Raw genomic sequence first — 60,948 nt, forward strand, 5'->3', positions numbered from 1 at the left:
GGAGACTGATTCTAATGTCCCGTCGGTAAACGCGTTCATTTGCCGTTGTAAGCGCACCTGGAGGAGAGTTAGGTCTGCGCACTGCCGTACCAAGACCCGTACTCGAAGGTATGCCAACAGACGTCATGTTAAGAGCCCCAAGTATCTTAGTGGTCAGAGAGTGTGGCTTTCCACCCGCTCTCTCGTTGATGATTTCCTCCGCACTCGCCAGGTTTCCCCCTTGGGAGCGCCAATCGGCGCTCCTTGAGGTGGGGGCACTGTCATGGTTTTGGGCTCTTCCTGTCCCTTTTCCTCCCCCTACTGGTCTTTAGTTACTCATACATTATTTCCACAACTCATCAGCTGAATCCCATTATCTCCCCCCCTTTCACACTAATAGTTGCACACCTGTTTTCTATGTTGTTAATTATTTCTGCTATTTCAAGTCCCCCTTTTCCTCTGTTCTGTCAGATTATTTCGCTACCCAAGCAGGAGGCACACTCACCTTCTGCGTCTCTTATGCTCAGTCGTGTCCTGTTGCGTCTTGTTTTTTACCTTCCAGACTCAGCGTCCGGCCCCGCCGAGTTGGAGGAGCCCCCGCTGAACAGCCGCCACCCCGGCCAGCCGACTTTGTCGGGAATGACGGACAGTGAACGCCTCTTCCCAGCCACCGACCTCTAGTGCCTCGTTTAACCCGAGAGACTTTCTGTGTATTTCTTGAGAAGACTTTCAGTGGTCGTTTTTGTGCCTGCCTTTGCGGCTACCCCTCAGTTACCACCTTCTGATTAAAGATCATTATTTTTTCTGCATCCCGCTTTTGGGTCCTCTCTCTCCACATCACAATCAACATGCGGTAAAATGGGCAGACGATGGGTCCTTTAATGAGTATTACATTTCTTGGTTTGGTTGTGCATTTCCTGTTTTGAGTTAGACACTTTTATTCTGTAGGCGGGGGTCGGGTTAAAAACAGAAGTCAAATGGTAGATTACGAGGTTTAGTAGACAAAAGGCTCTTGATGCTGAATAATCAGAATTGTGGCCAAACAGGTTTCCTGCAGTTTAGACATCAGACATAAGACATGAGTTGAATGGGGAATTATTATTTTTGATAATAACTTTAGTATGTCTAATATTCTTTTTATGTTTAGAAACTACAATGCAATTATATAATCATTCGAGTGAAACTTTTAAACAACATTATGTTGCTGTTACTGTTGAGTTGAGTTGCTTGCATTCTTGCAGCTAACGTTGCATTCGGAGGAAAAGAGTGGACGATAGAGATGAGCCATCTTTAGCCGTCTTCGGCATATTTATTTTACGAGCTGCTGCTGACACGTCAGTCTCACGGTCAGACAGCCTTCATTGCCTTCTTATAGAAGAAACGGCAAAACATTTGGGACAAACAAAACAGTAGCGCAGACGCGCCCACTTTAGCCTGCACCTCAGTGCCCCCTTGTGGCTCACGCCCAATAGAGAACGGTACTGCATTACATTATTACAACTGAGGACATAATGTACGCATTCCAACAGTTACTGATTATATATATGTTTACCCTTTAAGGAAAAAAAATAGTTTCAGTCTGCTTTAAAACGGAACTAATGTCACATCAGTAGTGTAATGGCAAATAGTTATGTAACTCTTCTAAATGCTTCATTGTTAAACCAGTTTATTAATTGCAAGTGCTGGGATGGCGAGGCCATTGGAAAAGAGCTGAAGTGTTTCACACAGATAAGATATCCCCAGTATCCTGGCTGTAGAGACTCAACAAGTTGGTTCACATGTGTTGAATGTAAGCAAGATGCCACCTGTAACTGAACAGAAGTATAAGAATGGCCTGGCCCTGATGTGAAGGGGGAAGGTTGTTGGCAATCTACTGAGCACGTAGCTGCTGTGATCTTTCTTCCCTTGCAAGGAAATAAACGGACAAAGACATATTTGACTCAGAGCCTTTATTCTTATTTAACGATGCAAAAACTTCCCCCACAGTAATTATCAGAAGCAAATATAAAGATGCTACTTTCATGTTCATAGCTACCATCTGGACTTACTAAGGGAAAGGTCAGTGTGGACCTGCACAAACTATTCTCCTCCATAGCTTATAAGCAAAGTACACTCATTGTAATTCAAAGTGGAAACCGACTTAATTCAGTGAGAGGTGTTATTCCCTTTAGTTTCTGATTAAAGGTTTTATATGCACAGACCCGCGTTCACAACAAGCCTAGGTAACTGCCATTTATTGAGTGACTGCCTTAAACAACACTGGTCTCTAAAGTATCAACACAGAAACATGTTTTAATTAAGCTAACGTTAGGTCCATTAGCTGTAAAGATCTAACGTTTACTTCATCGCTTTCTTTAAGGCTCTTGAGCTCTTGAATGAATATCTGAGTCAGGTATAAAATAGAGCTGTCTAAACCAGCGCGTTCTAAAGTTCGCTTCTGGAAGTGATTATACATATAAAGTTATTTTCTCGCAACGATTGTGGTCGTTGGCATGGTAAATCGTTGTATCATGGCTCCATCCATGCTGCCTTCAGTGCACACACTCAACCCTAAAACATCTGTTCTGAAACCCACAACTCAGAGTTTTTAGTGTTTGACTCAGTTTGTTGAACCTCCTACCTGAAAACTGACCCCAGGTCATCAATGATGTAACTCCCATCGGTTGAGGAAGATAACACAACGGGCGTGTGGCTCTGGCTCCAAGATGGAGACGCCCAGCGCTCACCTTCCTATGGTTTCCATTATAAACTGGTGCACCACGAGTTTCCCCATTGACACCAAATTTGAACAGTAGCTCTATACAAACGGGACAACACACACATCCATATTGGCCTTCTTCATGGCGCTATATTGCAATGTGTGCATATGATTTATCATAAAAATGTCAACATGAGCTGAACGTGATGATTTAAATTAGTTGTCAGGTTTCTGAATCAGGGAACATATCCATGGTGCTGTGACAAGAGGTCAGCTATTTAGCTTATTTACTTCTAGGATTACAGATTTTGTTAACATGCCTTAAATGTCAATCATGTTGATTGAACTTTCTGCCAAAATTTGCAAAGGCACAAAGAATCCAGGAGAATATACTTACAAATGCTTTTAACACATTTTATCTCCAAAGTAACTCACATATTTCAGTGGTTATATTTTTATTTGTGGATTGTTTACAAATCCACTAAAAGCAAAATAGTTCACCCTCTTTTCAATCAAGTGTCAAACAAAGGGAGTTAGTGTAGATTTTCTGGGTTCAAACATTTAATACACAGGAGATGGACACATCCTCCTATAACCTCTGGTAAAATACAACATAATGCACTGCAGTAGCCATGCAGCAATTAACACCTGGTCAGAAAGGTGTTTATCTAAATCTGGTCATTTTGAGGACAGTTTTTGCCCTCTGAATAGAATGAAAAGTTTGAGAAATGCAGTGGCACTGCATAGGTGTTAATGTAGCTGTATGCATACTCTATTTACCAGAAGTTTGCCTCATCATATTCAAACAAGAATATATATATATACCCCAGAGCAATATTGATTCAACGAGTAGAGCATCAAATAGTGTGATGCATTAGAAAAAGAGCTGGGAAATGAAAGTTTAGACATCACACTCGTAATCAGTCTCAGTGCCATGCGGCTACCTCTTTCCACCCAGTGTCCAATTCTTACAGCAGAACTGCGAAAATAAAACATTCGGGAATGTGGTTGCCGTCAACAGTCTGGACTTGGTTGTAGGCTTTATCAGGCCAGATTAAAGCCTTGATTGTGATCTATGGCCTGTAGAAGCTTCTCACTGAGGGTTTCCAGACTCTTGTACTTGGGTAGATCCAGCAGGTTAAAACAGGTGTGGGCCACAGGTAAGTAATGCTCCCCACCACTGGTGGGTTGGATCACCAGCTTCAGGCTTTTCATGCCCAAAATGGGTATGCGGTCACTTCCTGTGAGAAACACTTGAGGCAAGAGACAAGAGACATTTTGCATTTAACGTTTTGCATTGTATTTCAAAGCATAAGACGACTGTAATGTAAATTCACAAAATAATTAGATTGATTAGTTGAAAAAAGCAGAAGCTTCTTTATACATGGGTTGCAGTACTTACAGAGAAACTGCTTCTTCTTCTCTAAAGGAAGACCGTGGAACACCTCCCAGAAGAGCCTGATGGTGGGATGGTCCGTCCAGTACTCCCCTTTGTATTCAGTACTCTGAAGGAAGAGAGAAGGTATTTCAGCTTTTTGAAAAGAGTTCAAGGAGCTGTGCTCAACAACAATGACAAGTTTGTATAATAACCAATATCTATTTCTAACTTTAGAGTTATAAAATATTTGAAAAGACCACTTTCCACATGCAGGAGAGAACCCATTTGATCTAGTTCTAAACATTCTTCCGTAAAGCTTGTTTTTTATAAATCCATAAAACTATCCACTTCCACAAGATTCCTTCTCAAGTGCCCCAAACAAGTTGTAACTGGAAACGAGACCTTTTCGAGCTCCGTCCAGTCATAGTTGGTGTTGCCAATGACCATGGCTTGCAGTTCATTTGGCTGGAACAGCTCAAGAACTTTTCCTCCGCACACCTTGTGGAAGCCTGCGTAGAAGCACTCAAAGAGCGAGGCCACTGATGTGTTGAAAACATAGTCTACGTATGCAGAGACAAAATCCTGCCTACAGGAGGAGAAGAGTAAACCGATTTAGAACATGTGGGATGACAACAATATGACCAGATTTCTGTAAGCGAATATTTTATGTTTCAACAGCTCGATCTTACAATGGATTAATGGAACAATAGAATGTTTTAACTGGTGAGCGTTGTAGGAGAATAAGGATGGACAGAACCACGCTATCCATTTCCCCCATTACCGGTCTTTATTCTACAAAAAGCTATGTGGCTGCTGGCTACAGCCGAAAAGTTAGAATTCAGATGAGACAATGGCACGAACATTCTCACCCAACAGGTCATCAGGACAATTCTACCTGTTTGATTTATTAACAGAGATGTCTTCGCCATTCGGCACTAGTTCCAGGACCTCAGTGGCGCCATAGTTCTCCTCTGTGATCTGAGAAGTAAGGCAGTATTTGGAAATGAAAACTTCTTATTTCACCCGTGCGCCACAGAGACAGCTGCCTGTCAATTATCTTACTGTGAAGTTCAAGCAGAAGGTCTCCTCCAGGTCATCTCCTGTGTAGTCCAGTAACTGCTGCAGACTCCTAGTTTATGAGGCAGACATTTGGTGATCATTCAATCAACAGTCTGGGCCAATATTATTGCAACATTTGATGCAGTTAATAGAGTGCCATGGAAAACTGCCATGCATAAATATGTTAAATGGGAGACTGTTTCATGATCTGACCTTCCCACATCTGGCATTAGCTCTTTCACGTCATCTAGTGTCGGCTTCCTCTTCAGGAGCTTCTTGTAAAGGGCCACCGGGAAGTTGAGTTCCACTATTGTGAGATTGTAGATGGCCAGGCCACAGATGACCCCGATGAGGTTGAACAAGTCAATGTCCTCAAAGGTCTGCAAAGGACCATCACACCTTTGGTCAGAGGACATACTCGTGTGTTTCACGTATTCATTTACAAACGAGTCAAATAATGTATGCCTACACATTGTAAGGTTAGACAACACAGGAAGCACCTTATTTGAAAACCAGATGAGCCTGGACTCCTCGTAGTAACGGAACATCCCATATTTGGGATCCAGCAGCTCTTTCATGATCAGGAGGAAGAATTCTTTTCTCACGCCTCCTGCATCAACTGCCTCTTCTCCCACAAAGATCACCTGTCAGGAATTTTCCAAAGTTAGAGCTACAGCAGCCCTTTTTATGATTGGAGGGGAAACACAGCTTCGTAAATATTATTTTATTTTAGTAGCGGGATCATGCTAATTTACAATATCATAATGACATGATATTTGATCACAGATCCTTGCTTAATTGATGAGATAATTGCTTTAAACGAGACAAGAGGTTTATAATCATTAAAAACCTGATGCATAGCATCACAATAATTACTCCTTATCGTGGTTTTGGTCTCCCCAACTTGAGGTCAAATGTCACTGTGAGGAACCTCGTTCCCATACATTTGAGGAATTTGATTTGCTCCATTGTTACTGGGAAATAGTGATTATTGTAGCTTTTTACCTTGAGTGGCTTCTTGTAGTCGACATTCTTTGACTTCCTGAGGACTTCCATGGTGTCTCCAACGATATTCTCTCTCCGAACGATGAGTATGAGGCACGGGTTGACAGATTCAACCGCTGGCAGGAACATGGAACTAAAGTTCTGCATCTGTGCCTGGTCCACTGCCATCTATCGATAGAAATGTTGTTCGGTCATGCGGCCGCTTCCTGGTTCTACGTTTTAAAGGTACGCCAGTGATGACCTGTTCCTTCTACTTATTGTATAGAGGGCCATTACGGGGCTCTGTTACTCACCCATTAAATAGTCCAAATCAAGAGTCTGGGCTAATCCCATTGATTCATTTTCACATTAAACAAAACCTAAATCTAACGTGAGATCAAAGACTGTGCAGATGTCCTGCTCTACATAAAGACTTTGTCCCGCCCCCTTTCCCTTATCACAGATGTTCAAGTCAAATTACTTGTCAAACAACGGAATTGTTCAAAATCAAACATTTTACACCAATTAAGATCACACAAATATCAGCAATTTTAAAGAGTATAATTTGTGTGCATTCAGCACATGTCTAATTGTTAAAACATTCGATTCAGCTCCTTATTACCTGCATCTGTATGACGGCATCAGTCTGAAGCAGTGTTGTTTTTGCTTGGGCATCGAACACAAAGGGATACCTGCACAGAGTCACCACACCATCATGACCCTGAGGATACAGAGGCAAGAACAGATGGTTCATACAAATGCCCAAACATAGACAAGTGGGATGGAGACATCAGCTGGAGACTTACCAATGGGTACATCTGCCTCTGAATCCATGTGACGTAGTCATTCCTGATGTCGATCAGGTCATCCAACTCGTGGATGTAGAATTTATCGTACTGAATGATGTGTCCTCCTCTCTCACTCACCTGGAGCCACAAAAACATGTTAGTAATCAACAGTTGGTTCACAACAGGTTTAGTAGGAAGTGAATGGGGGTTTTTAGGGGTTTTTATGTCATTTCTCACTGTTTGCAGGATCTCCAGGAGTCGGAGTGACGTGTCCAGGAAGCATGTGAAAATCCTCTGTTCAACCGAAGGAATGCCCATCTTGTGCATCTGAAGCAGATACACCACCACCTCCTTGTACAGCTCGACCAGACGCTGGAAGGTTGGGGGCTCAAATGTAGACCACCAGTTCCCTGGTGCCAATACAAGAGCAAACACATTGTGGGGAGAAGATTCCAGCAGAAATGGTTGGATCATGTGCAGCATTAATAAAAAAAGAAAAAGGTCATTCTTTCATCTTACCGAGCACCTTCAATGGAGCCTCCTTCAGACTGAGGAGGGACTTTGCAAACGGGATAGCGATGGTCACGTAATTATTCCGGTCCCTGAAGAGAGGGCATTCTGGTAGAGTGAGGTAGAGTCGCAGGGCTTCGATGTCGGGAGGAGAGTTGCTTAGTTTGGGAATAAGGTTCTTTTCCAAACTGGCAGCAATCTGAGGAACACAGATCAAAGTATGATGTCCGGTTATGATTAAATCTTGCAGGTCATTAGCCAAGAAAGAAATGACGTTCACACCCCGACTATTTCACAAGCACCTGCCTTATTGGGATATACAACATTGAGTGATTTGACTTCATTCTGAAAATAAGATCATACGTTTTAGATCATAACAAGCTTTTCTAAGTGTGGCAGCCAGAGTAATATAGCTTTTCCCCTTTAACGCATACCAAGGACATAATAAAGTCAATGTCCAATGATGTAACTTGTCATGGTGAAAGCATTACATAGTAAAACAATGTTCAAAAAGGAGGGCTATAAATATACTGAAATGTTCATTTGTGCAGACAGTGAAGAGTGTGTCATAAACCATAATGACCACTACGGATGTCCAGATGTGTTTGCAAAGATGTGACATCAAGGTATTAAAAGGGGATAGATGCTACAATGTTTCACTTTGGAAGTCGTCCTGGATGATAGCTCTTTTTTAATTAGATGTATAAACTCATTCACAGTACATCTGACTCTGCAGTTGTCAATATTTCTTGGTATTCCCACTTACAAATAATGAATCAATAATAATGACAAAGGGGGTCTTCATAGGCACAGGGACCAAATATCAAAGCCATGCCATTGAGAACAATCCAATACATCAGTTTCTAATCACCAAAAGAAAATAACATAAGCAATGACAAGCCCATGCAAGCCGTTAATTCGAGTGAGGAATTCTAATTTTCCATTTGTGCTGTGTACATTTACAGTGCAATGAGAGTACGCGTATGTTAGAAACAAGTAGAAAAGCAGCATCATGACTTCATCCCCCACAAGAGGCCACTGACCTGCTGAGTGATCTCGTGGTGGTCCTGTCCGATCACTTTATGCAACAGGAGGCGAGCCGTGTTCACATCCACGCCTGAACACTTACTGCTGGTACTGTAGTGATCCGGGTGACTGCAGGAGAATAGAAAGAGCGCCACTTACTTACAAGAGGGAGACCGAATCTAAGACACATCATATTATCACACAGGACAACCAACCATGAAGTTGAATCAACAATATAAATTTAGAATATAGATATAAAATAAAGAATAGATGCAAGATGTCATTTATTATTTTTCTATGAAATGGTGTGATGAAATAATTTGGCAAGATGCATTGACTTTATATTTTTGTCATCTAAATTAATAATGAAAAGGGGATATCATTTTAAAACACCTACCAGCCAATAAGATTATCAAACAGTTTGTATCGGGATATTTTTTTTACTCTCATGTTCACTCGAGACTTGTGTTTATTTGGCGCTACCGTTGTCTATAAGATAAGAAAATACTTATAGATATTGAATTATCCAAAATAATGCCTATATATAAATATATTTACTGAGAAAAATGGTGACGTGTTCAATGCTTATTTCACCCGCTGTATATATAATATAAACTGGTAGAAAAAACATATCTTAAAGAGGGTAAAGAATAAATGAAACATGAAGTCTGTGAAAAGGGTTTTTCTAAATTAATATATATATATATCCGTAGTATTTAGTATCTGAAAAAAACAGATCAAAGTCAAGAAAAGGAAGCGCACTGAGTCTGAAGGCAGGATTACCTCGTAGACAGGAAAGATCCATTGAGACAGCTCGCCGAGGAGAACACTAGGTCAATCTCACTAAAGGGATCATTAGAGGCAAGTAGTTAATATAAAACTCCATTGAAAATAAAAACATGTAGAATTATATATCCACAAACCAACTAAATGTAACAATAACACCAACAAGATGTGGCCAGATGGGGGTTGCTGTGACTAGGGTTGGGTGCCAAAAATCGGTGCCATATAGCTATACGACCGGTACCTACTGGGCCAAACGCAACGCCGATTGGACTACTTTTTTTTTTTACACTACTGTGATGACTGTAGCTAGCTAGCCAGTGTTCCCCTTACCATTCTATTGGGTGTTTTGTATTCATTTAAATGTATAGTATAATTTAAACAGTTAATATATTGTTAATGTATCATTTTTTCAATTTGAAAAGTAGCGTTTAACCACCGTTATCGGAAGAAAATAAACGATACCCATCCCTATTTGTAGAGGACGTTACTTTGAGATTTCTATTGGGAGTCTCCCTGGTGAGTAGTTACACCACTTGTGTATGAGCTCCTCATTCAAAGTGCAAATCTTTCTGTGGGGATCCTGTATGACCGCATCATCCATGTTCTGCCGTTTCTACGAGAAAAAAGAAAAAGTATTTACTTAAATACTTGAGTTTTTATGTGGTATTCATCTCCATGATTAGACACCAAATAGAGAAAGCTATTTTATCCACACTAAATAACAAATTAAGAGAGAAGGTTTGATGCAAAATTCCACCACATCATTTAAAAAAAGACCACTGTTTCTACATTAACATTTCTTTTTATGGTTGTATATAGAAAAATAAAAAGAAGGTATATATCACATTTTAAGCCACACCATTTATCTAATAAGATTGGTTTGCATGTCAACTTACATTGTTTGTGCAGTAATGAGCAAAGCTCTGGTCTCCTCCAGCATAAATCCTCTTGACGTAACAGCACGGCTCGGAGTCTGCAATGTTACGCAATGGCATCAAGAGATGAATGTATAGATAAAGTACCTACGTCATCCCAACCTATAATATATATATGTGTGTGTGTGTGTGTGTATATGAAAAATATATATATTTGAGCCAGAGTGTAAGTACAACATCTCGTATTAAGGATCCCGATTTCAAAAGTGTTGCAACAGCTACTCATTCCAGTGAGTCTCGAACTCTTTGCAGCTTTGGGATCATTGTTTCGGTTGTCCAGTCTACATGACAAGGTGCGTCTGTCCCACCAGCCCCAGTACAGGGACTGACAGGGGCTCATAATACACAATCTACCTAAACGGAGCGTTTAAGAAGAAGTGACTGACAAAGAAAGTCCCTTAGTGAAGCCAACCAGGAACGGAATAGCCTTTCTGTCATAGGAGCGATAAATGCTTGTTAATATATATATAGTTTCATTACTGAGATGTCATTGTTTTCATATCCATTGGATTAAAGCTGAAGGTCTACATTTTGTTTCAAATTCCTTGGAGACTTGTGAAGAGGCAAACATTTTAAAATTGTGTCAGTCTGAATACAATTCAGTGGGGATTTGAGTTTTGCTGTCTGGTTCTGCCCTTCACTCAAGGAACAAGCAAATGCGGCTATAAGGTCTCACCTGCATCCTTGGAAGCTATCCAGGGACCTTTGACAAGGGCTGGACTCTTTCTGTTGCAAGTGGAGCGAGTGCCAAGCTGCCCGTTACCGGCTAGCCCAAACGAGTCCATCTTTGCACCGGAGGGTGTGAAAGCCAGCGTGTGCTGCCTTTTACGGGCACAAGGATTTGGATACATCTTTAGATCATTTAGAGCATTTCAATGAAATAAATGTAGCCTTAAGCCTAACTACTCAATATTAAAGTATGGATGTCAATGTAGATAAAACACAAATGCAAATTCCTCGTTTAAAATACATAAAATATGTAAAAAAGGTATACAACACAAGTTTTACCTTCCACACGCAATCTGCGTGACCACATTTCCCATGAGCTCAAACACTTTCCTCGGGTTGATTTCATGGTTTGCGGAGTTGTGTCCGAGTTGTCCGTATCCTCCAGCTCCGAATGTGAACACACCTCCTTCCTGTAAAAATCAACACACAAGTCGTTTCTGTTCTTCTCAACAACAACAGTACACCAAGGCACAACACATGTCATTGAATAACCAACAATGTCATAACTTAACTTGGTAAGTGCTGCTGTGTGATCTTCTCCACAGGAGATGTAAATCACTCTCTGGGATCTAAGGGACTTCAGCAGGGATGGAAAAAAACGATCTGGGAAAGATCTTCTGACAGTTAGTCTGACGTGAGGGCCCGAATGCTCTGAAGCAGTAATCGTAGTAGTAGAACTTGTTTAGGGTTTTGACCACCCACCATTGCAGTCATTGAGACCCAGCTGACCAAACTTGTTGCGCCCCCAGCCGAACACCGCCCCCGAGAGAGTGAGAGCAAAGCTGTGGGCGCCACCTGCGGATATCTGCGCAAAGGGAATGCCGTGCAGAGACTGAATAATTTGGGGGGTGGAAATGCTCTGTCCATTCATTCCTAGCCCAAGTTGGCCATATCGGTTGTGGCCCCAGGAGAAGACGTGGCCCCCTAGGACAATGAATAAAACACAAAATACATCTATTTATGCGGAAAATAAGATGTACTATAAGCATTGTGTGGGTGCAACCCATACTCACCTTTTGAAAGTGCATGGGAGTGATAATAGCCACAGGCCACCTGAACAATTTGTACGTCTGACAAACTCTTGATATTCCTGGAAAAGGAAGGGAAATTGTATTAGTGTTTTTATTTTTTAAATGCATGCATGTTTGAATAATTCACATTGTGTGCACCAGAATGCAATATTAATATAGATAGATGAGGAGTTTACCTTGGCACACGCACACATTCTTCAAAGTTCTGTAGTCCCAACTGGCCATCTGAGCCCAGGCCCCACGAGAACACCTGCCCTTTATCATTCAGTGCCAGTGTATGGGACTCTCCACATGACACTGCCACAATGATCTGTGCATCCAGAGCCACGACCTGCTCTGGTGGGAGCCGAACAGAACCGTGGTTAAGAACATCCCGATGTGTCTACGGAGTGTACGAACACACAGCACCAACCTGGTTTCTTGCGGGACTTCTCGTGTCCCAGCTGTCCTAGGTCGTTGCATCCACAGGTGTACACTGTCCCGTCCTCCAGCAGGTAGGCTGTGTGTCTGTGGCCGCACCCCATATCGCACACTTGCTTCCCGTGGAAGAATTCGCATTTTCGCGGCTCAACAACTATCTCTTCGTCGATTCCCCCCAAGCCCAACTGTCCGTAGGAGGCATTCCCCCAGCACAGCATGGCGCCTCTCTCCTTAGTCTCTGCGGGGACGAGAAAGACACCTCGGCTCATACGCCCGGACGGAGCACGTTTAGATCCCCATGGTTGGAGCTGCGGTGCACACACATGAGCTGGTAGCAGCTAGCACGCTAACGTTAGCCGAGTAGCGTCATGGCTCACTAACTTGACTAACGTGCGTGTGGGGTCTTAGCGATAGCGGTCTCTAGGAGGTAAAGATGCAACACTCTGTGTCAAGACGATAACATGTAAACAGATCAGCCAAGTAAGCTACGGTGAATGTATTGGATACGTTAAGTTAGCTCAATTATTAAATGACAACTTCCTTTTTTGACGTATGAAATGTCAAACTAAAAGTGCACGTCTAAACTTGTTTAGAAAAGCGACCACTTATATATGTAAAGATAAGAAAATGCGACACACAACTCAAAGTGAGAAGTACGCAATTTGTTCTGACACCTAGCGACGAATGCAAGTAACGTTATTTGTCATTGACATAACGGAAGTAAGGTTTTTATCCTTGTTGTGAACATACCGTTGGTTCAGAGGAGCAGCTAGCACTCCTCCTGACGGTCCATGAAACAGACCACTGATCCCTCGTGTACCGGGCGGATTTAGTGTAATTTAGTGTTACGTTTGCTTTTCTCCAACGGTGCTGTAATAATGTCTTGGCTGTAACGTTGATGGTAGCAAGTTAAAGTAAGTTTCAACATGATGTCCGTTTGCTGAATTGATTTAGTAAGACGAAATGGTTCTTTAGTAGAGAAGCTCAAAGCTATATGAATCCCTTACGTATTGTGAACAAGTGAACAAGTTACCACCGGGTCTAACGTTACGATGTCTACAACGAAGGAGCCAAACACCACATCTTACCACGCCGGCCCGATCACACAGTGTTATTGTTGTCCAGGGTTTTGCGAGCTATGTGCTGGTCCTGTTGTTAGAAAGCGCAGACAAGCACACGTCCGACATGAAATATTAAAGGCCAACGCCAGCTAGTTGTGGAAATTCCGACCCAATTCGTCTCCTCCAGTGACTGTCAACAGCTGCTGCACGGCGGCCACCGACGCGCAGGAAGTTAGCCGCACTCTGGACGTCCGTGTCTTCTTTCGGAAGTAAAACTCTTTTTCAAGTTACATTTCAGTACGCCGCAAAAGACCGTGTTACTGCAACTTCAAGTTTCAGTAGACGCCAAATGATTGTCCGGAATATCCGACGACCTTCCTTTAACACGTGTGGGTAGATTAAGTGGCACTGTGTAGGCTTTTAGTCTGAAGGCAACCTAATTTAACCGGAAGTTTAGACTTTACTTTATGGAGGAGAATCGTCGCGATTCATCCACAATGTTCTAGATGGGGCCCACACGCGCATGCGTGTCAGTGCCTCTTGTGTGCGTACGTGAATGAAAGTGTAGCCTTAAATAGCTTACATGTCATGTGTACGGTTGTGAGCTGGTAGTGAGCAACTAAAAGTACCATCAACTACCTCTGAAATGCATTATAATTGAATGCTCATCCACAAAAACTAAATAAAATGGAAAACAATTCAACAGGGAACATCTGAATATATTCCAAGAAGAACCAAAGACAAGTTAAAATGTAAAACTAAAGCAATTGAATTCTAATCTATAGATTTAGATTATCTTCTTACAAGAATAAATGTCATGTAAATGATTTCCCACTCGGTGTAAAGTATAATTTTTTAAACATAGAAATATAACAAATCCTTATTTTATAAATATTTTCATTATCTTTGCCCTATTCAAATTTTGCTCACCTCTTGCACTATTGATTCCATTGGTAGGATTTGGAACTTCTCTGCTTGACCTCATTTGTCTCCCTCTGTTGGACTTTTTACACATGTGCAGTTGATTCTGTGATTTAGCTTATATACTAGATTCTGTGATTTATCTTATATACTAGATTCTGTGATTTATCTTATATACTAGATTCTGTGATTTACCTTATATACTAGATTCTGTGATTTAGCTTATATACTAGATTCTGTGATTTAGCTTATATACTAGATTCTGTGATTTAGCTTATATACTAGATTCTGTGATTTATCTTATATACTAGATTCTGTGATTTAGCTTATATACTAGATTCTGTGATTTAGCTTATATACTAGATTCTGTGATTTAGCTTATATACTAGATTCTGTGATTTAGCTTGTATACTAGATTCTGTGATTTAGCTTATATACTAGATTCTGTGATTTAGCTTATATACTAGATTCTGTGATTTAGCTTATATACTAGATTCTGTGATTTAGCTTATATACTAGATTCTGTGATTTAGCTTATATACTAGATTCTGTGATTTAGCTTGTATACTAGATTCTGTGATTTAGCTTATATACTAGATTCTGTGATTTAGCTTATATACTAGATTCTGTGATTTAGCTTATATACTAGATTCTGTGATTTAGCTTGTATACTAGATTCTGTGATTTAGCTTATATACTAGATTCTGTGATTTAGCTTATATACTAGATTCTGTGATTTAGCTTATATACTAGATTCTGTGATTTAGCTTATATACTAGATTCTGTGATTTAGCTTATATACTAGATTCTGTGATTTAGCTTGTATACTAGATTCTGTGATTTAGCTTATATACTAGATTCTGTGATTTAGCTTATATACTAGATTCTGTGATTTAGCTTATATACTAGATTCTGTGATTTAGCTTGTATACTAGATTCTGTGATTTAGCTTATATACTAGATTCTGTGATTTAGCTTATATACTAGATTCTGTGATTTAGCTTATATACTAGATTCTGTGATTTAGCTTATATACTAGATTCTGTGATTTAGCTTATATACTAGCTTCGCGAGGAAAGAATATCGAGAATAGCTTCTCTGAACAACACAATAAAACCAAACCAAACTAATAGTGTAGCAATACTACCACAAAAATGAAGTCAACGTCAAAGTAAATGTACAGAAGTATCACCAAATTTCTACTTGATGTATCAAAATAAATGAGAATGTAAGAGTATCATTAGATACTTTTGGATTATTTACACTGATGTATTCACATACACTTTAATATTTTCTATTCTGTTAGGTGGTTCAAATGTGTTTTATTCAATAGTCTACTTTACAAACCTATATTTTGTAGAGAAAACGCAGTCCATCAAAGAAGTAGACATTTTCCTAATAAATTAAGTACAAGTACTTCACAAATAGCACATATATTTGTTCATGTATGTTCTTCATAGCATGTCCCACAAACATCTTTGTTTTACAGCCGGGCTGCTTTGGGGTTATTTGACAGCAGTATAATGAATAAAATGATCCACTCATTTTTTATTCCATCACCACCAAGTAATAGAAAAAAAAAATCAAATTGAAAAAGATTATTGCTTTCCAATACACTTCCAAGTGCATGAGGTGATTTATTTTATCTTCCCCAAGTTTCTCCCGATGCTCCATTTGATTGAAGTTCATACAGCATGTACGAGTTGTCGCTCTTTTATTTCTTAACGTATGTGACGCATGCATTGTAAACATCCCACTGCGTTAACACTGAAAGACAACAATAGCCCTCTTTGCTCAACAGTAACCCATTTACGCACACACCTGCGTAGCAGCACAGGTGTCTTGTGATTAACATATTTCAATTGTAAAAACAGTTGGTGGTTTAAATCCAGTTTCTCCTGTATTGCAGGTTCTTCATGGGTTTTCCCTTTGTAACTTACGCACTATGGTGTGATGTTACAGAGGAGCAGGAACTTGTTTCACTCAGTCAGCGCACAAACAGCACAGAACCAAGAGAAGTAGACATGTTGGACTTGCTGGGCGTAAGTAAAAACCTTGTAATATGACTTATTCTCAACTAATCAACGTCTTTATTGTATGAGGGCTGTTTTTTATGTTAGGTTGACCGGTGTTTGTCTTTTTAATATTCCCAGGTCGTTGCTGGCCTCCTCTTCATCATAATGTGTTTTTCAAAAGGACTCACGAAGGTGAGTTTCAGATTTTGAGTTTAAAAAAACATCCCTGTAGCTGCTAAAGGAAGTAACCATTACCAGGAACTAGGAAAGAACGTGTGATTCTTTTCTTTTATAGGGAGTTAAACCTCAGAAACTACAAATACTTCAAACATCTGCCTACAACAAGAAAGTGAGTAATCATCAGAAGTTAAATGCTGGAATCATTTGTGATACTTTAGATGGTGTATTTTATATTATCAACTTTTTTTTTTCTTTCATTATTATTTCTTAACAGAAGGATTTGACCAAAGAAGATGTGTATTTATTGGCCAAGATCCTTTCAGCTGGATTGGTGGATGCAGACCCAAACTATCTCCAGCATCTCAAAGCTTACAGAGACTTGCATGGTGTCTGATTCAACATACGAAATGAGGACATTTTCAGAAATGGAAGCACAGCATACATCTGGATTGAGGATGCCATAGCATTGTGTTTTGGATTACCAAAAATCATGTCATTCCTTCAGCCAGCAGATGAATCCATCGCTAATGAGGGCAATGCACTTTATTTCGGTCAAACATGACGTGGGTAATGAGTTGCAGAAAAGCTCGTCTTTGTGAAGAGAGGGACGTAACAGGGCTGATTGTCGACTAGAGGTTGATGATTCTGACTGCTTCCTGTATTGCTGACTGGGTCATTTGTGGGAAGAAGCCTTCACTAATTTTAATCTGCCTGTTCTTAAACCAGGAACTGCTTAAAATGAGTGCAATTATAATAATATAGAACAGGAGGATTACTTGTGCGGTTGCTTTCAGTGGTACTTGCTGGGCTTGCTTTAAGTGTTTGTCCATGTTATTAGTTCTTGAGTTGTAATATTCACATTGAAGTATAAGTGTTATCTGTTTGCTGCATTTTCAAGACAGATTAAGCCCTTCACAACATTTTAAATGACAATAATGCATACAAGTTTAAAACTTAGCAAACTACTAAACTATTAATCATTCCAGACTAACAAAGTTTGTGGCATCAACACCCTCCGGTGTATTTATTTGAGCAATGTCGCTATTTATTTCTTATGATTCTAACTTTTCATTTGAAGGAGGAAAATTGTTTCTACTTTTTGATTTTTTAAGTTGCTTAGTGTTAGATCTACTATGCCTGCATATTTATTTGCAGAGAGGCTGGGGCTTTGTTTTTGTTGTCATTCGGTCCATGTCCTTCCCTAAAGTAAAGGAGACAAAAGAGAGAGAATGAAACGAGACCAGAATGAACATGTGATGCTATGCGTGTCCCCGGTGATAAAGTCAATGCCCCTTACTCCAAACATGGCTGTTGAGTTGGTCTCCTAGCACGTAGAGCAATACCACCACCGACATGTTAAAAAGGAAGAAGCCCACCAGACCAGCTGTGCTGAAGTAGGCGAGGAGCGGGTACACCCAGATCCCAACGGACAAGTACACCCATACGATCCTGCAGAACGTGTTTAGAGGGAAACAAATAAACCGTCTCACTGCATCTGTCATCTTGTACTGTCTTGTCTCAAAGATCTATTTACTGGCACATCATTTCTACCTGTCGACGGCGAGGGCACAGATTGTGAGATGGGTTGCGTAAGAGACTGATTTGAACTATTTGTTAAATTGTGTATTCTCGGTTTTATTCTGTTCAATCATCCTCTCGTACTCCGTGTTTGTGTTTCTTAATTCCCTTCCCCCGTTTGGGCTGTACAATCTGTTTTACAATACTGGCTTAGTTTTGAAACATTTCTGTCTTCATCCAGACTTCAAGTGACATCCTATTTGTGTTTTCTCATGTCAAACTTTTGCTAACTCTTTTTGACCAATCCTGATGCATAGTGTTTTGTTTTATTTCAGTGCAGTACTGCGGATTACTATTTATACATCTCTCCCATTTAAACAATATCGTTTTGATCGCAGAAAAAGACATATTAAGGTTCAATCCATTTCAAATGATCAATATTAAATTAAGAAGGATTTCATTGTTTTTAAATGCTGTGATATTTGCATGTCGATTATATACATTTCAACGTTTTGTCATGATACTGCTGCATACCGACCCTTACCATAATAAGTATACCGAGCCCACACCTCCCAACGCTGCCAGGGCGTATTTAGTCTGCGGGTAGATGTGAGGCTGCACCAGCACTTCTCCAAGTAAGACAGGAAGGACAAATGTGTGCTGAGAAAAACAGGATGACAATATATGAGTGATGGTCTATGACAGGATAATTAGGATTACGTCATTTGTGGTAATGTTATGCATATTTACGGACCATAGCATGGTTTATCCAGGGAGGAAAGAAGGTGTCAATAGTAGCTGGGTAGACTAATTCTCTGTCATAGGCACAGATCGTCCAGAAAAGTAGAACAACAAACTAAGCAAAACACATATGGAGTTAACGTCAAGTTATTTTTCAACAATTTAAGAAATGTAGGATTTTAAAACACCTTATTCTCACCATTCCTACAGGGAAGGCAAAGACAGAGAAGAGGAGGTCTTTGCATCTTTTCACAAAACTGACTGATTTTTCGACAGCTTGTAGATCATTCAGGGCTGCCAGTCCAAAGAAAGACATTTGTAGTAACTGAAATATTACACATAACAACATTTTTTTCCATTATACATTTTCAAGCTTGCAATACACATTGTACATAATTATTACTATTATTACTGGGTAATATGGGAATTGTACGCACCAAATTCAAAAAAGTAAGGTACTTCCAAGGTCCTCCATAAAGAAAGATGCCTGGTGGCAGTTCTTCTCCTTCCTTTGCTTTGAGACACTGGACAACAAATGCGTACCAGCTGAATGCTGCTACGTGGTACACTCTCCTCAGGGTGGAAGTCATTCTTGTGTCCAACAAAACTCCCACAAAAATGAAATCAACACAGCCAAACACTACTCTTCTTGAGTTTTCCCTTCAAATTGAGGGACTTGGAGCAGTGAAAGCTGTTTAAAGATTAGTGTAATTCAGCACAAGCTTATCAAGGCGTTTTCAAGCAGCCGAGACAAGAGGCCCACTGTTTCTAATGAAGGGTGGAAGTCCCTGTTTCATAACCAACGCCATGCAGCATGTGATTGAAGCCAGTTTAATTCACCGGGACAGCTTCAAAGGTGGCATGGTGCCATGTTAAGTAACCTAATCAATTTGATTAAAGTAAGAAAACCAATTTACGTCATGTAACTAAATCAGTTATGTTGGCATTATTATTATTAGCATTTGACAAATACACTAGAATATATCTTTACACACTAGATTAGTTTAGAAGGTGGGATGCTTGTAAGGGTTTTGGTAACATTTACTTGTAGTAGTCTTAAGTGTCCCTAAATCCCAATGGGCCGTTTCATAACATATTAATCCTACACCAGCAAGCATGAATGTTTAGAACATGACTTTGACCTCTGGCCTCCTTGAGGAGCGACAGATTTATATTTTTTACTTCATACTGGGGAGCTGAAAAAAAAACTGACATGTGTTAGTTTCATCAAATAGAGGAAAAATTGTTCAATTTGTTTTTTGAAATTGTGCGTATTTACGTTTTCAGGGATTGGCTTGATGGTCAAGACCGGTACTCTTGGTTTGTGTGTGGTTGGCTCTGAGGACTAATGGACAAATCCCGGCCTGCAGAGGGAGCTCCTGCTGAATCCTGCTCAGCAACAATCAGCTGTGCACCAGGTAACACAGACATTTCAGCTGTTTAAAGGAACAGCATTAAGCAAATACCTGTAAACAACCTTTTCCATTTAGCGTAAGACCTTGAGCATTAGGATCCTTTGAGTTGTGTATTGTTCTTCACAGCGAGAAACCAGTATGATTAGCATGTAACGTGGTGATTCTCTATGTTGATGTTTATGAATGCAGTAAGTTAGAAGAGTGTATTACAGTAAGATGAATAGAACCTAAGTTGTAGAAATGTATGTCAGGTTTAATAAAGGAATATTGGGTTCTTTTCGCAAGCCCCAAGTCCAATTATTAAATGCTATATATCCTTTACAATGACTGGGCTGTTAAGGCAAAGCCAGAGTTCCACAGCAACTTCAACTATATGAACCCCAACACTCAACAGTGGTGCACCAGAAAAGGTCATTGGGGTTAGACAAAAATTAAGCCATGCCATTTGTCAGTTTGGGAATTGATGGTAAATCTGTCATGTTTTGATTTAACAGAAAATAAACACAGGCTCAATAATCCAAATCGGAGAGCTGATTTTTAATCACTACACAAATCCCCTGAACATGTTAAAAATGACATTCCTGTCTTATTTTGGCAAAAAAATGATGTTCCCGCGATGTGATTTCTTTTACAGAACATGAAATAGATGCCATTTTAGGGACGGCTTATACCACAGAAGACATTTGGACATGTCTCGACAGGACAAGCAGAGGTGTAAGTAATAAAACAAATGATCCTTCTTCAGGGTCCCGGGTTTGTTCATGCTGCCTCACGCTCACAGCGTCATGGCCTACTGGCATACTGGAACACCTCCACTTTTCATATTGTGACAAGTCAAAACGTCTTTGCTTTGAAAAATGCCTGTATGGACAGAACACTTTTTTCAGAGTCAGGCACAGAAGACAGAAAAACACATTCCTTTTACATATGGCAAGGGTATAATCTTTGCAGTTTGGGAACGACTTGTTTCAGTGTACAGGGATGTACAGTTTTTATTAAAAAAGCAAATAACTATATAGACACTTAACCCTTTGGCATCTAGCCAATCTGAGAGCTTCGGCTTCAAACACAAAAGAAATAGCTTCCTTACGTTTGTTTTTTATGCACAACCTAGTTTTTCAGTTCCATGTCCATTGTATATATATCTATATATATCTATATATAGATATATATACTTACAAGCTTCACAAACATGTGATTACCACGGTTGTGGAATTGTACAATATAAACAGTATATAACAGTGAGTACTTCGTGTGATCTATTTATTTATCCTTTTATATAAACACCTTATGTCATAAAAAGAGTTCCAACTAATGTAATGGCTGTCGTGGCTGTAATAAGGTCAGACCTCATCAGAGACCCAACCCGTTGCAAACATTGCACTTGACCCATCCAGTCAGTGATACCGTATTTGATCCCTCTCACACCTTGTTGGCCATGACACAAGTGATGATGTATTACTGGTAGTTTTACTCTTCAGAGTTCTGTGCCGCTGATACAGGTCCTCTGCTTCTTCATAACAAAATGTCAACAAGCAGAGAAATCCCATTTCTATTAAATAGCGGTTATCTTTTCTGCATCGAATTGACTTTCTTTCTCTCTGCAAACGCTGTGCTGACACTGATTCCATTTAAGGTGCCATCTGTGAAAATGATAGAGACAGAGAGAGTCACAACAAGCCAAACACGTTTCCCTTAAATTGGTAATAGTAACAATGGTTTAAATAAGGTCATACCTCAAATCGGCTGTAAACTTTCCTCTCCTTCCTCATGGTCTGAATTTTCTCCAGCGCCTTTTCCCGCTGCTCACTCGTCTTGGGCTGCCCTCTGCTGAGTGACCTCATCCCTCTTTCTTTCTCTCTTTTGGCATTTTTGTCAGCTTCGTCTTCTTTCTCGTCATCAGTGACAGGACACTCTTTAGCAGCTTCTATCCTGCTCTGGCTATTAGCAGAGATTTGCTCCAAAAGCAGCTTTGTGTCATCTCGGAGGTTGCTGCTGGAGAGCAGGTTGGCTGTGGATGATTGGTAGCGGGAATGACTTGATTTGGGCATCTTGGACTGTGGGGATGCAGGAACAACTTCGTCTGATGGGACCTCCGCCGGTTCAGAGCAGTTATTTTGTCCAACTAGTTGATTTGTTTTCTCACTGCATTCTGACACCTCTATAGTAGATTTATTTACCGTAATGGTGGCCTCTGTATCATCAGTTTTTATCTCATAAGGGTCAGGCGGGTCGACGTGACTACACTCAGCAGATACAGGTGATTCCAGAGGGTGGGCTTCAAGAGCCACAGATTCAGGTGTTTTGCTTGGCTGAGTGGGCTCTGTTGAGAAAGAGGTTTCTGTTGATGGAAGCATTGGCGTTTCAGTCGAGTCTGTTGCAATCTGCTCAGAAAAGCCTCCACTATCTGAGTGGCTGTGCAATGTAGTCAATGTTTTTTCAGCCTCAGGGGAAGAAACGGATCCAACAAACTCTGTTAGAGGAGAAGAACATGATTCTGGGTCAATTGGAGGGGGAGAGACCGATGTTGTCAGGTTAAGGAATGAGGGAGGTGTCGCTTGTCTTTCTGACTGAGCAGCATTAGGTGGAGAGTCTGGAGGGACAGGAGAGCTGCTTTTTGCTGCACTGTGCTCAGGTGGAGGCTCACCTGGGGAGAGGGTCGAAGTAATAGTGTCATTTTGAGCATCTATTGATTTACTTTCCAACTCCGATAAATTAGGTAAACACAATTCAGCAGAGGAAGGGCTAAGGTTAGGAGACGGGCTTGCAGATGTTACATTCTTTGATGATCCAATATCCAGAGATTCCTCTCCATCACCCTTTGAAGAGCTGTTTGTAGAGCTGTTTTGTGATTCAGGAACAGGTTTTGCAGGTGTAGGACCACACGATTGTTCAGTGTCTATCTTTTCACTAGACTGGGATGTGGATGTGATTAGATCTGAACCACCAGCACATTCATCAGGAGAAACTTCATCTCCCACATATGCTGACTCAGCTGCTGAAAGGGTCTCAGATGATGTCACCTGGGAGGCTTCTGGAGGTGAGAGGCAGACAGATGCCTCTGCATTCAAGGACAACGTACTGGAAGTTAGTGTTGAGCTCAAATCTTCTAGGGATTTAGTCTCTGCTGAGAAGGAAAGCGATGCACAGCTAGAGGAGGACGGACTTGGATTTATCTGTGAACCAGAATCTTGCACAGTGTTACCAGCAAAAGGGCTTTGGCCCGATGGGTCAGAAGTGCTGAGTTCTGTGTCTTCTTCGGGTGGCAGAGGAGCAGCAAATGCAGCAATTTTGGAGGATGGCGATTCCTCAACTAAACCGGGGGAGAGTGAACCGGACTTCTTTGGGGTGGGGTCAAAGCCTTTCCTTTCACTTTCATCATTAACTTGTGCAAGAGAAGAACCACTAGCAGGAGTAGCGTTTGGTGGTGAGTTGTGCATGGGTGGTGGTGTAGGAGGGGGAATGGGGCTACTCTGTTTGACAGCAGCATTGGACAGATGGAGCTCCTGGGGTGGTTTGCTCGGAGTTTCCTCTGTTTGTGCAGAAACAGGCATGGTCGCTGCTAATTGGCTGTTCTTCAGCTCTCTCGTCTCTGAAGGAGGTGAAACTCTGGTTTGTTCTTGTTGACAGCTGTGGGAGATATTTGGGTCAGCCGTGACCAGATGGTTCTGCTTGTTAGCCCCATCAGTATCTAAAGATGGACTGAGTGACTTGTGTGCCTCTGTGGAGGCTGTTGTCCCTGAATCCTCTGCAGTATCATTTCCATCAAGTATACCCTCAGCCATCTTTTCAGTGGTGTCTTTTGGTACAGGCTCTTCCTTTTTAAGTGCAGCGTTATTTTTGAATTCAGTTGGTGGTTTCATTGGAGCTTTCTCTTTGCTTTTTTCAGTTTCTGCAGCCTTAGCGGCTCTGCGTTTTGCTGCCAACTCCTTGAAAAACCGGAGCCTGTCATCAGGATCACTCATATCAACACAAGGTGGAGTTGGGAACAACGGTTTGAGTTGCTTTTCTGGCTGAACTTGCTCTCCGGCCGGTGGTTTTAGTGATTCTTGTACCTCTGACTTTTTATCCTTTGATGAATCTTTATCATCATCTTTGCTGTTTTCATTCTCTGGTTTGGATAGGTCTGAGGCAGAGTTATGGAAAGTAGCTGACTTCATGTCACGGCTCCACTGAAAAGGGTCTCTTGCCTTAGACTTCCTTTGTCCGAAAACTTGAGAAACACAAGTTAATTTGGTCTGGTCTGCCTCATTTTTGTCACTTTCCTCATCCTGTTGGTCCAGTGCAGTTTTGGTATCTTGAGAAGTATTGTGCTGCTCCATTGAGCTGAATATCAGAGAAGATCTTAACCTTGAGCCCCTCGGTAGAGCAGCATTGTATTTCCTACGGAACGACTCCCCCCTTCGAACAACAGCAGTTTGGGGTTCTTTTGGCTCTGCCTCCTCTATCTTTTCTGATGTGGACGATGACTCTGAAGGTGTCGGCGTTGTTTTGGTTTCTGTTGCTACTGCAGTGGGTTCATCTGGCAATTTCTGTTCTCGCACATTGATTTTGGCATAACTTGGCATTTGACTTGCCCGGGGCATTGCAGGAACCTTAAACTCTCTTTTAGGGACTGATACATGTACTTGCTGTACGGGTTTAGAGGGCTCTTCAAAAGCATCTGATGCATCAGGTGATGTCAACGGAAGACCTTCATCTTGATTTTCACATCCACTCAGGTATGAGCTAATCCTCCAGTTTCTTAGCCCCCGTTTCACCGTAGGATCCTTGCAGTCAGCATTAGACTCCTGTAAAAACTGCTTCTGATCAGTCAGACTTGAGGAGGTGTGAGATGTTTGACAAGCATGCGGCTGACCTACATTTGATCTCCTAGGGTGAGGTGACCCAAAAGGTAAGTTTGCTTCAGGCGGTAATTCCTCTGAGCCCTGGTCATAGTCTGCATTTCTGGTAGATAATAAATAGCTATGCACAAGGTTAAAGTTGTCATGTGGTTCCACTTCTTGAGATAAACCAGGTTGAACGTACTGATCTGCTGTATAAAAGTTTTGGTTCCAAAACTTGTCATAGCTACTGTAATCGCCTTCTTTTCCTGGACCTGGTCCAGGCTGCTGCCCCCGCTGGGACTGACGTTCCTTGTTCTCAGGCTCTAGCATTCTCTGCTGCAAAAATGGATGAGAGAATCGACCATGAGCGTCTTCAGTAAAACTGTGACGTTTGGCGGCAAGGTTTTCTATCATGGGCATCTTGGTCGGGCCATGGTCAAAAGGCGGATCCATGCGAGATTTCTCGAGTCTACTGTACACATCTGCAGGGCCGTGCAGGGGCTCCTGCTTTCTAAGGGGCATCATTCTCCAATCTACATCCATGCGTTCATCATAGCGATGTCTCTCCTCCGGATGAGCGGTGTCCAGCATCTGAAAGCCCTTTGGCTCTCTATGCAGTATTCTATCACTTGGATATTGCCTGGTTTTTGAAAGGCCGAACTCTTCCATTGGGGTGAAGTTGTCGATCAGAAGCGGCTGGGACTGAGCAAACAGAATCCGAAACTCTTCATCAAAGGTAGATACAAGCTGTCCAAGGAAAAGGTGTGCCATGCAACGGTGGAGCTTCTCAAAAGACCACGTGAAGCTGGACAAGAATGAAGGGCATAATTATGTCAGTTTTTTATGCAAATACAGACTGAATATTTCAAAATTCACAAAGTGTGGAGGTAGTTTTAAATGTGTTCACCTGTAGTTCCCACTCAACACAGCCCTGCAGTCTGTCAACAGGAAGCGATCCATCATCTGCCCCTTAAAGGATTTCCCTGAGCGGCAGTGATACGTGATGCCAGACAATGTTCTCACCCGTAAAAACTACAGTCAAAACAAGAATCAAATCACCCAAAAATAAATATTAATCAGACTTTCTTAGGGGGGGGGGGGGGGGGGTTGAGGGGGCTTGATATAATGTTAGGGGAAACACAACAATGTTCTGATAATAAATTACCCATATCAGTTAGGAGTTCAAGCCAGACACATGACGTTTGGAAAAAGTGATCAGTTGTTATTGTTTGTTTGATGGAGTTACCCAGCAACAGCTGTACTTAACCCAACGGCACTTCTGCTTTATTTCACAAGTTGCTTAATAAGGATAGTGCACTACTGTATCGGATAAGTCCGGCAGTATTTAATGCTTTTCCAAACTAATCCCATGACTCAAATCGTGTGAGTTCCCTCCTCTGTCTATGGCCATCTTACTGAAGAGGTACATCCTCATGAGAAGGTAACAGATACAGACAGGACATAGCTTGGTGCTGTGGTTTCTAGCAAACTGAATCAGGAGTGGAACATTACACATTTGGTGCTGCAGGGAGTATTTACAACAGCAAGACAGTGACTCAAAGTAACCTACAGTGTCTATGCTAATTGGCTAAAAGGAGAACATGAGCCCCAGTGCCACATTGTGCCTAAATATGATGTTTCCAATGATGCATCAAGCTCCATGGCAGAGAGGAATAAGCTATATCAAACTTTGGATACACAGAAAGTTATTTTTAGGATCAATTGTTGTTTTTGGTCTTTTGACTAGATGTGTTGACAATGAAAAAAATATAGCTTATCACCAAACTTAAACTGGAATAAATTAAAAAAGCTATAACATGGAATCAATGGTTTTCCAGGATTCTGTAGTCAAAGTGAGATTAATATTTGTCATTAATTAGTTGGTTTCTGCATCACGAATCATTCCAAATGTAGAAAAAGTTATTTACTAACTAATGTATTGCTATTTCATCAGTCCTTTTGACAACTTCTATGTAGAATAAAGCTGTGTGCCTTGGTGGGTGAGTCGGGGGGGGGGGACTTCTAGACACAATTCTAATGTGTAAGCTTTTCTTCACGACCTCGTACTCACTTGAATGTTCTGTAGATTGACTCTGCAGTTGGACACCATGTTGACAAAGTGATGTGCATTCTGCTCGTCTAAGATGAGGTAGACGGCAACATTCCTCATGGCAGCGTCGAGAATATCAGCAAACATGTCGACGTCAGTAAACATGTCCATCACTATGGCAATCACCTGAGAGGACAAAAGCCACAAACAAGCAAATGGTGAATGGCCCTGGTGGGAGATGGACACTCCTTTACCAGCTCAAAGTGAAAGGTCTACCTGCTGGGCATTCTTGATAAGTCGGCGGGCCTGCTCTTTAATACTCGGCATTTCCGGCTCAGGGGGGTTGACCAGAGTCGTGACCTCTGTCGGTCCGATGAAGTGGTGCAGCTGAGGCCAGCCGAGGTCCAAACCTGGGGCGTCCAGGTCAGAGTGCATCGGCCAGTAAGTGTCTGAGGAGTTATCTCCTCCGGGCTCCAGGAAATGTTGTTCAGGCTTGTGTCTCGGCTGAGGGACCTGAACCGAGCTCTGAATGTACTCAATTTCCGGTTGAGACAGGAAGTTCACCACATCTGCCTTTTGGAGGAACTGATAGTATCCCTCCAAGTCCTCCTCAATCAGATGGTCAACAGCCAAGCGGTACTCTTCCCGATAGTGAGGGGGGAGGTAGTTGGGGTCCAGGGGGTTATCCCCATTAGAGGAACACTGGGAGCGGCGTGCCATCCTGTAATCTAAAGAGAGGATCATGGCATGAACAGTATGAATCATTTTCACTTTCACCAGCTAGATAGTCCTGAATTATCAAGCATCAATTGAATGAGAATGCACACACATTTGATAATCAGTACAGTAAGAATACCTCTTCAAATAAAACTATTATTCCCATTCCAGTTTCTCAAATGTAAATATAATTTTGTTTCGTCTCACTTGATGGCACATCGAAAACCTTTCTGGCAGCGAACTGTTCTGTCCGACGGAACAAAACATTTAGAGGAAGTCGGCGTAGGTTTTGGAAGATTTAACATTTTCTGACATTGTTGGAACAAAATCAATCGACTGTTAATTAAAGAATCGATTTTATAAAATAAATTGTATTATGAGCAGATCATGAACACCTGACTGAATAAAGTTATTTTGCTTCCTCGTGTTGGAGGTGAGGTCTCAGCTGTAGAGAACAGCAGTAGTTCATTGGATCGGGCATTGTTTCAGTCCACTACATATGTGGAAGGATTTGACATCCGTTCGCCAAAATCAGGAGACAATGATGCAATCAACATCACGTCTTTTATTCCAGCCCTTTTAGCCCAGCGGCCTCAATGAATGGGAGGGGAGGAGGGGGGGGGGGGGGGGGGGGGGAGGACCCCCCCACCAGGAGATAACTGAGGTTATGGGTGTGGCTCCTCCCTGCGGCCAAGTCTCCATTTGCAAGTTCATGGAAGTAAGTGAAGTGCCAGCAAAACGAAACGTTAAGAAAACACGAACGCGGCGAGAGACGACTGACGTGGAAAAGTTACGATTTTACGTTCGACCCACTGAACGGCTTTTGGTCTCCAAGATATTGAAGATTATTTACAGCCCCCCCCTCCCTTCCCCATTACCAGAACGATGTGGCATTTCGAAACTCCAGCAAAGCCTAAAAACCTCGATAAACACGGTGCGCGTGACGTGTTCCGTGAACTCACCTCACTCGTCAAGCTTCTTCTCCGTTAAACTTTAAACCCGTCGCGCGCTCCTCTTCGCCGTGTTTTTTTTTTTCGTCACGACTGCGACTTGCTTCTCTTCCAGTTTTTGGGAACTTTCCTCTCGTCTGTGTCGTCCCCCGTTGTCACGCAGCCCAACCAGTTGGTTGTCATGCTTGAGGCATGTTGGAGGCGCACGGAGAGCCACGATGTGCGCGGCGCGTCGCCCCGCCTCGTCCGGAGCTCCACGGCGACTTTTGTCCTAAGGCGGCCCAACTCTCACATGTCTGGACTCCGCTGATCCAGCTACTGACAGCCGGGCTGATCCCGAGTAGCCTCCTCGTTCAGGGTGCTGCATGAACCGACCTGCGCATGCTCAAAGCGTTCCTCATAACTCATTGGAATATGTATCCGCGTGCGTCGTTCAAATGATTCACCCCAACCATATTGTGTAAAAAAAAAATCAACATGGTTGTTTTCTGTCAAATTAAATGAATGCATGTACTTATAGAAGGTATAACCCAAAAGGTATCACTTTCCTTTTTCCTGAAAGGTTGGTAATAGTTTCATTAATGGTTCCTTCATCATTTACTGCTCAAATTTAGCTTGACTGTTATATATTTATGAGTAAAACTTGGGTTACAATGTGACGGGAAAAAAAGAAGGCTACTGGATTAAAAACAAGTTATGGGGCATATTTTCCTGGGGGTCCCAAGATCAGGAAGGGGGTCCAAAGCATCCACCTTACACAGCAAAAGCTTTGCGGTAGTTTGAATAATTGTGTGACAATTTCTGTGATAATATGTAAGCCTACACCTTAAGCCTTTATGATTTCTGTTTCTGTTTGGTTCCATAGTGCTTTTTCCTATGTACCATTTTTACAAATTGCTTTGCCATTTGGTGAAGGATAATTAGAATTGGAGCATTAGTCTATAACAGTCATTAATAATTGTTTAAATAGAAATGTCATGGTATTCATCGTAATTACTGTAAACCGTACAAAACATACTTCTGACACTGTGTGAGGTACCTGATTTCTGCCTATTCTTCACTCATCCATTAACGGATGGAGCATAGGGTTCAGAGACCTTGTCCCATTTATCTATCTGTTGCATTGGGGAATGACTAACCAAAAAACTGATCAGACCAGCATTAAAGCAAAACCCGAATAACATGCCCGGCAGCGGCTGAGGAAGAGCCACTTTGAAGGGGAATAATAGAAATGACATATTGTGTGCCTCTGCGAGGTTTCATCGCCTGGAGGGCAACGAAGAAAAGCTTCTACTGTATTAACCTCAAACATTTTAATGTGAGTGGGAAATCAACAAACAATGGAACTACTGGGTGAGGATGATTATTATAAACACTCCTTTGATGAAGGTGCAGTCTGGTGACACCGACAAAAGAGAGGAGCAGCACGAGCAGGGCCGGGACAGATCATCGAATGCTGCGGGGGAAGCTTCTTCTGTCAACATTCTGTCACTCTTTTGTTTCTTTCAATGGTTCATTGACAACATATTTTGCGTCATTTGCAGTCCTGTAAAAGGACTGAAATGACATGGCCTCACTAGCTAGGCTGTGGTGTGGTTTAGTGACAGCGCTTTGAAGTCGGAGGAAGTCGGTCAGTATCTGCAGGACACAACTTCCTAGCAACGTTTTGTTAAACCCTGAAAGGAGAGAGAGAGAGAGACATAGAGAAAGACGGACCATACACGGAGCCTTTCCTTTAAAGGTTGCTGCACTCAAGGACTTAAAATAAACTCGGCAGGATGAAATCTGATGACTAAAGTAAAGGAATTGATGCAATGTGACCGCACAAGTTAAGAGTTGAAGACACTCCCTCATTGTTTTCTGCCGGCACCACCCATGACACACAGACAAGCAGTTTGAATAGAAACATCTAAATGAATGTTGAACAATGGATAGTTGCTATACTACATACCACAGTAAAGCTGCACTCTTTGGTGATCTTCCTTTCAGTTTTTGTGACTGACAGGTTTTAAAACATGAACTTAACCAATGGCTGAACCCTAACCAGATCCCTACACCTTTAAGAATGTAGGAATAATACACCAAGTGTAACTGTACCGGTGTGTTGTTGTGTAACGTATGAGATAACACAATCTCCATTGAAATGAAGCAAATATTGTTGAAGGTGAATAAAGACGCAGTATCCTTCGTCGACGGAACACAACAGATTAGATTATTAGCTGCTGATAGAGGCCTTCCAGGATTAGACTTTTTGTTTACTAAAAGGATTGAGAGATACACTTCATATCCCCTGTCGCCTTTTGGGCAGAGTAGTTTACACATGGAGTCAGTTTACATTGCAAAGAGTACGGTCAAAGTGAAGGCTGGGCTTCCATTGTGCCACATGGTCTGTAGAAAAAGGCTATGAACCTGCTGAATAAGTATGGACATCTTTCCCACCAATGGAGACGTGACAGAGGCCAACCTGAGCGGCTTAAGCCTCAATGACCTCAATGATGCGCCATGTCACTGAGAAAGCAGACTGAGAGCCAAACAGACCCATGCGGTGCCTAAGTCTCTGCTGTAAAGAGGTCAGTGGTTGATCAAATGCTGTTCATCATGGGAATAAGCGGTGACACAAGTGATTGTTTGATTTGCAGCAAGAGGAAACATGAGAATAACTGGATGGCATCAAAGCGATAGCTCACCGCATCATTCTTTGATAGTGAACCTTTAATGAAAAACATTTTATTCGAGGGTGGGGTTGAACAGGTGATGGCAAGCCTTTTGTAATGTGGGCTGTTGCATGCCCTAAACTGTTCTTTAGCTTTACCAGCTGCGAGGCCCTTGGGGTAGAAAAAAGACACGTGAGCTGGTTGGTCTTCGGTCCGAACGGGACATTGACAATGTTGATTTTTCACAATGACAAGTGTCTTGATCGTCATTCAATTTGGATTGTGTTACCTACAGGAGGAATTATGGCCAAATCTCAGTGAACATATTAGCACCTGATCATTTCTGCTCCACAGATCAATGTGCACATTTTAATCTTATCACTTTTGTAATTATGGGTATCTTATACTGTATATATATAATATCTTCTGTTGAGGCTATGTCTCAAGGCTTCTGCCACACTGACAAGGACAGAGCAGGAGGAGGAAGGAAAAGGAAGAGCATTTCATTGAACCCATGTCTTGGCAGGTTGCAGTAATGATGAAGGGTGAATTAAAACGTCACCACACCCAGACAGTCATCACCATCAACAACTAACATAGATAGCGATGACTGGGCCGATTAACATCCGTCAATAAATACGCAATCTACCAGTGAGATTACAACATTGTTAGACATGATTTTAAAAAGCAGAGAACTTTATTTTTGAATTTGATAATTTGTCAGTAAACACCTTCATTCTCAGAGGAAAAACTGGTTGCTCTTTAGCTGTCACTCGGTGAGGCCATAACACATTCCACAGATGATTGCTTCCCCGCATTTTGTGTCTCTAAGAGATACTGACAGACCCCCTTGTCATTGTGTCTGATGGCAAGCCGAGGATTGCTGGGGGTGTCGAGCCAAGACACACAAACACACAGTCGGTGTGTAATGTAGAGACACACAGCTGATTCCAGGTCTTGTGTAAACCAAAGTGGCATTTGTGTTAGTTTTAAGTTGTATTTGGAGGCCATGTTGGGGCAACACGCTGCTGACCTCGCTCTTCACAATGGGCGTGCTGCTGAGTAGCAGCTGGACATTTGCATCTGATTTTGTTGTCATTTGCTTTTTTGAAAGCATGTGTGTGTTTAGCAGAGCAGGGTGTGGAATAAATGTGTGCTGAAAGATTTATAATCTTTCTTCTTCTGCCACATCTATAGCCTTCCTATCAGCGCACGCGTGCATGCTTGGGTTTATGCTTGGGTGCACCTGCAATCACAGCCGCATGCGCCCTTGTGTGTACATGCCATTGTGTCTTCCAGGTCACTACAGGAGTGGCAGTCACTGCACTTCAAAACTATGGCAATCTGTGTTTCAGTAAGAGTAGCCAAATAAATGCTATAAGAAGTCTAGTTGCAAAGGAAAACAAAGCCTTTACTGAACTGTGAGACATACAACGCTTAGCTTCACAATTAGAACAGGGAAACAGCAACTGTTATTTAAACTCATGGTGTACCTTCATCATTTTTTTTACCCTCTTCTAATTCCTCTCCCGCTCTATTGTATTGTATCCTGTAGCACATCCTGCTTCTACAGCACAAAGTGGAATTCCGTGCATCGAGTCAGACACACATGTCTCAGAATAGACATCATTTCCCCCGATGCATCTGTGATGCAAACACAGCACAATGGCTGACGTTGTCCCTTGGCCCAACGGGAGAGGAGGATCAACTTTAACCAGAGCATGGGCCATGCACACATCTGGATTCCACGGTTGTGTACTTCGCATGGGAAAATGCGATGACTTTATACTGATGTCACTCTTTGTGAGTGAGCCCTGTGGTTTAGCTGCTTCTTGGCCCTAAAGGTTTGTTGGCAACGACTAACACAGCACCTAAAAAAGCTGCTGAACTACTAAACCATGCCAATGTACCCGTCATGGCTTCCTGGTGTAGGTCGTACGTTTACGTAAGTGTGCAATGGGTTACAGAACCAGTTTCATGCATAGTTTTGTTTCCACATTCAGCTCCTGCTGGTATAAGATCATCAGGATCACAAAGGATAACAGGTCAGAAGTATGAAGTTACTGCAAGAGAGAGTGAGCTCAGCCAGTTTATTTCATACTTTAAAATAAGCCTTCTAAAAATGATTTACCTATCTGGTGGAGTCTTGTAGCAAGGCTCCAAAACCTTCCTGCCACATGGAACCTTAGGAGCCTGAAAAGGTGGCTGCAGCTTTCCAAAGGAGAAATCAAAGGGCGCTGAAAGTACCTCCACTTTCAGCCATCACAATCTCTGCCCCTGCCACTCTCTGCAATGTAAGGGGGACTTTATATTTGTTTTATTCTTTAACATAGAACCAGTAGAAACTAAAGAAAGATATTATTTTCCCCACCTTCCCTTATTTGTTTTTTTCACGCAGGTATTGGTGTGGTTGGTCTGCATTGAGAACATCTGCCTGGTCATGACATGCAAACAGCGCCGCTCCCCGGACAGCCTGGAACATTTTATTCTGATGAGGTCATCCTCCCTGAGGCCAAACTATAGCAGCCTAGCAAAATAGTTTAAGCAGCTCATGTGAGAATCAGAGGCTAAAAGAGCTGAGATTAGATTTTATGAAAAAGAAAAACCTCCTCATAAAGAAAAGAACTTGTATTTTTGCTCTGCTGAGTCCTGCTGAAAGGTGGCGGTGCAACCAGACACATACGTGGTCAGTTGAAGTTTGAAGTTTGCAGTCACCCCTTATGGGTGACTGTGCTGAGGAGGCAATACACAAACTCTGCAGTTGTTAATTTATTTTCAAACTTAAAAAAAATATATGCATACATTAATATAGAATCTAATTTTAGAATATTGTAACTCTATAGATTAATGCAGCTAGAATGAAGAACCTTTTCATTGTTTACTGTTGCAAACTTAATTTCTTCAATAGTTCAAAATGGCAAGACACAGTTAAACATTAATATATTGACAGTAGCTGGATAAAGTTGACTCAAAGGTTTCCTGTACACACACACATACATACATACACACATACATACACACCCCCCCTGTGGACACAAAACAATTTTGTAACTACTGGCAGGCAATGGATCTAAAGTGGATTCTGACCCTTGACCTTTTGTATACCATGGAAAAGATACTTTTTCCCTAGGGGGCCAATCAACTTTATTTTTATCACTTTACATTGTGGCCACTGAGATTAAGTAGATCAAATAAGCGACTCTTCTTCTAGAAGAGGATGAGATAAACATATCTTATAGACATATGATGAAATGTGTCTCAAAGTAAAGCATTATTAATGAATCACTGTGAGGCGCAGTGCATTTTTTTTTAAAGCTCTTATGTTCTATAAAGTTTGGACTTTGGACGAATGACGTCAGCAGGAGGAGGCCCCGCCCCTCAGCTCTTTCCCCGCGCAGTTTCGACAAAGATCGTATATGATTGAGAAGATGTTGATCACCAGAAGATGGAAGCGGAAACATTATTGTTTTATCAACAGCCTTGCGTTACATAACGTGTTAAACTTGTGATTTTTTTTCATGGGGAAGTTATCAAACGTCTCTCTTTTTTAGACGCGTTACTGGGAAAGCTGCGCGAATGACACGTCACTCTCCCTGTTCTCTGACTGCGACATTTCTAGCACAGTGAAAGCGCCTCCCTTTTGTCTCCTCTATGATCCCCGCCATGCTCGTTTCCCTGTTTCTTGTTGTGATGCTACATTGACGCCTATTTACACCGTTTGTGTCTCTCTACAAGTGAATTCGCCGCTGTTTTCTACTATCAAGCTCAGTCAGCATCACCATAAACATGGCCGGAGTCATCCGGAGACTCGACGAGACGGTTGTCAACCGGATCGCTGCAGGAGAGGTCATCCAGCGCCCGGCCAACGCCGTCAAAGAAATGATTGAAAACTGGTAACTCCCTAGCTAGCTAACGTTGCATGAGCCTACAGACGTAGGCCGGTGTCAGGCGTTTGACACGTGACTCGCATACCTGCAGCGTAACATGGCATGAGATACCGGTGTGTTTTACATCGTTTAAGGCCAATCAGCGTCTGCACACCTGTTACACGCCGTGCATGGTCACCTCAGAGTCTCACAACTCTGACTTGAAATGCATCTCGGCGGTGTAGTGGCTCACTTGTCTTGTGTCTTGCAGTTTGGATGCCAAGTCCACCAACATCCAGGTGACGGTGAAAGACGGCGGACTGAAGCTGCTCCAGATCCAGGACAACGGAACTGGCATCAGGGTGGGTGATAGGTGTCCTTCCGATGGATTTTTCCCCCCCTTTGAGATGACTATAGAGTTTAAGTCAAGAGACAACAGAAATGACCCTGTGTATCCAGTCTAATCCAGTCTGCTCCCCCCCCCCCACCGGTGTGCACGGGTCTCAATGTGCCAACATCTCCACATCGCCTCTGGTCGGCTGTCTCCAGAGAGAAGATATGGACATAGTTTGTGAGAGGTTTACCACCAGCAAGCTGCAGACTTTTGAGGACCTCTCCGCTATTGCGACCTACGGATTCAGAGGAGAGGTAGAGCAGCTGCCTTCAGGTCATTACATGGTGACGTCCGTTTTTCCATGCGAGTGCGCCACATTGGTTGCCCGTTCTTGTTTTCAGGCCCTTGCTAGTGTGAGCCACGTTGCCCATGTGACCATAACCACTAAAACCGCTGACGCAAAGTGCGCCCACAGGTACGCTGCTTCGCTCATCTCCTGTCGAGAGATTAAAAGCACATTATGATTGATGGAAGTAAGCAGGGAGGCCCGAGCTCCTGTGACGTGTCCATTGTCTGCAGAGCGAGCTACAGCGACGGCAAACTGAAAGGCCCCCCCAAACCATGTGCCGGCAACCAGGGAACACAGATCCTCGTGAGTTGTGGAGCACGTCAACTTTTTCGCAGAATGAAGTCAGTGGAGGGCCATAGAGGTGTGAACACGCATCGCGTCTGCTGCCGCAGGTGGAGGACCTCTTCTACAACGTGTCCACCAGGAGGAAAGCATTGAAGAGCCCCAGTGATGAGTACTCCAGGATTGTCGAAGTGGTCAGCAGGTCTGTGGTCTTTAGTCTCTGGATTCCTGCTCGTTGGATGAGTATCATTGTGTTTGGATGACTCTCATTTTAATGTTATTTTGAAGGTACGCCATACATAATTCAGGAAAAAGCTTTTCGGTCAAAAAGGTGAGATGTGCTTTTTAATTAACGTGTTTCTTAACGATGACCAATGACCATGATTGGCTTTACAACACAACACAACAAATAATCTCCTCATTATGCATAAGACTGCACAAAATTCTTCCAGCAAGGGGAGACCGTGGCGGATTTGAGGACCCTTCCCAACGCCTCCGTAGTAGATAATATTCGGGGAGTTTTTGGAAATGCAGTCAGCAGGTAATCCTCAACAAAGCGAGGGAAACGGGATGCACTGTGGCGCTCTCTGCAGTCACGTGACCTCTGTGGCCGGTTCCCAGGGAGCTGATCGAAGTCGGCTGCGAGGATCAGAAGCTCGCTTACAAGATGAAGGGCTACGTCTCCAATGCAAATTACTCCGTGAAGAAATGCATCCTGGTGCTCTTCATCAACCGTACGTGTCCCCCTCCAAACGTAGCTCAGCGGTGCAGACTGTTCCACGTCCTCCGCGCCGCCGCCGTGAGAAATGACCCGTTGTGCTCTGCCTCAGATCGCCTGGTGGAGTCGAGTGCGCTGAAGAAGGCCATCGAGACGGTTTACGCAGCGTACCTTCCCAAGAACTCGCACCCTTTTCTGTACCTCAGGTGAGTCGCATGCGCATGCCTCATGTCGACCTCCCCGCAGTCTGCGGCGGCCTGATTTCGTTCGACATTCACCGGCTGCAGTTTGGAGATTGCGCCGCAGAACGTCGACGTCAACGTCCATCCCACGAAACACGAGGTGCACTTCCTGCACGAAGACAGCGTCATCGAGAGCGTCCAGAAGCACGTGGAGAGCAAGCTGCTTGGCTCCAACTCCTCACGCACATACTTCACTCAGGTATCTGTCCAAGTAGTCCGGCATTGTCTCCGCGGCGATGGATGGGACGTGTCTTCTTACTTTTTATCAAATGTTTGCATGATGGGGTATAGTGTAGATCTCCGAAAGGACCATGAGAAAAACTTTTTTTTTGCAGACGTTGCTGCCGGGCCTGTCTGTCTCAGGTGGCGGCGAGGCCAAGTCCCCCAGCGGCGCCGAGCCCGGTGACCGAGTCTACGCACACCAGATGGTGAGGACCGACTGTCGAGCGCAGAAGCTGGACGCCTTCCTCCGGCCGAAGGAGACTCCTCCGCCGGACCCCGACGCAGCCGGGCCCAGCGGCGGGGAGGCGGCCCGGACCGGCGGCGCGGAGATGGACGAGGCGGACGATGCAGACATGCTGGTGGCCCTGGCCGAGCAGGAGGCGGAGGGGCCAAAGGGCAACCAGGGCGACGCTCAAAGGTGAGAACCAGAATCCGCAAGGCTGCATTGGGTGTGCCAGTAAAGACTAGACGGGACGGCACAAGTCTGGATGTATGATCCACCCATTAACGCTAGAAAGTACCGTCGGGCAGCGTATGAGTGTTTCATCATTCACGAGTGGCGGCACCTTCCTCTGGGCCAATCAAAATGGCACCTTGTTTTTACCTGCTGCTAACGATAAAGTAGCTACTAGCAGGCGTTTTTATGTGTTACAATGAGGAACCCTAAGCTAATTGTTTAAGGTGTGATTTGGTCCATCATTCTCAATTTTCTCTAACTTAATTAAATGACCTTATGGCAAGTTTATGGTCATCACGTCTTGGATCTCTTCCGCCCCCCTGTGGTGGAAAAGAAAACCGTATGCTGCTTAAATTGGTCAGTAAATAAATGCTTACACATGTTCTTCATAGGTTGTGTAAGATGGTGTCTGAAGAGACCACGTGTGTGTGTGTGTGTCTGTAAACGTGTGTGTGTTTGAGCCAGGAAGCGACCCAGGAAAGAGGAGCAGCCGGAGGAAGAAGTCCACGAGGACCTGACAGCTGCTGCCACGCCGAAGAGGCGGGTCATAAAACTGACCAGCATCAAAGAGCTCCGAGCGGAGGTCACGGAGAACACACACAAAGGTACCAGCAGAACTTTCTTCTCCGCAATTAGTTCTGCTACTTGTTGTCATTCATCAACTTGTCAGCATAACCTACGACTCAAAATAAATCAAATAGGGCTTTTTATAAAAACAGTATGTACTTCTACCTCCAGGGCTTCAGGAAATGCTGCAGAACCACTCATTCGTGGGCTGCGTGGACCCACAGTGGACCCTGATCCAGCATCACACCAAACTGTACCTGCTGAACACCACCAGGCTCAGGTCAGCGGCCCGGGACGCGCTGCGCCTCCCCTCCACGTGGTCCTGCCCCCCCCCCTCGCTTTGACTCTTGTTTGTTTGTTTCTGCTGCAGCCAGGAGCTCTTCTACCAAATACTCATCTACGACTTCGGGAACTTCGGCGTACTGCGGCTGTCGGTGAGTTGAGTCTCTTCTGGGGATGGTTTGCAACACACTGCACGGGGGTTGCGAGTCCCTTTTATAACGGCTGTTCGTGTGCATTCAGACGCCGGCGCCACTTTATGACCTCGCCATGCTGGCTCTGGACTCGGAGGAGAGCGGCTGGACCGAGGAGGATGGTCCTAAAGAAGGCCTGGCCCAGTACATAGTGGACTTCCTGAAGAAGAAAACGGAGATGCTCGAGGACTACTTCTCCATAGAGATAGACCAGGTCGGTTGGGCCCCGGTTACCATGTGCTGCCTGGATGTTGTCTTTGGTCGCGCTGTAAAGCCGGACGTTTGTGCGCCGTAGGACGGGAATCTAACCGGGCTGCCGTTACTGCTCGACGCGTACACGCCGATCATGGAGGGCCTCCCCATGCTCATCTTGCGCATGGCCACCGAGGTAAACGTCTCTCCTCCCTTGTCACCAGACCAAAGAAACCGTGCCTGAAGGCGTCCGCTTCCCCGGTGTTTTTCAGGTGAACTGGGACAATGAGAGAGACTGCTTCAGAGATTTAAGCAAGGAGTGCAGCATGTTCTACTCCATCAGAAAGCGCTACGTCCTAGAGGCGGAGCAGGTGGGAAGGAGCTTCCTTTTTACATTAGTGAAGTAGAGGCAGCGGCGTGACGTTGTGACTCTCGTTTCAGGATGCCGACGGGAACTCGTGGCGCTGGAAGGTAGAGCACGTCATTGTCAAAGCTTTGAGAAGCCTCTTGAGTCCTCCGAAGAGCTTCAGCGAGGACGGCACCGTGCTGCAGATCGCCAATTTACCCGATCTCTACAAGGTGTTCGAGAGGTGCTGATCCTGAGCACACATGCTTTTGTTCTGTGAATAAATACTATACAACAATACAGAGGTGTGTCTTTGATGGAAAAACACTGCTTTTTGAATGTGTCAATGCTACGTGGGTTTTTTTCAAGTAAGAAGCGGAACGTGCCGTCAGGAAAAATGGGAATTGGGTCACGAGTCCCATCACACTTGGACTGTGCTCGTCGTCAGTGTGAAACGTAAGAGGGCAGTTTGGAGGGAGGCAACGCCAGCATTAAGGTTTCCAAATACCAGCACGATTATGCTATAGAAACTGGGTGCACTTTTTCCAGTCACATGGTCTTTAACTAAAACCAAAAACGCCTAATATGAAAGCGCCTTCGACTTTTCCCCAACTAATTCAGACCAGTGAGATTTAATCCTTGGGTTCAAATGCAAGAAACCAAGGTGCAAGGTACATGAATCCCAACCGATTAAAAGAAAAAAACATTCAGATTGTTGAAACAGTTCTGTAAATTACATTTATTTTTGAGAAATCTTTTAAATATTTGAAAAAAATTCAATGAAACCGCAGCAGAAACAATTGGTTTTACACTTTTCAAAACATCTTTCTGTACCTTGTTAAAAACAATTCTTGCCTCATTGAGCGGTGCGAACCCCCAGTCTCCTAGTGTGAAAAGGCACTTCACTGTGAGGGAAGCCGGGAAGGTGCAAGGCCGCAGCAGCCGTGACAGTTTAATAGTTAAAAAGCATTATACTCATTCATGCAACTTATCAAAAAAAAAAAACGAGTACAGCCAAGCACCCAGGCAGAGAGGAACTCTCACGGATAACATGATGTAGAACAAAGCTCTCAGATGCATCTCCCATTAACTACGTTTCTGAGTCATCCCTCCAAAAACCCCACCAGACCAAAAGAGACACAGTTCAGTTTGTTGCCTGTGCTACAATTTTTGGTTAGCTACGATTCTTAAAGTGTTACAGCTAAAAATGGAAATGCGCTCCAGACGCAGTATGGCAGTCAGAGGTGCGAGCTTAAGGGCTTCTGTGGTGACGCTGCTTTGCCTCACTGCTGGGACAGGAGGGCGTTCCTGTTGGCCTTCATCTTCTCAAGGCGCTTTACTAGATGGTTGTTGGTCATCTCCATCTCCTCGATCTTATCCAGAGCCGTGCGCAGCTGTGAGGGCGCAGAGGGGACAAGTAGTTAGAGTTTGGTTTTTTCACTTCGCCAGGACACACCCATTGAGATGGTCGTTTCAATGTCCACGGTGCCCTGGTCCTAACCCTCTCACAGCCTCCACGGGTATGCTGCATGCATCGCATGTATTTGGATATGCGCATCCTGAATTAGCGGGCAGGTGCATTCTAGAGGAGGTGCTCATTCCAATTTAGAAACAGGTGAATACAGCCATTATCAACAGAAATGATTAATAATAAACAAGATCAAAGTCTACAACAATGAATTGCATTACATTTATGAGACAGCTTGTAAAACAAAGGCAGCTGTTCTATATACAAAAGGTTAATGATCAATCTGAGGAAAGGTCACTGACATAATAATATGAGCCTCATGAAAAATGAATTGTAATTCCTAATCAGAAACAAAAAAAGCTGATGATGAACCCGATAGCTTGGAAAATGGACGCTTTTCATTTAAATCTCTGGAGGAATCCAAATCATAGGAACAAACCAAGCTAAGAGAAAGATGAAGAATCAACTGAAGCAGATAAGCTCTGAGGACAAGGGTCAAAGAGATCAGCACCATACTTTATCCATTCAAAACTTGTATTCATTAAATACACAGTAAACACATAAGGTGCAATATTTTCTTTACAAAGTAGAAGAAAAAATATTTTGTGTAAATCTCAATTTAAAAATCAATGTAATCAGTCAGGGTTGGATCTCATTGGTTGGGACAAGTGATGACGCCGCTCCCTGGCAATACATCTCCCTTCCTGTGAACCTCTGGTTTGTCTGTATGTGCACTTTAAATATAATAATAATAATAATCACTCTTAAAAACTGCGTTGACATATATTAATACAAACTAGTTGCTGGCATGACTTAATTAATGCGGCGCGATCAGCACTATGAACGACTATTTCGTTTGTTTACAAAAACCACAAACTACACCCTGTTGTAGAGAAAAAGTAACCTTACGACTTCTGTTGCAATCTGGCACTAATATATATATATATATATATATATATAATAAAATCAAACAAAATTAACTTGACTGTCAAGGGAGGGGTGTTTACCTCTCTTTGAAGTTTCCGTTTTTCAGCTTTAAGTTCGTCTTCTACTTTCTCGGAGCTGTCTGCTGACAACTTGTACCTGGACACTTGCCCTTCAAGTCTGTTGATCTGGGAAATGGACACAGAAAGAGTTGAATTTGGTGACTGGGAGCCCAAAAAACGTAGTATATTGTAAATGGACTGTACTTGTATAGTGCTTTTCTTCCGACAATTTAAAGCGCTTTAACACTACATGACTTCATTCACCCATTCACACCCATTCATACACTAATGACAGGACCTACCATACACAGTGCCCCCTGCCCATCAGTAACTAAGATTTACACACTGTAGTCACAGCTAGAGGAGCAATGCTGGGGTTAAGTGTCTTGCCGAAGGACACATTGACATGCAGGTTAGCCGGGCCTGGGATCAGACCAACAACCCTCTGATTGGAGGACTACTGTGATCCTCACTCACCCACAGTCACCCACATTGTCATTTAGTTTAGTTAGCGAGACAACTTACATTTTGTTCCATTGTACCCATTTCCTGTTCTGCCTTGGAAAGCTTGAATTTATATTCACTAATCTGTCTGTTGGCATCTCCTACAGAGAAAACACAGAAACCAGTGAGTGTGATAATACAAGTGTTTAAACAATCTGTGAGCAGATAGATAATCAAAAGGCCAACTTACTCTGCATCTCAATAATGTGCAGGTCTGTACCGTTTTCCATCCTCTCCCCGTCTGTGCACACACTGTCCATCTTTGTGTGCTTCTGTCTCTCCTCCTCAAGCTGATTCTTCAGCTTCCTGATCTGAGCCAGCAGTTCATCTTTCTCCTCGGCCAACTTCCGTAGCCTGACATCTAGAAGACACGTGAAAATACATTAAGCTGATGCAATTTACTGGAGACTGCTGATTCCTAAGTGGAAGTTGTTGGAAGGCACTGAAATATAACAAGAGTGGGTTACTTTTTTCCTATTTCAGGGGTTTCAAGTAGAAGGTTCAACAAACTCCGAGTCAAACACTAAACTCTGAGTTGATTTACCCTGAAAAAGGAAACTGAGTTTTGGGTTTCAGAACAGCCGTTTAGAGTTGGTTCAATCAACCAGGAGTAGGTTGACTCAGAGTTGAGCGTGTGCACTGAAGGCAGCATGAATGGAGCCGTGATACAACGATTTACCATGGCAACCACCACAAACATACGGCATACGTCACCCCTTTTGAGCTGGAACTATTAATACGTACGGCGAGTATGAACTTAGAAACAAAGCAACACGCTACTGCAGCAAAAGACAGGGAAACGGCGTGGGAGAAAACTGCTGCTCGGGTCAATGCGTAAGTTCCAATATAGTGTTGTCAGTTAATATTTAATGTACACTCTAATCATAATCCATACGTTTTACTAATTCCCAGTAGGAAAATTACACTTTTTACACTATTAGAATGCACTGCACACAGGCTTGAAATACAATACTCATATTTAATCACAAGAATGATATCACTGGTAAAAACGGGTACAAACGTATAATGTATTTTATTCAGGTGCATCCTATGGAACTCCTCTTTAATGGCTCTCACTGGTTTGTGTCCAGGGAACAAACACGTTTCACACGTTTATCACGGCTCTGCATACAGTAGCTTTAACAATATTATATATATATATGAGTTTCCCTCATCTCAGGGTTAACAAACTTTAGTTTCCACTAAACCCACTTCTTGAAACTGACCCGATGCATTGCTGCTTATATAAACACATCCCATCCAATCGTTTCCTTTAGCCTTGTGGACAGAAGCAACATCTCCCAACTCACCCAGCGGGCCCTCTCCTGCAGACTCCAGCACCTGGGCGGCCTCCTGGGAGACCACGGTGATCCCTGAGGACAGAGGCTCATGGTTGATGTCTCCATTTGGAGTGCCGTCCGGGATGATGACCAGCCCATGTTTCTGTTGGGAGAGAGAGAGCATGTTCAGGAGGACTGGCTGCACTCTCTCTGTTGCTCAGAGGCGTCACATGCACCGATTTCACTGTCTCATATACAGCAGCCGCTGTGAATGGATGAAAAACGTAAAAGGCCAACTGGCCACTCAGATGTCTGGATGTTAAAATGTAAGGATACACATGATTTGTTGATGGTAGTCTGTACGAGCCATGGCAGCCATGCGTCTTAAAATGAGTTTAACTCTTGTGCGACATCCAGCCACTCCGCTCTACCAAGAGAAAATGATGCCACAGGACCATCCAGCCAAAAAGGAGAGTCCCTGATACACACATGTGTGTGTATACATATATATGAAACTTTGGGGGCCTAAAGTTGAATAAACCAAACCCTGAAGGCAAACTAAAAACCTCATTTTTATTCTTAAGCTAATCGAGATGGCCAGAAAACCTTTTGGCATCTTTCATACAGATGTTTGCAAAACATATTTTGTTTACCGTGTGAACGCACAAAAGCTCACACAGACTTGTGTGAGTTTGCCACTGAGAACGTAACAACAACAACAACTGTGTGCAGGCACATTATACACACACCTATTATAAAAAACAATATCAACCAATAGTTTGATGTAGTACACTGTAGTCATGGTCAAGTGCATGTACCAAATGAGTAACGGAAAGTCAGAGGCAATGGAATAAGGTGTCAGGAATGAGCTGGCAAAACAAAAACATTGAGTGGGAGATAAAAAAGTGAAACCCAATGAGGTCTGATGGCATTAACTGGCTTAGTTCCAACCAAAAGGAAAAGCAGAAAAAGCAGATTTGGGGCAGCAACTCATTCCTGTGATCTCGTACAGCCTGCTGGGACTTTTGGAAGACCTACCTCTCCGGCTTTGGCCTTCCCCTTGATGTCAGCAAGCTCATCTCTGAGCTCGTCTCTCTCATTCCTAATGCAATCAAAGTACTCTTTCTGTCTCTCTAGGGCCTGGCCACACGGACAAGGAGAGAAACAAGAGTGGAGAAGAGGCAGAGGAGAAGATTGATCCACAGACATGGAACACCACATGCAACAGCCTGACATCACATGCACAAACATGAACCCACTGTGTACATCAAACCCACAGAACGAAACAAAGAACACACACATATGGGGGGGGGGTACGTCTACACGCTTTCATCACTGACTTCATGACCTAACAAATCAACTGATCCACAGGTGGAACATGCAGGTCATGCTGAAACCTTTTCTTCTTTTTAAGTTGACAATTCAAACCCAAATAAAAACGATTCTTATGGTGTCCCACTGCAGGCTTTAACACCCATGCACTTGCATTGTTAGCAGAGGTCAGAGGATCCAAACCCTGTTATTTAGACATGCAAAAATTCCAAACTGTGAAGGTGTCCAGGTATGTGCTAATGCTTAAAAGGGTCTCCCACATGCAGAGACCACATGAAAGGCAATAGAGGTGGATGCCTTCCATGTTCTGTCAGAGCACCCCATGTGGGACCTCCTACCCCAATCTTTTTGTCCTTCCAGTTTATCGTTTCTTGTAGGTCAAACGCCTCTCTGGTGAGGGCATCTAACTTAGTCTGCATTCGCTGGCTCTCCTGGAGCGGCGTAGAGAGCGGTAACAACACAGCAGTACAGGACAAGAGCAGAATAGGAATAATTGAATGGAACAAAGACAAAAGAAGAGAAACTGCACAGACACACAAATGAGAGATGGGCACGGGTGCAACACGGTAAGAGGGGACCAATATAAAGAGAGACTGCTGAGAAAGAAATGAATGAGTGAGATAGGACGATGAAAGGAGGCTAAAGGTCAGAAGGGACAGAGCCAATCAACCCTTATCAAGTCCCTGCAGAACAGAGCCTCCTCTGCAGCCTGCACAGAGGCACTAACGCCTTTCACTGTGTTGACAGAATAGCAGTCTGATGTGCTCACTCTGGCACAAACGTTTTCTTTTTTCTTAATGCGAGGGCAGCCGTACCTCTATAAGCTCATCTCTCTGGCGAAGTCCCTCTTTCAGCTCTTCTTGTTTATGCTGCAGGACTGTACACGTGTGCTTTTGTCTTTCTAGTTCCTGAAATCACGAGCAGAACATTCACATACATCTTTAGCATTTTTAAGTGCATGACATCAATGTTCTGACATGTGGTTTAACACTAGAATACGCTTCAGAAGTTGGACAACAGTCGACTGAACCTTTGTCTTGTCCTCCAGCTCTCTCCTCATCTCAGCCGTGTGTTCCTCCATCTCCTCTATGACGTCCTTTAGTGTGTCCACTTGATAGATGAGGTTGCCTTTTTCGTTGTCCAGCTGAGCATTTGATACCATGGCTTTTTTATACTTCTCCTCCACCTCGGCAAGTGATTCCTGACGAAGGTAGGAGCATGTTAATAAACAGTGAATTGGTTTGAAGCGCCGCTCACATACATGCACCAGCGGGTCTCTCTCTCTGGTTTGGCCAATCATACTTATTTATTATAGAATTGTGTACCAACTTTTTGTGGGATCTTTAAAACAGGTTGTGAGTTATACATGTTGTGCAAGTGGTGCCATTGATTATGCAATAACTAAAGTGTGCAGAATCACTGAGTCAGGAGTAAAAGAAGGCGATGGGGTGAAAAGGGGATCTAAAAGAGAGAACTACAAGTGAACAACCAGGAAACAATAAGGTGAAAAGTAACCTCGCTGAAGTGCATCGGTGGCATCACACTCTAACAACAACAATAAGGGAGGAAGGCTTGTGTAAGCTACTCCTATCGAAACAACATACAGCGCTCCTTCTGAAAGAGCGAGAAACCAATGAAAGCGAGTGCAGAGGTCAGCCGACACTGTGGGTGGCAGCAGAGCTTCCAAACTGAAAGAGTGACCATTAGCTGTCAGCAGGTGGTGCATTTGAATTCTTCTTCTTAAAGCTTTACACACAGTTAAATTGTGGGAATAACGCGACTTCAGGCCAAGAACACCAATGTCAGAAAAAACAGGAAAGTGAAGGAAGATCATGCAAAGGAATGACTTTAGGCAATTCACTCAGGGAGCATGCAAAGAAATTATATATGAGTGGGGGGGGGGGGGGCGTTAGTGACGCTACAATGCTCCCAGAGAAGGCATGCTGTGAGCTCATGCCCCTCTACCTTCAGCTCTTTAAGCCCTTGCATGTACCGCCCTTCTACATCCTGAATCTGGTCCTTTAGTTCATAGATATCCTGTAGAGCAGATAAAAAGGAATGGTTGGGGTCAACTGGGGGCGTCGAGGGGGGGCTGGGGAAGTTTCAAGGGAAAGATAACAAAGCACCCGTGCTGCCGTGGAAAGACAATCTAGCTGGTGTACACCTTGACCGGGGGAACCAGAGTTGAAAAGAGAAGAGCTTTACAGGACATATGTCAAGTCCATAAAGGAAGAACGGTTAAAGCAGACACCAAGAACAGCAGGGAGGGCACAACCGAGAGGAAGCTGTGGAAGGCTTATATGCAGAGGACACGTGGACTAGCTTTAAACTGATATCATCTGGCATACGTCAATTCATATGGGAGTATCTTTCCATCAAACCGACAGAAGTGGGACGCGGTGTGCGTCGGACACCTTACCCTAAGTTCACTCAGACTGGTGTCGGGGTCGTAGATACTGCCTGTGTCTGCGCTGCCCCGTCGTGACGAGGTGCCCCCCAGCGATGCCAACGTGGCCGCTGAGAGGCCGGGGGTGGTGCATCGGGAAGACGGCTGAGAACACAAAGCACCACAGAGCTCCGGTCAGAACACCATCACCCGATATGGCAGGGCCTTGTTGAGGTCCTGATCCAGATTCAAATCCTCCCGATGGAGGCAGAGTCACCGTTCGGTGACGCAGCGTATTTTATAAACGTCATAAACAATCTCCACAGAAAGGAATTCCAATTGTGGTAAGGTTAAATGGTTGATGGATAATACGGCATAGAAATCCACTTGGTGTTCAGCGTGATTAAACTTCCTGATGCTGCAGTGACCATTTAGTGATCAGTGAATCATTTGAATGAACTAAGTCAACAAACAAAGAAACAATGCACTCACCCGACTAAAATCTGTATACTGCTTGTCACATTTTTCATCCAGCTGGAACAAAGAGAAGATACACGTTAAAAAGAGATCACCGGTATTTAGACGACAAACCCATGCGGTGATGTCATGCTCGGAGTTCTTTCCTGATCTGTAAATCAAGGAGTTAGTCCAGCAAAAGTGCTGCATCATCAAAGTACAGAGAGCTGACGAGTGGATCCCACCACTCTGTTAAAGATGTTTCCGTCATGCCGCTGACTGCTGCAGCCAAGTCACTCAGCGTTAATTAAAAACACGCAGGCGGGATGAGTTTTGAAAAACTCAAATTGATTCCTTTGACCATGCATCATTGGGGTTGCACAGCACCCTCCCCGGCCCAACAGACTTACAGCGTCCAAATCCGGAATGCTCAAATCGTCGAGGTCAGACACAACACTGCCTCTCCGGCTGGTGCGGCTGAAATAATCAGCAGCCGACTCACTAATGTCCGAGAAGTCAGACGACTGCTTACGCCACACAGAGGAAGAGGATAGGAGGTATAGGCAGAGAAATACAGAAGAACCAGGGGCCGAACAGTACACACCGGCAGTGAGGAAACAGACAGGAAAAGCACTGGTCAAGGACACGGAGTTCAAATGGCATTGCTCGTGTCAGTACAATAGAATAAAACAATAATAAAAAGAAAAACGTTTGCACAGTGTTGATGGTTACTGGGATCAGTCTAGATTGGGGCGAGCCCAGTCCCTGCAGCTCACCACACTGTCCCTGCGGCCTCTGCTGAAGCGTTCCTGGGACACGCTGCTGACAGTGTCATCATCAGAGGAGGACTGGGAGGAACACGCACACACATATAAACACACACACACGATGAGGAGTCAGATTAATGAAGGGTGGATACATGCCCACACTTGTTCAAACAGCAATTCATAGCTGCCAGGAGCAGTCCCTGTATTGAACCGATTATTGGAGAACACTAAAGAATTACACACACCATTCGGCATGTTAATTCATGCAATTATCAACATGTTACAATAATAATACAACAACTGGAGCTCAGTTTAATAAGACAACCTCTTAGCGTGTACAGCGCTGTAGCAGAACTCCTTAAGACACACGCACACGCACACGCGTTAATGTCAACAACACGGCTCCCTATGGGAGTACCAGAGGGGCCCAAGCTGTGGCCGGTCTGGTATTGGTGATCAACACTCTCCCTGGGAGGGGGAGGCCTGGTGGTGAAAGGGGGCGAGGGGCAGCTTGTTAAATAGCAACGGTCTGTGTGTGTGTGTGGTGTTTTGTGACATCATGCAGTGGTTTAAGGTGCTCACCACAGGGCTGCTGTGGGTGGAGCTGGCTCCAGAGTACAAGCTGTATTCAGAGGGCTGTGGATGGGTGGAGGAGGAGGACAGCACAAGGGATTAGTTAGCTGCTGTGGTGGTCGTGGTGGGGGATATTGCTTGGCTGCGGTTTGACAAACATTCAGAGGACTTACAGCTTTTGAACTGTACCCCGAGCCGCAAAGACCGGTGTCGTCGCAGAGAGAGGCCTGAGGGCACATGTGGGAGACAAGGCAGGGCTCAGGAAAAGGCACGGGGGGACCACGGCTCTTTGTGCAGAGCACACGCACAGTCTCCAAGCAACAACCAAAATAACACTCTGTGTTTCAAACATGAAGTAGGGCATTTCTTGCTGTCCTCTACAACAGAAGCCACACCTCTCCGCCTTATCTAACCGAAGCACCGATCTCAGGCTTATGCCGAATGCCAGGAAGCTAGTAGTAGTCCTGTGCATCCTATCAGACGAGTGTGGCCAGCAGAGGGGGAATGTCTACTTCTGAAGGAAGCATGCAGAGGGATGTTGGGGCAGAGAACTGACCATGCTGTAGCTGCGAGGCAGTCCCGCTCCCACGGTGGAGGACGAGGAAGTGGTTGCCTGTCGGAGAGGAGGGGAGCCGGGAAATGGTCGTTTAGAGGACAGGGGAAACAGGATCAATGTTTTTGCTGAGCCTGCAACATTTAGGGTCAAAAGGGGTTGAGGAGCAGGAAGGTCAGGTGACACTTTCCCTGTTGAATGTTTTATTACTGGTGAAGTAATCTATGTAAATTCAACTGGTTTAACAGTGGTAAACTACACCACCTTTCTTTAATGCTACACACATGCCTCACAGTGCAGTTCTATAACAAGTCTGTTGAGCAAATACAGGTCTAAAAAACTAGATTTCTGTGTATGAAAAGGTTGGAGGTTGGACAGCACTGTCAGGGGGACCAACCCGAGGCTGATAGGTGGAGAGAGGAGCCGTTGGTTTGGTCTTCGTTAGGCTGCTGTAGGTCCTTTGATCGTGGTAAAGTCCAGTCTGGAAAGGTAGCAATGTAAAATTCACCTCAAACCAACACCACCATAACTAATATGACCCTCAAGGGTCAGACTACACTAGTTTTGCAGACCGATTCAACGTTACTTGGCAAACAACTGTGGGACATTTCACAAGAAAATTAATTAGAAATGATTTAGTAAATCTTATGGTGGGTAGGGTTGATCAGCAGTTGATGGCCACCGCTACACTACCTCCATATGAATGCTGCAGAGACACACTAATAGGAGTACACTGACCAGCAGGTCCTTCTTCGAGGAGCTGGAGGAGGCCCTTTTATGGCCATGAAGGTCACTGTACACAGAGCTCTGTTCAAACCAGACATTAAAGAAATCAATAAAAATCAGAATGAGACAAAAAGGGACCAGAGGAAAGGCAGTGACAAACAGCTGATGGGTACATCACACGGGTACATACAGTGGAGCGGGAAGTCTTGAGGGTGGAGCTAGAGGAGAGGCCATCGGACTGAAGAGAGAACAGGAGTCACATGAAATGTGACGATTAAACTTCTGAGAAGCCGTTGGGACACGTGTCTCACTAACGGTATGTTAGTTCTTCATCAGGCAACGAGTGAGCCAACGCGTCGTGGCAAAACAGTGGGCCTCTGGGACGTGGTGAGGTGTCATTTTGTTAATGTGAAGGTCTTTTTGGATCAACAGGTGCAAACTCACACAGGAGCAAAATCAGTTTCTGTGTTGGAGTGTACTCAGGAATAACTGCACTAGTGGTCTTGTTGAGGTAAAAATGTCCAGCATTTTAAAAGCTGATATTTAAGAAGCTGGAAATGCTACATGAAATGTTTAGTGAAGCATTCCAATGTGACTCGTGGAGAAGTGCAGTGTGGGAAATAAAGTGCAACAGACTCAGTGACACGTCTCCTTTCGTGTTTGACCCCATCTGCCATATGTGAATCTCTGATGTGAAAAGGGTTTATCTCGGGCACAAGTAGAGGAGACAGACTAAAGGAAAGTGGAAACATTTGAAATGGGAAAACAGCTGCTTGCTTCTGGGCACTTCCCTTCTGCTCTGCACAGTACAGTTAGCCAGACATGAACTCCAGTGACATGCTGAGCCCAGGCCTTCAATCAGCTGCCAAGCTACACACACACTGTGCACTCACAACGCACCAACACATCTCTACGGGAACTGGATCGACTCTTGGACCCCAAGTCACGGGTTGCCGATGATGAGGTTGACTTCAAAGTAAAAACGAACAAAACCAAACATTAGGAGAAATCTTCACTTTGCCAACCACGTCCTTCTATGCAGCAGATTAACAGTACCAAATAAAAGCATTTCACTTGTATGCTTTAAATTAACAATGGCTTTCCTAACCAGAGCATCGGTAATCCACACATCTGTGTGAGCGACTTAATAAAAACCGCCACGGATTCATTATGTGTTACGCACCCTGTAGCTGCGGACTGACATGACATCATCATCCAGCCCCTGTTGAAGTGGAAACATGGAGTCAGAGCAGAGAAGCAGACTGAGAGGAACATGGATGATGAGACTGCAGGATTTAAGGAGAAAGGCAAGGGAGGGGGGGGGGGGAGATACAGGCAGACAAAGAGGAAGTGTGTGGGGGAGATACAGACCCGCCGATGACGGCTGGTTATACTACTACTAGAGCTTCGGGCTTTTTCTGAGTCAGCCTGCAGTAAGGACGGAAAGTAGGAAAAGATTACAGAATGAAAAGTAGAGAGGAGTGAGCAAGGTCAGTGTGACGCTCAACAGTTGCTATAGCAAAAAACAAAACATGCAACACAACTCTGCCGATCATGTTTATCACCAAATAGACGTCAAACAATTGCAAATGTTATCCTCTTTAAGCATGGCAGCAGCAAGTTTAGTGAAAACTGTTAATTTGACACATTTCTGAATCATCTGTTAATTTAAATATATATATATATATAAAAAGGAAACAAGCACAACCGATGGAAATCTCTGCTACGCTTTCTTGCATCAGAACACCAACACACAGAGATCCAGTCCATGCATCAACAGCCTACATCCTAATCACTTGCAGACTCGCCCACCCAAAATAAAGTCAAAGGGCAAGGCTTGCTCTACGAAAACACACAGCATACGGCGTCTCCAAAGCAAACACGCTGCTGAGGCATACTTCTACAGCGAGCTACAGGGTCGTCTGGGACGGACAAACGGTCAAACTCGACTGGGACTCAATCCCACAGGACAGTCGCTGTGTTAGTGGAGCAACATGGCTGCGAGCCGCCGTGTGCTCGCCTACCATCCACTGGTGTATCTGACCCCATTTCCTGTTGCTGCTGCTGGATGTGTGGTAAGAACGCTGCACATGGGGAGGGAGAAGTGCCAGGAAAAACCAAGAAACATACAATCATACTTGACTCTAAACTGCTGAAATGAAGAAAGAACTGGGTGACATTCACTTCAGGAATAGAACTTTTGGTTTCATTTGTGGACATGCACTTTCATTTTTCTCTTTGTGGCTATGTGTTTGTGTGTGTCTTTCAAGGCACATGGCCAAGCAGCTCCTCTGCACCAGCGACTAGGCAGTCGGCGTAGAGGCGTAGCATGCCAACACACAATCCGTTGTGGTAACCGCCCGTGTTAGAGCAACAAATAACTAAATCAATAAAGGAGTAAACAATGCCACCCTCCATATTCAATATGCAGTTGATAAAGGGCTGAGGTCAGCAGTTATGGTTCACTCCAAAAGAGGGGTCCACTTTGTGATTTATACCTCTTTCTGCTGCCGCTCGAGTTCCCTCATTCGAATATCCCTGGCCTCCGCCCGAGCCGCCCGTTTCGCCGCAAGCCTCGCCTCCGCCTGTAATACACAACATGAACACACTTGTCAGTTGTTCCTGGAAGCTTGAATTTTCCTGGAAGCTCGTATTGGTGTCGGCCTCGGAGGACACACCTGCTGAGTGCAAGGGGAAAAAGACACAAAGAAGGAAACCTATGGCACAATAGGATCTCCAGGAGCTCCTTTAAGAGAAGTGAGCCAGTGGAGGACGCACACAAGGGTTCTTCAGGCACACAGTGAGCTCCATGAGGACCAAGCTCCAGGAACGTTACACATAATAAGGAATGTGGCTTGGTAAAGGGTGCAAAAATTAAAAACACAGCAAATCAGTATGACTAAGATTATAATAGAAAACAAAATTTGGTTACCAAATAACATACGTTGAAGACAAGTATGTCCAGGAAATTGACCTGGTGTCTATGTAAGTTGGTGATTAGGTTAAGCGCTGCATGGTTACAACACTGTAGTTTATGGTTTAGATGTATCAAACAAATTCAAATCAATTTAAAGAAAAAGGCATAACTCAAAGGATAGTTATGTACATTATGCAGCATGTCTATAATGCATTTATCTGCTGATAATACAATTATACTTTAACACTTTAACATAACACAGACGGACACACAGGCACACGCACAACGGCCAGGTTGACAAATACATTTCAACAATATTTAAGATAAGTAAATACGATAATAAACTGCAGAACAGAAATGCCAGTTATATTCAAAGTACCTGAGAAACAGTATTTTTTTTCACTGTAAAATGCCTTTATTAAACACATTCTTGTGGTTTGATATGAAAAATGTTTGTACACTCTAGCAATCCACTATAATATAAACACTATCCATCAGAGCGCGTACGGTAAGAGGGCCTCCTGTGAGTGCTCGAGATGCCTCATCATCAACATATGCTAACCATTGGTTTCAGGGGGAGGTGGGCTGACTTACAGACCTCATGGGGGGGGGTACCAGCAGTGCACACAAACTGACAGATGTACTGAGAGCAAACAATGGGAGTCACAATAGTGTGTCGATAATGTAATGTAATAATGATAAGACACGTCGGCCATTTCAGACCGAGCTGTACCTGGAGCACAAACAAGTGTGACTCAAAGGTAGACCGGGCCAGACAGAACCTCCTCCATTGAAGAGTGTGGGGGGGTCATCACACCATTTTTCCCAAACAGGAGCTCAGCAGAAAGAGCGGAGTCCCTCAGGTGAGGTATTTATACCATCACTCCACCACGTCCATGAAAGCAAATAGCTGGTGGAGCACAGGCCTTTATCCCGTACTACAAGACCGTCCATAGCTACGGAGATACCAGCATGCGTTGTGTACAGTATCTCACAGCAGACAAACACTGGCAGCATTCCAGCAATTTCTTATCTGCACTGCCAGAACAGAGCGCCCATGGGGCACAGAGGCTATTCCTGTTCCAATGCTAGCCTGGAGGGAACAAACACAACCACCTCCAAATGCTGCTTCTTTGGGCCCATACACCTAGTGTTATTGAAAGGAAATGAGTTTTACCTAGCTATTGCCAAAAATACATTTCAAGCAAAAAGACCCTAGAAGCCGACGATTGGATGGATTCAATAGCCGGGGGTTATGACCTGTTTTGCTAACGGTTGAAGATCACCACTACCACCACTCATAAATGCGCAAACAGATTATTAGAAAACCGACAACACCTACAGCTAAACGTCATTAAAAAGAAAGTTCATGCGATGTGTGACATTTCCAAGGGACTTTGGAATCTAACTGATAGTCAACTACTATTTAAACTTGGTGCACGGTGAACAGGGAAGCACATTTGTGCGGGTACGTAGGGACAGAGAGAAAGCGAGCTCCACGGCTGGCCCTGTGCTCTGCACCTGTCGCGCTGTCTGACAGTATGACCCGCTTAGCACAGCCGCACAGCTGAGCTCTCTGTCTCCGTCCTATCTATAGCCCCCGGCCCTCTGACGGGCGATATCATGAGGCTGGAAGGGTAACCGGAGCAGCACCAGTTCACCATCACACACACCTACAGCAATCTGCGCAATAAGAGTTCAGCAATCGCGTCTGAGCTCATCTGGAGCGCTCCCAACAATGACTTGTGTATGCTGAGCTAAGACCCCGCTGCCCTTATGCCACTGCTAATTAGATGCAACATGAATATTTGGCAGTTTTGGACCGTTGGATTTAGTTTTAAAAAAGAAAGGGAAAAAAAACTAAATTATTCAAAAAACATTAACAGATCCCTAATGATAAAAATCAATAAAATACCATTATATCAACAGTGCAGTCCTGTGCAGTGTCCAGAAAAGTATAACATGGGATACAGCATTTCCAGTTTCAATACTGTGGTCCTTATTTCTACATTTGTGATGATACTCAAATTATTCAAAAGAATTGTAGGAAATAAGCTTAAATGGGAACAAAAGGAAGAGGCCGATATGTAAAAAGACGCTTTAATCTTCAAGGTAATATGAATAATACCAACTTTTATCCAGCAGCAATCGCTGGCAACAAATACCCTTCATATTGCTAAATCAAATAAAGAATTCATTATAATCATAAAAAGTCAAAGATATATAAGCTCCTCGATTGTCTTTAAATACAAATATTCCGCTTTATAAAGGCATGTAGAGACTCGGTGCACCTAATTGCTAATCATTTTATGTAAATGACTAACCTTTGGTCGCGTCTGCAACATTAAAATGAAATCCGACGGGTCCTCAAAAACATTCATTGCTTGCGTCTAATACAACAACAACAAAAAAAACGTGAGTAAATTTGACTACTGTTGCAAAGGCTGCATTAACAGAGGACCAAGCCACATCAAATGGATCTTCCGTATCCATTGGTTCGTGCCAACCATGGGAGATGGGCTTTGTCCTGTGCAGCCTGAGCAGGGAGGTGCAAAGCTTTCCATTGAAATAATCCCTTTCGATATCACAAAACCAAATCATATGAACTATGAACTAGAGCTTCCACAAAAACACACACCCTTTGTACATAGAGAAAAGTTAATGATTGCCTTGTTCAAGTACCATGAGCTCCCTTAGATCCTAATCTGAGGGACATCAGGAATGAGAGGATCATCTTATTGTAAAGCATGGCCTCTGTCACATTTCAAAGCAAGCTGCTGGTGTTCAAAAGGACTGACTGCCTGGAAACGATAGAGACCTCAGAACTGAGCTGGGGAAGGAGGAGGCTCAAATTCACAGTCATCTTCAGTAGTGATCGGCGCCAAGCTCAGGCCAGCCGGGAGTCTTCTTAACCTGGTACCGACACACCAGGCAGAAGCTTGTTTGTGGGGGCAGCGAGTTAGACACTGACCCCCTCGAGCTGCCTGCTCATTTGATCTAATCTCTGTTTTGCTCCACAAAGAGATTCAAACTCAGAACCTGACTGGGAGGGTCGGGTGACTCATGTTTTTACAACCGGCCCGCATGACTATAAAGACAGAAAATGGAGCCGTGTGCTTTAGTGCCCCAAGAATGGCGATAAGTATTTTAATATTTAAGAAACGGCAATTCGTCGTTCTATTTCCACCTGAAAGGTGTCAAAGGCAATATGCAGATAATGTGTTTTTTCCCCCTTATACTTGACATCAAACTCTGAAACTGATCTGTGTATTTCATGTTTGCTAACTCCCTCTAAAAAGAAAAAAAGAGGCAAAGGAATGGCAGCCCTGCTATGGAACGAAATGGAATAATCTCAAGACATGTCGTTACAGGCTATGCAGCTTTCCTTCTCTGCCGTGTCCCCCCCTGCCCCCCCATATGAAAACCTACAAGTTGAGTCAATCCCTCTTTGGTCCAAACCAGCTGTCTCCATTTACTTTCAGCTGGGACACATTTCAACCAGCAAAACCTAAATAATTATGTATCATTCAAAACATTCATCCCATTTACTAACACTACTTTGACCCCCACGTTTAAACGTTTAAAATCAAACACATATGTGTTGAATGGAGAGGTTGGTGAGACTAACTTATTTACCAGTTTGCTTTTGAATCTGAAATTGCTCAATTTAAAGCATAGGCATTGATTAAACAATAAATGTATAGAGCTGTATACAAGGAGATTTACAATGTAGATCGCTTCCACTCCAAACAAAATAAAAATAAAAAGAACAGAGTGTATGATGGAGGTTCAACTTACCTCCCGAGCGATGCTACTCAAAGCCTCGTCCTCTGCTGAGAAGCGGTCTTTCAGGGGGGCACGCTTTCTACCACAGCCTTGTGTCCCCATGCTGCCTCTGGAGTTGTTGCTCCACCAAAGATATGCAAGGCCACAGAATACACACACGTGTATGTTATTGGCTAAAGGAAAAAAAGACAGAAACAATAAGACATTCTAATGGTGTGTAAAGAAAGCAAAGTGTAGCGAAAATCTGATGAGCCACAGAAAAGCAGCTGCACACATGAACCAACTTTAAGGGGAACATGCAGGGCCACTGCATCCTTCCAATTCAGCAGGTGTACACAACATCCATATCAATAATATCTAATAATGTCTACAGAGGGAATCCAGATAGACATTTAAACATGATTTGAAACCATGAATGTTTACTGAAATGGTTTACATTTGTGCTTATTCATCAACATGATCATGTATTTGACAGGCATCTTGACAATATCAGTGAGATCACCTAGAGTCTAGGTGATCTCACTGATATTGTCTAGGTTCTAGACAAAAGCGCCCTGTAGCTGGCTGGTAGAGGCATGGAGGGGGGGGGACACGCCTAGTTTAGAACCCAGCTGAGTCAAGAGGACCCAAGCGAGACATGAGCTCTTATTAAACACGGTTGATGATCTGAACCCCGGATCCATAATTCAAATTCAGTGTACTGATTAACTCAGAGACCCTGGCTAACAAATCAATGCCAATCCATTGTCGCTATTCAAAAAGATGATAAGTTACTGTTAGCTTGCGCTAAAAAAAATCATCATCCTCCTCAGCTAAAATAACCTTTCCACGGACAGTTTTCCACTGTCAAATTTAACATTATATTTCCGATACCATGGCCATTAAGAAAGGGATTGTAAGTACCTTAACAAGGCTAAAGTTAAAGTTACCTCTATTCCATGTTAGCATTAGCTGGCTAATTATACTAACATTAACGTAACTCAGTCTAAGGTTAGCCAACTCATCTGGAAGCTAACTAGTAGACCTAGCGTTGACTAGCATTGGGTCCCCTCGATATTCCTATTTAAGTTAGCTTACGTTACCGTTTTAGTTTCTTCCTCTGCTTCTGGTGAGGCAAACAATTTACAAAAACGATGACTAACAACACATGCACTTTCCGCAGGAATGACCCCGCCACGGACAACTGTCTCCGGGAGACACCGCTAGGCTAGCTGATCAGTTTAGCTGGGTAGTTAGCTTGGCTAGCCAGTGCGGCTAACCTCAACTCTCCTGAGAGGCAGGCAGGGAAAACTGGCACCGATCACCCCGTCATATTCCCGACCCCAAATATACAACATTACCTTCGCAACACCTCGCGACACCCCCACGGTGTTGTCCCTTTCTCCGGGATATTTAGGGGAGAGCCATTCGGCGTCTGTCACAGATTGTTAGTGTTTTTGTCCACACTGACAGCTGTCATCAGTCCGCCTTTCCAGCGCTTTCCACTGACCGGTGGGTAGATTCAAAGGTCCCGGATGTTGGAAAAATGAGGGTGTGATGCCGCCTTCACGGCCCTTCAGACACATCGGTATGACATCTGGCAGTTAACGATTTTCCATTGAGTGATAATAAGTAGGTTGGCTTTAAGGTTTGGCTTTTCTATATGTGTTAAAGCCTTGATAACTTCAAAATCGAATCAAACCGTTCACCCATTAAGCAGCCTCTGTATGGACACTGTCGAAATGCAGCAGAAGCTCACCACTAAACCCACCAACTGTAAAACTTTAGAGCTATCTATATTGTTTATATATATATCAATTTTTTACGTTTTACTTTTTACCTTAGACAATTTTGTACAGTTATATAACAAACCTTAAATTAATTGTATCTTGAATTTAATTAGTTTATTTTTCTACACATAAAGTCAGTTTAACATAATGTTTAATTGCTTAGTTTATAAATTATTTTACTACCTGTTATACCTTTCACAATGAATCACAAGAGCATTGCACTGCTCTGTCGGCCTGTTAGAATTTGTCCACAAGAGGACAGTAGTGGATAATTCATTCTTGGTGCCACACTATGTTTGAAGAATGTAGTTTCGCCTCATGTAAATGGATACACTCAAGAATAGAATTACAATATAAACAAAAATCCAGTTTGGACTGCTGGTTACCCGATGTTGTTGTCTGAAGTCAAGTTCTAACATTCAAATACAAAAATAGCTAAAATGTTTTGTGTGTAATGCATTTGATTCATTGACCAACATTTGTGTGTAGTGCAGCACAGCAGCATAACAATGCGAGCGGTACAAGCATTATGTATGTCTCGTCTACATCTAGGTGGTAAAGCACCTGTAAGTTTATACAGGACCAGCATGGGAATCCCCTGATTGACACCATAGCACAGGATAGTTCTAAACAATTACACACATGCACTCACAAACCCACACACCTGCTGTATTATTCTCCCTCATCATAGGACGCTAATGACTGTTTTGTCTCTGATCACCCCTCTCTGTTACCGTGCAGACAGAGTTTACTGGAGTCTTAACCCAAAGACACCATCAGCCAAACTGTCTCCGTGCAGCCACTCCTGGTAAACTTTCCACGTAGTCATCATTTTAAGCTCTAATTAACCATTGTTCACTTTCTTAATGACAAAAGATCACATCTAAACTGGCAACGGATGAATAACACTTCAAATGCAATAATAGTAGCTATGACTCGATCTTTTCAGTTGCAGTGCTACTGGAACAGACAGCCCTCATATATTAAATATTCTATCAACAAACATAACATTATGAAGTCCTTTTTAAAAACGGGTGCTGCTGGCTCTGTGCAGATCTGTGACAAGAAGTCAAAATAACCATGTGATTTGGGATCTTGAATTTTAGCCGTCTAAAAAAGGAAAACGTATTGGACAAGCATTCGTGGTGAAAAACAGGAGGCTTGAGGCATCCAGACAGTGCTTAATTGTATTGGTCTTGGTTTATGGCCCTTTTAACTCATAAAAATGTGGCTTGTTTTCCTGGCACAGACAGGCATGTACTCAGCTGCTCCAAACCTGAAAAGTCTCCACATCTTTATCTTCAGTATCTGAGCGTTGTCAATTTTCTCCTCATCTGTTGACTCTTTATTTTTTTGCGTCAGGATGAGGGGGATTCACATCGTTTTGGATGGCATGCACCACCAGTGGTTGGAATAGCACAATCTCAATTGTTAACTGGGATATCTCTAAGCCTGTCTCTCCACAGAAAGAGGAGTAGAAACCACGGAGCCCCAACATGTAATTACCCCATGGAGGGCAATGCTCCCTCTCTCCATCTCCTCTAGAGCCCTTTGAAGGTGCTCCATAGGGAGTTGGTTGTAATCAGCACACATGACTCATTGATTACTCCTTTTTGGTCTTACAGGAACACAACACAAGGAGTGGACGCAGCAGGGGGAGGGTAGGGTAGTCCTCTCAGACTGTGCCGATTGGCTGGAGGTGCAAATGGAGTGTGAACCGCACGGACACAAAGTCGATGCTATAAACAATCAGATGTGCATTGTTTTGCTGGTGGTTGGCTCAGTTAAACTGGCTATTCATTACTGTGTGGAGAAGGGAGCAGCCTTATGCCCAAGGAAGGCTATATGTGTGCAGTGTGCAATTAGTACAATGTCAGCCGGGTAAAGAGGAATTGACATGAATATAGCATGTTTGTGCATTTTTTCAGATTGCATGTAATCCATGATATATATCTATTACAAAATATTTGCAGTATATTTTTAGGACAACACTTTAATACCACATTAGTTAGGCTATTATCATTTG

General features: G+C 43.4%; 5 protein-coding genes across 20 annotated transcripts; 1 reads left to right on the forward strand and 4 right to left on the reverse strand.

The window, feature by feature from the left end:
* Nucleotides 1–1,910: 1,910 nt before the first annotated feature.
* On the reverse strand, nt 1,911–13,717 carry herc4 (HECT and RLD domain containing E3 ubiquitin protein ligase 4). Of its 3 annotated transcripts, XM_062566467.1 has the most exons (24): nt 13,412–13,717; nt 12,316–12,561; nt 12,080–12,239; nt 11,886–11,962; nt 11,575–11,826; nt 11,384–11,475; nt 11,152–11,282; nt 10,820–10,965; nt 10,105–10,181; nt 9,697–9,821; nt 9,206–9,265; nt 8,440–8,551; nt 7,406–7,595; nt 7,124–7,296; nt 6,905–7,024; nt 6,721–6,819; nt 6,120–6,287; nt 5,615–5,758; nt 5,328–5,494; nt 5,118–5,184; nt 4,951–5,033; nt 4,458–4,641; nt 4,080–4,182; nt 1,911–3,930 (listed from the first exon to the last, which is right to left on the reverse strand). In XM_062566467.1, exons 2-24 carry the CDS (start codon nt 12,539–12,541, stop codon nt 3,722–3,724), a joined length of 3,165 nt encoding a protein of 1,054 aa, XP_062422451.1. In that variant the 5' UTR covers nt 12,542–12,561; nt 13,412–13,717; the 3' UTR covers nt 1,911–3,721. The 3 variants fall into 3 exon arrangements, with proteins under 3 accessions (XP_062422451.1, XP_062422450.1, XP_037321327.2); XM_062566466.1 differs by lacking the exon at nt 13,412–13,717 and having other exon boundaries at nt 12,316–12,929; XM_037465430.2 differs by lacking the exon at nt 13,412–13,717 and having other exon boundaries at nt 11,575–11,796; nt 12,316–12,928.
* A 3,844-nt stretch (nt 13,718–17,561) lies between these two features.
* Nucleotides 17,562–19,454, reverse strand: LOC119214046 (androgen-dependent TFPI-regulating protein). Its single transcript, XM_037465432.2, has 6 exons — nt 19,197–19,454; nt 18,959–19,084; nt 18,773–18,874; nt 18,563–18,678; nt 17,798–17,949; nt 17,562–17,701 (listed from the first exon to the last, which is right to left on the reverse strand). The coding sequence occupies exons 1-6, from the start codon at nt 19,347–19,349 to the stop codon at nt 17,646–17,648; spliced, it is 705 nt and encodes a 234-aa protein (XP_037321329.2). The 5' UTR covers nt 19,350–19,454; the 3' UTR covers nt 17,562–17,645.
* Nucleotides 19,455–20,690: 1,236 nt separating this feature from the next.
* fam83ha (family with sequence similarity 83 member Ha) lies at nt 20,691–29,080 on the reverse strand. 2 transcript variants are annotated; one of them, XM_037465882.2, is made up of 6 exons: nt 28,730–29,080; nt 27,327–27,778; nt 27,072–27,236; nt 25,908–26,032; nt 21,911–25,805; nt 20,691–21,817 (listed from the first exon to the last, which is right to left on the reverse strand). In XM_037465882.2, the coding sequence occupies exons 2-6, from the start codon at nt 27,768–27,770 to the stop codon at nt 21,806–21,808; spliced, it is 4,641 nt and encodes a 1,546-aa protein (XP_037321779.2). In that variant the 5' UTR covers nt 27,771–27,778; nt 28,730–29,080; the 3' UTR covers nt 20,691–21,805. The 2 variants fall into 2 exon arrangements, with proteins under 2 accessions (XP_037321779.2, XP_037321780.2); XM_037465883.2 differs by lacking the exon at nt 20,691–21,817 and having other exon boundaries at nt 21,905–25,805.
* Nucleotides 29,081–34,756: 5,676 nt separating this feature from the next.
* mlh1 (mutL homolog 1, colon cancer, nonpolyposis type 2 (E. coli)) lies at nt 34,757–39,717 on the forward strand. The gene is made up of 19 exons (XM_037465330.2): nt 34,757–35,264; nt 35,509–35,599; nt 35,787–35,885; nt 35,973–36,046; nt 36,151–36,223; nt 36,313–36,404; nt 36,491–36,533; nt 36,655–36,743; nt 36,824–36,936; nt 37,033–37,126; nt 37,208–37,361; nt 37,498–37,802; nt 38,307–38,446; nt 38,580–38,688; nt 38,779–38,842; nt 38,931–39,095; nt 39,177–39,269; nt 39,346–39,444; nt 39,515–39,717. Exons 1-19 carry the CDS (start codon nt 35,158–35,160, stop codon nt 39,668–39,670), a joined length of 2,160 nt encoding a protein of 719 aa, XP_037321227.1. The 5' UTR covers nt 34,757–35,157; the 3' UTR covers nt 39,671–39,717.
* Nucleotides 39,718–40,139: 422 nt separating this feature from the next.
* On the reverse strand, nt 40,140–58,675 carry lrrfip2 (leucine rich repeat (in FLII) interacting protein 2). Of its 13 annotated transcripts, none has more exons than XM_062566535.1 (27): nt 58,236–58,380; nt 57,166–57,326; nt 52,949–53,035; nt 52,475–52,534; nt 51,822–51,878; nt 51,634–51,672; nt 51,351–51,419; nt 50,641–50,688; nt 50,463–50,531; nt 50,122–50,205; nt 49,728–49,784; nt 49,345–49,398; nt 49,181–49,234; nt 48,608–48,679; nt 48,242–48,355; nt 47,868–47,909; nt 47,409–47,540; nt 46,955–47,026; nt 46,020–46,190; nt 45,805–45,897; nt 45,328–45,420; nt 44,696–44,797; nt 43,688–43,820; nt 42,568–42,738; nt 42,399–42,478; nt 41,895–41,999; nt 40,141–40,813 (listed from the first exon to the last, which is right to left on the reverse strand). In XM_062566535.1, exons 2-27 carry the CDS (start codon nt 57,253–57,255, stop codon nt 40,703–40,705), a joined length of 2,259 nt encoding a protein of 752 aa, XP_062422519.1. In that variant the 5' UTR covers nt 57,256–57,326; nt 58,236–58,380; the 3' UTR covers nt 40,141–40,702. The 13 variants fall into 13 exon arrangements, with proteins under 13 accessions (XP_037321229.2, XP_062422519.1, XP_062422518.1 ...); XM_062566534.1 differs by lacking the exon at nt 58,236–58,380 and adding an exon at nt 58,494–58,675 and having other exon boundaries at nt 40,142–40,813; XM_037465332.2 differs by lacking the exons at nt 57,166–57,326; nt 58,236–58,380 and adding an exon at nt 55,692–55,907 and having other exon boundaries at nt 40,140–40,813.
* Nucleotides 58,676–60,948: the final 2,273 nt, after the last annotated feature.

This window comes from Pungitius pungitius, chromosome 13, assembly GCF_949316345.1.
Source record: "Pungitius pungitius chromosome 13, fPunPun2.1, whole genome shotgun sequence".
Classification (NCBI taxonomy): domain Eukaryota; kingdom Metazoa; phylum Chordata; class Actinopteri; order Perciformes; family Gasterosteidae; genus Pungitius; species Pungitius pungitius.

Bases quoted from the DNA above. Each gene is read 5' to 3' on its own strand.
- herc4 (XM_062566466.1), bottom strand. From the start codon at position 12,592: ATGAGCCGAGGTGTCTTTCTCGTCCCCGCAGAGACTAAGGAGAGAGGC. The intron at 9,822-10,104 runs GTAAGTTGACAT...TTTTTCTCGTAG, and splicing joins CTCATTACTGCACAAACAAT to AAACGGCAGAACATGGATGA. The intron at 7,297-7,405 runs GTAAGATGAAAG...TATTGGCACCAG, and splicing joins GGCTCCATTGAAGGTGCTCG to GGAACTGGTGGTCTACATTT.
- LOC119214046 (XM_037465432.2), bottom strand. From the start codon at position 19,349: ATGACTTCCACCCTGAGGAGAGTGTACCACGTAGCAGCATTCAGCTGG. The intron at 19,085-19,196 runs GTGCGTACAATT...GTAATATTTCAG, and splicing joins ACCTTACTTTTTTGAATTTG to TTACTACAAATGTCTTTCTT. The intron at 17,702-17,797 runs GTAAGGGGCATT...CCTTTACTTTAG, and splicing joins ACTCAACAGCCATGTTTGGA to GGAAGGACATGGACCGAATG.
- fam83ha (XM_037465882.2), bottom strand. From the start codon at position 27,770: ATGGCACGCCGCTCCCAGTGTTCCTCTAATGGGGATAACCCCCTGGAC. The intron at 27,237-27,326 runs GTAGACCTTTCA...TTGTCCTCTCAG, and splicing joins TTATCAAGAATGCCCAGCAG to GTGATTGCCATAGTGATGGA. The intron at 25,806-25,907 runs GTGAACACATTT...ATTCTTGTCCAG, and splicing joins GTGTTGAGTGGGAACTACAG to CTTCACGTGGTCTTTTGAGA.
- mlh1 (XM_037465330.2), top strand. From the start codon at position 35,158: ATGGCCGGAGTCATCCGGAGACTCGACGAGACGGTTGTCAACCGGATC. The intron at 36,047-36,150 runs GTACGCTGCTTC...CATTGTCTGCAG, and splicing joins GACGCAAAGTGCGCCCACAG to AGCGAGCTACAGCGACGGCA. The intron at 38,843-38,930 runs GTGAGTTGAGTC...GTGTGCATTCAG, and splicing joins TCGGCGTACTGCGGCTGTCG to ACGCCGGCGCCACTTTATGA.
- lrrfip2 (XM_062566535.1), bottom strand. From the start codon at position 57,255: ATGGGGACACAAGGCTGTGGTAGAAAGCGTGCCCCCCTGAAAGACCGC. The intron at 49,235-49,344 runs GTAAGTCCTCTG...ACCCATCCACAG, and splicing joins CGGGGTACAGTTCAAAAGCT to CCCTCTGAATACAGCTTGTA. The intron at 45,898-46,019 runs GTTCAGTCGACT...TCGTGATTTCAG, and splicing joins AGCTGGAGGACAAGACAAAG to GAACTAGAAAGACAAAAGCA.